The following is a 72,089-nucleotide window of genomic DNA, read 5'->3' as shown; positions in this document are numbered from 1 at the left end:
TCAATCTCTAAAGTACTGCTAAAGATGTACCTTAGGGTCCAAAGTGCATTGGAAAATGAACTTAATTTGTGCATATAAATAACTAATTTGTGCTCTTGAATTAATCATTTGTGTGCCTAAATTATGTATAGAATTTGTGCAAGGCAGCAAATGTGATTGGTGCTTGTCAGCTGGAAATGAGAAGATGAAACTCTACAAAGCATTTGGTTCAGAATTTTAGTAATCATGCCCATAGCATGAACTGAAGCATCTGTAGTATCGTATTTTTTTTTAAAGTTACAATCCATTAATCCGTATAATATATTTATGTGATACCCAGTTTGCAATTTGACACTGGCACAATGTACATTTTGTAAACTACCAAGTACAACATCACTTTATAGTCATGATAACATTAGAAAGTGACATTGCCACAACATATTTCTGGAGCAATATTGCTACAACAATGTTAGGTGACTAAGTGGAACCAGTATTTCACTGGAATATATTTAATTGGGACGTTTTCCATGCCTCCACCCAGAATTGAACTGGGGGACCACTGACACACCAGCCAAATGTCTTACCAATGCTCCAAGTTGGCTATCAATGAAGAGAAATTGAACATGAACATGTACACATTTGGTCATCTTCAGTGTTATGGCAACGTTGCTCGGAGTTTACAGCCATGGTTCTCAGTGCTGGTTCTCAACCCCCCTAACCTGCACAACATGGACACATTTGGGCATGTGCACATTCAAATATGTTTTTTATTATTTTTATTATTTTTGCTTGATGGTGATCTGCAGAGCTTTTTAACAGGCTTCCTGAGTTCCGTATTTGTCAATAAACGTGTGTGTAAATTGTGAACGTCACACTGTCAGTAGAGGTGCGCCTAAGTTCTGTGTGTACGCGGCCTCACACACACACAAACACACACATGCGTCGTAGCTCCCACGAACATTTTTCCAGTTTCATGATTAATCCATTTAACAGCGTACTGAATAAACTTTCCCTGCGTGTCTCCACGTAATTTCCAGTCATCTATAGTATAATTTCTTTTCTGTGTTCATGTTGTCTGATGTGACGTCGTGGGGAATCCCTGCTCCAAGGGCCTATTTACATGAAATTGCATATTTAAATGGGGTGTGGCCAGGGAGGAGTTTGGTTCAACGCTCAATTCCATGTTCAGTGGGATGTACAAATGGAACGTGTATGAATTCATGCCTACGCACACTTTCATACATCTGAAGTCTTTGTACATGAGGCCCCGAATGACATTGTGGCAATGTCATTCTGGAGAAGCTGCTCAGCATCCTGGGCTACACCTCCCACCCCCTGCATGCCACACTGACATGCTGTCAGAGCACCTTCAGTTGTAGACCACAGAGGTGCACCACAGAATGCCACAGGAGGTCTCTCCTAACTTTGCCAATAAGACTGTATAATTACTCCCCTTTCTGCAAGATGACTACATAATGAACAGAGTTATTCAGTTATTCAAAGTTATGTGCAATATTGTCAAACACCTTGTGCTATATATCTTCTAGTCATTTTGCATATATTTGTTGTACTTCTTGTAAAAAAAAAAAAAAAAAAAAAAGATTGATTTCTATTTAATACTGACACTTTCTGTAAAAGTAAGTCCCTTCGGCTGCTCCCTTGTTTGCACTTGGGGTCGCCACAGCAAATCCAAGGTGGATCTGCATGTTGAACTGGCACAAGTTTTACGCCGGATGCCCTTCCTGACGCAACTCCACATTACATGGAGAAATGTGGCAGGGGTGGGATTTGAACCTGGAACCTTCTGAACTGAAACCAAGCGCATTAACCACTTGGCCACCACCCCTGCCTTAATACTGACACTTTCTGTAATTGTGTATTTAGCTAACCCCCGTTTACTGTTTCTGTCCTCTAGCCAAATAATTCCTTCGGGATAAATTTAATCTTTAGCTTTCAAATGACCAATTTTAGGTCAGTGGTTAACATCCAACAATGACAGCCATGAAGGAAGCACCAGGGCACTAAAAATTTGAATCTTCATTCTGTAAAGGCATCAGCAGTGCCAAACACCACTGTCTCAAGAACTCATGACTCCATAAGCTCTTCCCAGATGTGTCTTGATTTTAATAACCGAGGACCCAGAGATGTGAACATCACGTTTGACACTTTCACCACATAGATATACTGTACATCTGATGACCAAGACCAAGGAGTCTTTGAAAGACAGGATCTTTGTCTTGACCCAGGAGTCACAAACTGAGATGCTACAATTCAGTCCACTTCTCAAGTGTTGCAACAGGAGTGTCCATTAATCCCACACAGCCTCATTTGTGAAGTCAATGTCCACAAAATCCCCTAAGCCACTGATTTCCACAACCCTACCAAACAACCAGTTTGTGCAGGTACTGAACAATATAGGACCCGAAACACTTCCATGCCAATCACCAGCATTCAATGTGAAAAAGGTAAGAGATTCTGCACCCGCTCTGCACAGCACTCAGAGTACGTGTGTATAAGATGGCTATAATATCCAAGGTTTTGAACCGCTGTTCTCCTGTAAGACATTCAGCATAGCCAAATGCCACTGTTCAGTGACCTCGTGGTTCATGGTTCAATAACCTCTTCTCAGACGTCTCTTGGTTTTTAAAGGCTGAGCTCCGAGGGATGTGTCACTGCAGACATAAATGAATCACTCACAAAATGTGACATTTTCATCACAAAAAAAGGCTCATTCCAGTTCATTACTGACAGTGTGGAACTAAAGCCCCGGTCACACGGCACTAACAAAGGACACTGAAGCCAAAACGAAACAAGAAATCTGGACTTACGTTGACTTTCAAAGACATTGTTTAACCGTCGACCAGCTTTGTTCCTGTAGTCACTTCATCAGAATTTTTAAACTGTTGAAAAATGTTAACGACTCTTGGCGACAACCTAAATTAATTTGTATTCCGTTTAGCTTCTATCTTGATGGTTCCTTATTGGTTGCGTAGTTCCCGTACCATCAGCATTCCGTTTGACTGTTGTCCGACTTCATCCAACCTCCCAAGTCCGACGTCTTGCATGAACATTGACTATATCTGAACGGATCAATAACTAAAGCGCCAATGAGCTGAATGTGACTCATCCATGTGTGGGACAAAAAGCAACGTTTTCATACAGAAACAATAGGGGCAACTACTTTAACTGTTTACGCACATTCCAGCTGTCTGTGGTTGGAACATATGTGTGTGCACGTTCCAGCAGTTTGTGACTGGGATGTGTGTGTTGACACACGTTGCTGTTGTGAAGACAAACCTTAAGACAACCAGATCCTGCAGCTGCAGGTGCTGTGGAGAGCGCAAGCTGGCTGCAGAAATGTTCACAGGCTGGTGTTCGGTCTGATACCCGCTGTCAAGTCACGTCATCATGAATGTTTCATTTTGACTTTGTATAAAGTGTCAAGGTCGCGTTCGCTTCATTTTTCTTTTGTTAGTTTTGGTTTTCTTTCGTTCTTTTATGCGCTCTGGACTCGCATGGTTTTCGGTGATGGGAGACTTTTTCTCAACGATTTGTGATTTTTTTTTTCTTCATTCTGCTATCGCCGTGTGCCATGTGACCGGGCCATTAGTTTTGAACAGGACAATTGAAAACAGAGAAACTCCAACTCTCCATTGGGCTCCTCGAGTCCCCAAAACTCAAGTTGCTGGAATTCATGACCTTACCCAACATCCAGTTGATGCAATCTTTCTATAGATTAGGACCAAGAAGACATAGTTGACAAACACCCAGATTCACTGGGAAAGAACTTATAGACTCTGCTTCCATGTTGCATAACACTCATAGTGCCTCTATGTAGATAGGCCAGTGTTGATGTCCACCAACTAAACTGAGAGCCTGTGAATCCTCTGGATGTCAAACAAACCAATCCCAAAACCCCCCAATTAAAATGTTTGCTTAAATCAACATAGACTACAAAAGAAGCCCTGCCAGCATTTAGATTTTCATTCAGACAGTACTCAGTGGTCGACTTCTTGGCCGTGAATCCAGCCTGCTCTGGTCAATGAGAAGCAAGTATCTGATATTGAACCCTACTGTGAATGAGTGTAATACCCCTGAGGATGTTGTAATCCAAGCACTCATCTTTTTCCTTTATAGCGAGATGGACAACAAGTCCTTTCTTCCAGGCCTTTGGGATAATACTGGCCTCCCAAAATGAACCACAGATAGCTTCCAATGGCAGAACAACAACATCTTAATCTGGCTGAAGAATTTCACCCCAGATACTACAGATCCCAGACAGCCTTACATGCCTTCAGCTGTTTCATCACCTGTGCAATCTCACCAAGATTTGGTTGTTCATTCGAGGATGAGTGGAAGTTCAGCCACAAAAGCCCTGGCACTGGAGATATCAAACATACTGACAGGTGGATCAGCATTGTGTAATGACTCAAAGTAGCTGGCTCAATGAAACAGTAGAGACGTCATCACAACTGTGCCTGCAGTGGCCATGAATGTATTGGGATGAGGTGTAGCTTTCCATTCCTCTGTAGGCAGGCCAGTTTTCATGATTTACCATCTTTATATGCATAGGTTGGTCATATATTAATAGATATGAAACACCACTTCATTGTGATCACGCTGCATTGAATTTGCAACATTATTAGAGTAAGGAATTACATTTACTTTTTCCCTGATTTTTTCATTACACCAATCAGGATTATTACTCCTAGTTTTATTGTATTCTGTACAAAGACAATAAAGGTGCTTTTATTCTATTCCCTATGCAAGGACATGCTGTAGACTGGATCAAACCTGCTCAAGTATGGCTGCCACATATACGAGGTCTGTCAATAAAGTATAGGTCCTTTTTATTTTTTTCAAAAACTATATGGATTTCATTCATATGCTTTTACGTCAGACATGCTTGAACCCGCGTGCGCATGTGTGAGTTTTTCCACGCCTGTCGGTGATGTCATTTGCCTGTGAGCACTCCTTGTGGGAGGAGTCGTCCAGCCCCTCGTCGGAATTCCTTTGTCTGAGAAGTTGCTGAGAGACTGGCGCTTTGTTTGATCAAAATTTTTTCTAAACCTGTGAGACACATCGAAGTGGACACGGTTCGAAAAATTCAGCTGGTTTTCCGTGAAAATTTTAACGGCTGATGAGAGATTGAAACAGGCTGACGACGGCGCCTCGGAGCGCTGCACGACGTCTCACTCCATGGGAAGTCCTTAAAGCGACAGTATCACCTCAAAATCTCTCATCACACCTGCCTGTGGAGGATAAAGACATACTTTCATAAATTGCTCATCAATGTTCTTTCAGAAACTGTCCAATTTAGAAGGTTACAGGGAAGTAAAGCCTAAGAGATGTACCACTCACAATCTGAAGAATAAGGTCGTGGCTTAATTCAAAGTCTCACGTGTGCTGTGGTTACTAGAACAGAGTGAACTAAGCCTTTGTTGTGTATCCAGCATGACTGAAGGCTGGTGAAAGGCTGTCTTGATAAAAGCAGCCCAAATTCACATTCATCTTTCTAAATTTAATAGCTTGGGAAAAAAAAAAAAAAATTGTCAAACAGACATGTTTGATCACTGGATTAGATAAATATGTATTTTGGTTTCCATACCAGTTAGTCAATGATTTTCCAAAGATATATCAAGCAACTTCTTTCCAGATCTCTGGCAAATAAACAGAGATGACGACGATGCACATTCCTCTTGAACCTAAACTCCTGTCTGTTCTTTCATCTAATTTTCTTTTCATCACTAAGTACTTAAATAAGCCAAAGGAGTATGGAGCTGAAAGAAAATGTATCTGGTTTTACTGGCCAATGATTCAGATCATCTTTTATTTTACACTTAATACACTTGTTAAAATAAAATCTCTTAGGTGGGCATTGATTATGCAGGAAACCTGGGCATTGATTATATGACAAATCTGAACAAAGAAACTGCAACATCCTTTTCTTAAGTCCAGGCCTGAAGGTTGACAGAGGCATAGCGAAAGCTCCCGGGTGTCCTTTTACATAATTCAAACATGATCACTCCAGCGGTCACACATGGCAGGATGTCACCCCAATTTAATTTGCTCCAACAATCAATCAAATCTTGCTACAAAAATATTATTAAGGAAGGATTATTTAATTTTTTGACAAACGGTTATTTTCAACATTTTGAATCCATCTTCAATGAAATTTTTGTGACTGGCTTAAGCAATGCGTAGATGTGCAAGTTTAAGATGTCAGCATCCAAGAGAGCTGTATGAGCACTGTGTCTCAGCTTTTCTATGTTCACTTCACTGGGTGGACTGAGATTGGAGTTGAGACCGAAACAATCTGTCTGCACAGAAAGGGTCATGTTCCTGAAGGCCAAGTTGGAAAATTTCTCATCATTATGACTGATTTTCAGTGGGTCATGTATGTCAATAAATAATGTGTGTGGAAAGTCCAAGACCGGCCCAACAAAACAAAATACACATACTCTCATGCGCACCACTAGCTCAGGTGGTGGACGCTCTTGTTTTGGCCAAATAACGATATACATTTTCTGTATATTCTGTGTTTGTACGTGGCCACGGCTGATGTGCTTGATGAATTCCTGCTCAAAAAGTAGTTCCCAGATGATTGTGATATTCCTGTGAGATAATGAGTATATCTTATCTAAATCAATTCTAAAATGTACCAGTAAAAACATTATACAGATAAATGAAGTTTTAAGAGTGCAGCTGATCTGCTCTGTGTAAGACTGATCCCGTCAGATCTCAGACGCTAAGCAGTGCGGGACCTGGTTAGTACTTGGATGGGAGACCTCTTTGGAACACCAGCAGCTGTGTGTGTTTCTCCGGGTGACACTGGAGTTGCATAAAGAAGGGCATCCAGCATAAAACTAGTGCCAAATACCAATGCGGATCTGGCTGTATCCACTGTGGTGACACCCCCCCCCCCCCCCCCCCCAAAAAAAAAAAATAAAAAACAGGAGCTGCTGGATGGACAACTGAAGTTTTAAGAGTGGCTGTAATAAATATTTACGAAATGTAAAGTTTTGGAGCAACTTCCCCTATTATCGCACAAGCACACTGTAAACATTGACACGATGGAGTTTGATGCGGATAAGTTCAGAAATATACAGTTGGAATGGTTTGATGACCATTTACATTTGGCGGTGAAAGACTTGGGTGTTAACTTTGTGTTGAAGTCAGAACAAGAAGCTGCACTGAAAGAGATCTATGTGGGAAGAGACACATTCTGCATGTTGCCCACAGGTAGGCCTTTGCTTTGATTTAATTTTCACTAGGAAAGTCCTAATGGTTTCACCACTCATAATCATGTGTTATACCTACACTACTGCAATGATACGTAACCAATTTCCTTCATTGGGCATTGTGAAAGTTTAGGATCGTATCGCTGGAGTGGGTCAGGAGAGCTATCCCATGATGCCAAAATAGCAGCAATGTCGCGCCAACGAGAGCACCACACTGACCAGGCGCCATTGTAAAGTTTCCTCAGATACTCCATTCATCATTACCATAAATTTTACAGCTCTTCCACCAACAACGTTGGAGGAGGTTATGTTTTCGCCCCTGTTTGTTTGTTTGTGAACAGCCTGAAGCCCACAATTTTTGGAAATCTTGGAAAACTGGAAAAATCCCTATGTTTCTGTGTAGGCTCTCAGTTGTCCAGGTGGTTCCATAGTAGAGAAGAAGAGAGTAGAGAAGAGCCAGAGAGAAGAAATGGTTTGAGAGAGGTGTCAAGGAAGCATTCTTTGTAAAACAGTTGAAACCCAGCCTTAACCGGGGAGGGGGTCTCAGACACACTTTGTCCCCTGTTTACAATGGGGTACTCAGGTCAAAGCAGTTTCAGTCTTTTGTTCATGGTAATGAGTCATTCACGTCATCAGGAGAGTCGTCAAGGGAGCCATCAGGAGAGGCTTCCGTCCCATCATTAGGAGGGACAGCTGCCCTGTCATTTGGAGGGTGCTAACTAGAGCACAATAGGTGCTAATTAGAGCTATTGTTTAGTCACTAGCCTGTAGCAGTCGGCCTCTCGGTAGGAGGGGTCTGGTTAGGTTAAAAACTCCAGCTTTTGTTGGCTTCTGTTTTATTCTTCTCTACAAGAGTCAAGACAGAAGTCAGACTACCAGAGCAAGAATTTTAGCTGAGGAAGCTTCTGCGATTTGAAGCAAAACATCCCCACGTCAAGCAACCCAGTCCAGTCGAAGATTCAAGCTTCTCTACTATGAAAAATCCCTATCTTTAACATTAAACACGTTTTCAAAAATTGATAATACTATTAAAAAGATCACATTTCTTTCATATTTGACAGTGTTGTGTAGGTGTCCTTTATAAACTGACAAAGTTTGATCCAAACCTGACTCAGATTACAGATTTTGGGGCCATTTAAATTTAACATTGAAAATTCCATTTAATGTATATTTTACATTATATTAATCAAACCTGCCCAAATCACTATCACCTGAGAAAGTTTAATCTGGATCTGACCCGGATTGTGGATTTTGTGACATTTGAATTCAATATTGAAATTATATCTCAATCAAAAGTGCCTCAGTCACTCTCATTTTTCTGCTATGGATTTACCTACATGACCAAAACTGGATTGAGGTTCTAATTTTATGCCTTTTTCTCTGTCTTCCAGTTATCAAGTCAGAAGCCAAGTGGCAAAAGTCAATGACAATTTGTGCTTAGCAAAGACAATCAAAGTTCTGTGAAAATTATCTGAAAATGAATTCAAAAACCAAAAAAGTTGTAAAAACCAGACATCATTGAAAAAATACAAAGATTCAAGTGCATGACCTCAATACATGCTCCTGAGATTTGATCTAATTTAGCTTAAGAAAAGTCACTTCTAAGAGGACTTTGAACTTGAAAGTTTTTTTCCAAGGTAAAATTTTGTGTAATTGAAAACTACTGTTGGAATATAAGCGTGGTGCTCTAGTTTAACTTTAACTCTCCCAGGCAGTTCTCACATGGCCACATTTGGCACTGCATCATCCCGGAGATTGGTTGGACTTTCAGCCATCTCAGCCCAACTTGCAATCAACTCAAGACAGCCTGGTACAAGACTGGTGCAATGTGACAACTCCATGCAAACTCTACACTCAACCTGGGATAGCATGGGCTACAGCTCCATGCTTGACATGAAAATATGACAATGAACTGCAGTAAGCCACCAGTGCCGAGGACGAGCCAAGCCAGGGGTCCAATCAAGCTCCTGAACACTTTTTAACATGTTAAAAATGGGTAGGGGTTTATCTGGCCATTCCTGACAGAGTAGTACATTGAGCCCCCTCCCAAGCTGTGCAATCACCACTCAGGAAAACTCAGCACCAAACCTGGCCAGGTGTGAATTTACTGTCAAAAAGCTTGTGTGCAGTGGCACTGAGAGACACCACCTCCTGGAGGCACCACACCACCCACACAACAAGCCACATGATATTTTGTATAATCAAAATAAGCTGTGTGACGTGATGTTTGGGATTCATTTTTCAACTTTGTGACAATACACCGCTTGCTATTTTACCATCTAAATGCACATAACACACTCCTAAAAATTTAACATGATCTTGCTCCAGAAGGAGTCAAGTCCAGAAGTAGACAGATGTTTATTTTGTTCAAGATTTCTGAATAAAAAAAAAAATACTCCGCCATTTTTTACAATTTGGCATCCGTCTTCCACTGCTATTAGCTACATTAGATCTTGACTCAAATTTTGAAGGATACTTTGCCAGTCATATTCCCAAAGATATGCCAAATACTGAAATAATAAGATGGCACACCCCTCATTCGTGCCTATAACATTATGTGATTTAAATTAAATGTTGCATCTTGAGGTGGTTGGCCAAGATTTGTTTATGGAAAGCCAAAAGAACAAGTAAAAAGGAGGGAGTACATTTAGATCCAGGTCTGCAAATGTCTGTTTGATCTTGATGATAATTAGTCATACGTAGTATGATAAACGTAAACAAGTCATGCATTTCCATTATGTACAATTTTTGATGAACATCGCTGATTTTGTCGAGTCTTTGAATCAGAAAAATTGCAAACCTGCATCAGGAAAGTACAAACTGTGAAGGTTTCAACATGTCGTGTTCAACATTTAAAAGCACTTTCACCTAAATAAATTACTGCTTCTATGTGAACTCATTCAAACTGTGTACTAGAAAGTTTTCTGTCAGTATCCCCCCCATCTGAAAAAAAAAGAAAAATAAGATAATGGGTATTTTGACATGCCTCATCCTCTGGCAGAGTTAGAATTGGTCTCCATTAGCAGAAGAGCAGGGCCCCTGGGTGAGCCGACAGACAAAGTTGCCAGCGTGTTTGACGGGGTTATCAGTAGGCGGCCCGCAGCAGTTCCAGCAAGCTCGTACAGACACACATGATTAGAAGGAATGAAAAGCAACATATGTTAGACAAAAAATAAGAAACGCAAGGAAGGGCAAAAAAGAGGGAAGAAAAATTGAAAAAGAAATCAAATAGGGCCAGAGGGTCGAGGCTCCTGGGAGGATCTCAACAAAGTGCCACACGTATGCCTGTGTTTGGTGTTAATACATTACAGGGATGTGTAGAAGGGCAGTGGGTGAGGTGCAAGATAAAATGAGTCAGGTCTGGAACCAAGTGTTGGTGCCACACATCACTGCATCCACCAAACTATGGATCTAACATGTATCCTGGATGGCAACCACCCAGGCAGACAACCAGTCCATCTTTACCTCTCAAAAGTAAACATCTCTCTGCCATAGCCAGATGAAATGTAAGTGACCCCATGGCCTTCTCCAAATACTGTGGTCCTCAATAGTGAAGCACCCATGTGTTGGATTATGCCCAGAAAACACACCACATGGCTAAAATATATTAGCTGAGGTTCTGAGCCATAGTCCACAATTCCAGCAGTACCCAAGTAACATCAGAAGATAGAGTACCAAAGACATCCCATCATTGCCTTAAGTTCATTTTTAATGGACTACTGCACAAAGCGCTGTCCCTTCCAATGTTATCCCCATTAGCAAATCGAGGTGCATTTTAAAGCATCATAGTAACTTCTTGATCAATCTCTGTCAATCTTTAACAAACTTGGTAGTTATTGTTATCACTGGCACCAGTTTTGAAATCAGGGTCCAATTTTCGAACTGTTCAAAAAATTTCATCCCGATTCACAAAATTTTCGCTAGTGTGTGGTAACTCCTTAGTGTTCCTAGTCTTAACAGCTTCAATCATGTCTGACTGTATTTAAATGGGGTATTGCCAGTGAGTATGGCTCCAAACTTGTTTGATCATGTACTAGTGGGGTTTAAAAATTTGAAGCAAAAGCAGCATTTGTTGCAGTGTTGTCCGAGGGCATAGCTCTTTACTTTTGTTTTCAGGCAAATTGTCTGCACTTTATAAGCCAGGCAGTTGCCAGGTGTGCATTTTATATGCCAGGCAGAAGTCAACATCTTAGGAGGCAAGTCAGTGTCACAGAACAGTCCCCCCTAAAAATCCGTCCGCCCTGCCTCCACTGCACATCATTTCAGAGATCAGCAGCTCGCCTGAGAAAGTGTCTCTTCACCCAAAATGATCAAATGGATTAATGGGATTATTAACCATCAGATGACAAGGTAAAACCGCTTAACCCTCTGGGGCCAACGCTGTCTCATAGGACGGCTGAGACCAAGTTTTACTAAATTATAAATAACTTTTTAATGATATGAGATAGAAACTTACTTTTTTTGCTGAAAAGTTAACTCCGCGGACTTTCGAGCCAGCCGTGCATCATCTTTGTACTCCTCATAGAAGTTGTATTATGACGTGCGCAATGTGAGTGTCCAATCGGAATTGGTTCACCGTCACATGTTTTTCCAATATCCAACTGCAGGGCAGAGCAGTCGTACATGGTATCCAAAAGATTGTTTGTAGAAAAAATGTGTTACTCTGTGGCATGTGAATGCTGTTTGAAGAGCCCCCTGGCTGCTGGCTCCATGTGTAAAAGTGCAGTGTTGCGCATATGAATGAAGGTGATCAGTGTAAAAAGGCCTCATACAACCTCACGTGGTCTAAAGCCCCTTCCACACCGGGGCTGCCCCCAGTTGCGTCGTGTGTCATCATGACGACGCCACGTGGAAGCAACCTAATGTCAAGACGATGCAGCTCAGCGCCACAACAGCACGAAGGGCGCAAAGGACGAAGCAAACTGGACACCATAAAACATGTTTAATTTTTGTTTGCATCCTCTGCTCGATGCAGAATTAAGTGGTTTCAGTGCAAGTCAGAGCAACAGGACGGTACTCAGCGTGACTGGAAGCCACACCCTCACAAGACAACATTACCCGACGCCAATTTATAATTCCTGCTGTGTTCCATTGTTCCCACAGTATAAATCACGCAGGATTGTTTTTATACCGTGTACACAATGCAGTAAAACTACAGGCTCAAAAAAGAGCACAGAAAAAAAATGCAGATTGCAGCTACAGCAGCTCCTCGCTTTTCTCTCACAAATATGTTTGTATAAAGTTCATAAAAGTCCTGCTCACAGACTGATTGCCAGAGACAGGACATGTCCACAACAAGTATAACTCCAGACATCTCCACATTTGTTCACAGACGGTTTGTTCGTGCGTGCGCACGTGCGGTCAAAGGAGGAAAGATAAAATATAACAGAACTCAGAGCGCAGACCTGCAGCTCAGCACAAGAACAAATATAAAGTAGAAGAGAAGTCAGAGTGCACAGTCTGGCTGCAGCCAAACTGTGCACTTTGATTTCTCTGTGCAGAGAACCTGCAGGCTGCATCCTCACCTCCTCTCTGCCCCCTGCTGCACGCACCTAACACAGATAACCCTGCATCATCATGATGCAACAGGAAGCAACTGGAAGTGGGCCCGGTGGAAAAGAGTGTCAATGGCAGAAATGACTCACTACTTGGCCAGAAATATTGTTGAACAAGTCTCTCTCGCTCTCGCTCGTAAAGTTCCATTTATGCATATAACGCATATAAAGGAGGCAGGAGGGGTGTTAACAGGGCCTCAATGGATTCAACGGAGAAATCTTCATTTGAAAATGACAAATTTACAGCTAACATTTAGCCCTCCGCAAATTGTCCCTCTCATCATGGATGCTGCAGAGACGTCAGGGAAAAGACCCTATCCCAGCATGCATTGTGCGCGCCAACTGTAATTTGTGGATTTACGTCAGTTTGCATCTGCACCTTTTCTTGTCTTATACAGAAGGATCTACTTTTTAAAAAACCTCATATTGTCTTGCGGCACGTTTGGTGAGTACACATTTCTTTTATTTGTGCTTGAAAATTATTTTGGGGGACTTTTTCATACGCCCATTTGACTGAGTGGTGTCGCATTGAAAATCTACTCCGTCTTCTGCCGAACGTCACTACAATGACCCGGATGTACAGAGTTTTCGCTGAGGGCCAAATTTTAGCTGCAAATTTGTAATTTTTAAACAAAGATTTCTCCGCTGAATTACAAATTTGGGTTTACAGATTTACTTTACTGCATTCATAAGGGTCTTACAAATACATATCAGCTATTTCTTTCTGAGATCTGACCACATTTATTTCAATGCAGGTCTACTTTAAGCAGAAATGAGGCAGTTTCAAGCAGAAACAAGGTGATGTTCAGAGACGCTTTGAAATGACAGATGCGAGTGAATGCAACAGCTAGCAGCCCAAGTAGCCGCGACACTCTGATTGCTTCCTTCGTTTTTTTATGATGAAATAATTCTGAATTTATGTGGAAATGATTGTTGAACAAAAGCTTCAGATATCTGTTGCTGAGACAGATGATGACTGGAATGCAGTTTGAAGCAGAAATGAGGTGATAATTCGTGAACCGCGGTTGACAACGCATGCGCAGTCAAAATAAATAAAAAGTATCAAGCCTTTAGTTACACTTTTATAGCAAGTTTTATGTGACAATGCAAGACAAAGAGGTCCAAAAAAACCCCAAAAAACAACAACACTAACAATCACAGCTGACATAAAAATGACATCAACAAATCTGTTAAAGACTAATAGAGGGAAATATAGATTCTTTCAGGTATAATTCAAAGCAGCATAAAATATCATAATAATATTTTTAGTTTTCAAGAAGTCATTGACTGGATGTAAACTTAGATGAAATGAATTAAATTAATGAAGTTACAGAGGTCAACAAAACATTGACAGCAGAGGAGACATGCATTTTCCTCGCAGACGTGAAGGATTTTCAGAGCATGTAGGCAGCTTGCAGAATCACTTTCTAACATGGGTTTGTCTACCTTCTAGTCAAATCAACATTTTTTTAATCTCCAAAGTTATTGAACAGCAGCAACAGAACAAAATTATGTCATACACAGTAGCGAATCTATGGTGTTCTTTTGTTGTGTTTCTGGCTGTGTTTATTCTCTGTAGTTTTACTTCCTTTTCGCTGAGTTCAGGATCATAATTTGGTACTCCCAGATTGTCGAGCTTCATGCCAGCTCTGTTGTGTTTACCTTGCTGACTCAGGCAGTCTTTCTGTGTTTCCTGAAAATAGCCTGCCACGTCCTGGTTGGCTCACCTGATATGTTTGGCTATTGTGTATTGACACTCTGTCTCTTTGGATAAGTTTTCTGCTGCTCCCCTCAAGTACATGGTTGCATGATGGTGTTTTGCCTGATTGACCAACCGATGGCCTCAACTGTTGCTCCCTGTACAATATTACAGTCCAGACATTTCTTGTTGTGTTTTCTCACAAAGCCAGCTGAACGACTGTTCAGTAAACCAGCTTTTAACTATGTTCCCTTGTTGTTCTCTGCTATGGGGTCCTCTGTCAAACTGGTACATTCCCTGATTTATCTGAAGAAACCTGAATGTAATTGGGATGATTTGTATGAAATGTAACATTTTATTATAATATTTATGTAATATTATAATAAAAGGTATTATTATTGTTATTATATAATATATATTGTATTATATGCAATATTTTTGTTAAAACACTTGAATTAAATGAAATTCTATTCATTTCAGCTCCAATGTGGCGGTGGAAATAAATTGTCAAAAGCTGTGGCTCTGTTGAAATACTTATGGACAGTAGTGTATCATGATCATGCCAACACATCTACTGAAGTAAGTGCCTTGTCCAGTGTGTGTGTGTGTGTGTGTGCGCCCAAACTTTTGCATATTGGGCACCCCTGATAATTTTCATGATTTGCCTTTATAAATCATTGGTTTTCTGGATCAGAAATTGCAGTTAAATATATCAGAAAGCAGACGAACACACTGATATTTGAGAAGTGAAATTAAGTTTGTAGTATTTAAAGAAAGTGTGCAATAATTATTTAAACAAAATAGGCAGGTGCATAAATTTGGGCACCCTTCTCATTTTGTTTATTTGAATACATTTAGCACTAATTATTGGAACACAAAATTGGTTTGGTAAGCTCATTAATCCTTGACCTCCTTATACAGGTGAATCCAATCATGGGAAAGGGTATTTAAGATGGCCATTTGCAAATGTTTCCCCTCTTTGCATCTCTTCTAATGAGTGGAAACATGGGAGCCTCTAAACACCTCTCAAATGACCTGAAAACAGATTGTTCAACAACATGATTTAGGGGAAGGATACAAAAAGCTATCTCAGAGGTTTCAGCTGTCAGTTTCCACTGTAAGGAACATAGTGAAGGCACAGTACCAGTTAAGGCCTGAAGTGGCAGGCCAAGAAAAATCTCATAAGCTGAAGTCAAGGATGGTGAGAACAGTGATAGTCAACCCACAGACCTGCTCCAAAGACCTACAACATGATCTTGCTGCAGATAGTGTCTCTGTGCGCATTGTTCAACTATACAGTGAACTTTGCACAGAGATGCTGTATGATGCTGTAATGCAGAGGAAGCCTTTTCTGCATACACCCCACAAGCAGAGTCGCTTGAGGTATGCTAAAGCACATTTGGACAAGTCAGCTTCATTTTGGAAGGTGCTGTGAACTGATGAAACTAAAATTGAGTTATTTGGACATAAAGGGTGGTATGCATGGCAGAAAAAGAACACAGCATTCCAAGAAAAACGCTTGCTACCTACAGTCAAATTTGGAGGTGGTTCCATCATGCTGTGTGGCTGTGTGGCCAGTGCAGGTCCTGGGAATCTTGTTAAAGTTGAGGGTCAAATGGATTCCAGTCAATATTAGAAGATTCTTGAGAACAATGTTCATGAATCAGTGACAAAGTTGAACTTGCGCCAGGGCTGGATCTTTCAACAAGACAACGACCCTAAACACTGCTCAAAATCTACTAAGGCATTCATGCAGAGGAACAAGTACAATGCTCTGGAATGGTCATCTCAGTCCCCAGACCTGAATACAACCCCTGGCAAAAATTATGGAATCGCCGGCCTCAGAGGATGTTCATTCAGTTGTTTAATTTTGTAGAAAAAAAGCAGATCACAGACATGACACAAAACTAAAGTCATTTCAAATGGCAACTTTCTGGCTTTAAGAAACACTATAAGAAATCAAGAAAAAAAGATTGCGGCAGTCAGTAACGGTTACTTTTTTAGACCAAGCAGAGGAAAAAAATATGGAATCACTCAATTCTGAGGAAAAAATTATGGAATCACCCTGTAAATTTTCATCCCCCAAATTAACACCTGCATCAAATCAGATCTGCTCATTGACATTGACCCTATGCCATGACATTGACCCTATGTGTCTTTTTGCAAGGAATGTTTTTGCAGTTTTTGCTCTATGGCAAGATGCATTATCATCTTGAAAAATGATTTCATCATCCCCAAACATCCTTTCAATTGTCCAAAATATCAACATAAACTTGTGCATTTATTGATGATGTAATGACAGCCATCTCCCCAGTGCCTTTACCTGACATGCAGCCCCATATCATCAATGACTGTGGAAATTTACATGTTCTCTTCAGGCAGTCATCTTTATAAATCTCATTGGAAAGGCACCAAACAAAAGTTCCAGCATCATCACCTTGCCCAATGCAGATTCGAGATTCATCACTGAATATGACTTTCATCCAGTCATCCACAGTCCACAATTGCTTTTCCTTAGCCCATTGTAACCTTGTTTTTTTCTGTTTAGGTATTAATGATGCCTTTCGTTTAGCTTTTCTGTATGTAAATCCCATTTCCTTTAGGCAGTTTCTTACAGTTCGGTCACAGACGTTGACTCCAGTTTCCTCCCATTCATTCCTCATTTGTTTTGTTGTACATTTTTCGATTTTTGAGACATATTGCTTTACGTTTTCTGTCTTGACGCTTTGATGTCTTCCTTGGTCTACCAGTATGTTTGCCTTTAACAACCTTCCCATGTTGTTTGTATTTGGTCCAGAGTTTAGACACAGCTGACTGTGAACAACCAACATCTTTTGCAACATTGCGTGATGATTTACTCTCTTTTAAGAGTTTGATAATCCTCTCCTTTGTTTCAATTTACATCTCTTGTGTTGGAGCCATGATTCATGTCAGTCCACTTGGTGCAACAGCTCTCCAAGGTGTGTTCACTCCTTTTTAGATGCAGACTAACGAGCAGATCTGATATGATGCAGGTGTTAGTTTTGGGGATGAAACTTTACAGGGTGATTCCATAATTTTTTCCTCAGAATTGAGTGATTCCATATTTTTTTCCTCTGCTTGGTCTAAAAAAGTAACCGTTACTGACTGCCACAATCTTTTTTTTCCTGATTTCTTATAGTGTTTCTTAAAGCCAGAAAGTTGCCATTTGAAATGACTTTAGTTTTGTGTCATGTCTGTGATCTGCTTTTTTTCTACAAAATTAAACAACTGAATGAACATCCTCCGAGGCTGGTGATTCCATAATTTTTGCCAGGGGTTGTATTACTGAAAATCTGTGGTGTGTTTTTAAGCGGGCTGTCCATGCTCAGAAACCAACAAACCTGAGCTGTTTTGTAAAGAAGAATTATTATTATTATTGTTATTTCTGCAAAAGGAGGATCTACTAAATATTGATGTATTTTTTTTCTGTTTGGTGCCCAAATTTATGCACCTGCCTAATTTTGTTTAAAGAATTATTGCACACTTTCTGTAAATCCTATAAACTTCATTTCACTTGTCAAATATCATTGTGTTTGTCTGCTATATGATATATTTAACTGAAATTGCTGATCCGAACAACCAATGATTTATAAAAGAAACTCACGGAAATCATCAAACGTTTACATACAACTGTATAAAAGGTGCATCCAAAAATTGTTCGCTAATATTTTATCCCTTGGAGACAACCCAGCATGTGAGGTGTCATTTGTTGGAGAAGTGAAGGGAACCTTCTTCTACAAATGTGATTTTTTTTTTCTCGTACACAATGCACACCAGTCGCAAGCACCAACCCACAGACAGCCGACATATAAAGCATCTCCTGCAGATTTTAACATGACAGAATGACTTGAGGTGGTGACTTTGACAGAAGATTTAGGCATGCATAGAGCTCATTTGGGCTCTTCTGGCCAAACACATCCCTGCAGTAATTTGTTACACTTCCTACCCTCCAGATATGGCTCTCTAATTTTTAGCTGTTCAGAATAACACAAAAAGGGATTAGATTTGAGTCAAGAGAAGACTTCATGCAAAACACAATAGCCGAGCTGGACACCATTCCAAAGACAACCTCCAGGAATGCTTCTGTGAATGGCAGAACCACTGGGAGAAGTGTGTGAGAGAGGGTTGGGACCCTGATGAATCATGGGTGTGTTGTGTTTGGCCATGAAAGCCTGAATCAGCTCAGCAGAATGAGCAGCTGTGGGACTTCCAGTCTCAGTTGTTTGCTCTCCGCCATCAGCTGCTTCTGCATGAATTTCAACGACCATCTCCGCATGCCAAAATCGTTCACCAAAATGAAACCTGTGCTAATCCTCACGTCCTCCACAAATTCTTGTAATGGTGACAAGATGGTCATCCATGACAAAAGTCCATATTCTATCAATCACTTGGTCATTGTGGCTTGTGGATGGCCTCAGGTCGATCAGTCATGAAAATCTGAAAATACATGCCATGAAATGCATGTGTTCACTCTTTGGCTTGGTGCTCACGTCTGATGTATTTAGTGGACTACGAAAAAATTCACACATGAGCAAGAAGGTTCATGTACCCATTATTCCATGTACTAGTGGGTTAAAAATCTTCTGTACTCTACCCATAATTCCCCAAAGGAAAAAATGTGTAAAACACACACACACACACACATACATATATATATGTGTGTGTGTGTATGTATGTGTGTGTGTGTGTGCGCGCGCACAGAAATACAATTGCCTCTATTTTACATTTACCACTTTTGTATGCAGTCAAGTCCTGGTCCTGGATTATTTTGAAGGACAGCTCTAGATCACTTTCTTTCAAAAGGTTTTTTATTCATTTACAAAATGAGCAGTGCAATTTTCCTGCAATGAAACTCAGAAAAAATGCGATGCACTTTAATTTTTGTAAATCTGACTTATGACACATGCTCCAAAAATGTGTCTTATTCAACCATATCCCATAGACTTGTCTCAGAAAAAAGCGAGTAGAAAGTACAATAAATAAACTGCAATACTTGTCACACTTTGTATAAAACTGGGATCCATGAATTGTGATTGTACTGAATATGGAATCTTGAAGTAACGCAAATCCTGAAGTTTATTCCACAAACTAAGAGACAACCGCTGGCACTTTAAAACTGGCTTCATGCTGCTCTCCCTGTGGTCTTGTTCAGCAAACCTGCATGTCTGTGTCCTTTTTGGATAACGGACTACCTCTGGCCCCGAGGTGATCCACAAGCACTGGCTACCGCCATGTCCAATAATCTCTCCTCCCATTCTCACCTCTGCTATTTTATATTCTGCAGGCAGCGTTGTTGAGAAACACAGGCAGCGTGCGATCAGCGCCGACTTCAGTTTGAGAGTCAAATTCCCCCGAGGACAGAAAGAGTGAGGAGAAAGTTTTCCTCTGACATGTCTGCAGATTATTGCTTTTACGAGACTCAAACTTGATTAAAATGTATCGCTGAATAAAGGCGCTTTTGTTGAGGGGAGATGGGCACAGAGCTCTCTGACCGCAGCCGTTGCCATTTTGCCAGTCTGCTGTGAGGTTATTTCTCATCTTTCACGTGTCGATTATGATGCAGTCCGTCTTAACACTGGCAGGCGGCGTCCATCACCTTTGCAAATGCAGCGCCGCCCGTGCACCAACAACATGCACACCTGTCAGTTTCCATTCAGCTGCGTGACACCTGAGCCCGTCCCGCTCGTGACACGGTGCTGATTGATCGGTAACCTCCTGGCACTCGCTTTGCTTTGCTGTTGTGTCTGCAGAGACTCGTCTCAGATGCGCTGCTATCTCTCATTCTGGCACGAGAGGAAAGCCTCTGATGGCACACCGCTAAGCGATGCCAGGCTAATCGCCAGAAAACCTGCCAGCCTTCACAACTTATCATCAGTGCTCGACTCCTCCCCACTTGAACTGTCGCTGACTGATCTCCAAGTCAGCAGCCGAAATGTGTCTCTCTCTGTGCGGTACATCTGATTTTCGACAATTTGTCAATTGTCAGGCGAAACAAAAACACGATTTCCGAAAATAATTGTGGCCCATTATGAAGCTGTTGGAACAAAATTGTTCCTGTCCTTACACTCTGGCCCATATGTATTTGGACAGTGACAAGATTCACTGTTTTGTCTCTGTACATCACGACAGTAAACATTTCCGGAGGTCATAAGTAATTGGACGAACTACACATAAGGATTATTATAAACTAGCACAATCCCATGGATAAATCCTCTGCACTCTAACAAAAATTCTCCAAAGAAAAAACAGTTAAATATATGTTTTTGTAAGTAAATCTCTTTTGCATCTCCCTTGCTTGACTCGGGATCTCCACAGCAGATCCAAGGTGGATCTGCATGTTGACTTGGCATGTTTTATGCCCTTCATGACACAACTCCACATTACATGGAGAATGGTCAGGGGTGGCCTTAAATTGGGAATGTGTCCACTACCCCTATTAATCTGATTAAATTAATTTAATGAAGTATATAAAATCTCCCAAATAAAGTTAACTACTTAAATATATTTCTTCAGCCACAGTATTTATTAAATATGAGTTGATAAATAAAATATATTTTATTATGATCATAGCCAATAAATTTGGCTGTAATCTGTTGAATCAATGTTTTATAAGAGCAATTATTAGGAGAATACAGAGAAACATGTTCCAAGGTACTTCTAAATTATATGTATTCAATCCATTTGCTGCTCATAATTGATAAAAAAAAACTCTTTTCTTATGTTCGTAAAGTTAGAGTCTTTATATAATAAGTTGTATAATTATCTTGGTGCTACCCCGGCATTAGGTGCGATGTCAATGCACTGGTATTGCACCCAGCATTAACATGAGCTGAGTGTGCAACAGGACTTATTCTTGAGGTCAGTGCCCACATCACCGGTGAAGTGGCCAATCTGAAGGCGAGAATTCGTACTTCCGTGACTGGCCGCTCAGTGAAAACATGCTTGGGCTGTATGCTGTTCTATTGAAATCAGCCGTTTTTTTTATTGTCTCTAACTTGCTTCTAACGGCCAGCTGACAGCTCTCATTGCCTCGAACGGTGAGATTTATACACTAAGATGACCTAAAATGAACCATTGTACTGACTTTATGAGTCTGACCCCTTTATAAAGTGATGAAAATGCCCGGATATCCAACCTTGAGAATAATATGTTTAAAAATATACGTACTTGTAGTGGGTGATGACCTGAGCAACTTCATTAACATAGATCATAAAGAAATACAAAACAGTACGCCACAGTATGGTCAGTCAGTCTGGACAGGTCAGTTGTCAAAAACTATAAGGGTGCTTTCACACATACCTTGTCTGGTTGGGACTTTCTGAATTTTCAGTTTGGTCCAAACCATAAAAGCAGGTGTAAAGGTTTCCTCAGACAAACTAAAAGACTGAAATTTAGTCCAATCAAAATAGGTGGTCTTAGTCCATGTCAGATAGAACCATGGTCTGGTGCATTTGGGGTATGAAAACAATTGGATGGTTCACACCTCTGGACCAATTCCAGGAATTTCGGCATTTATCATCACCCATTAAACAGTAGAAGAACTTTTTTTGACATTAATTTAATTAAAAGAAGATAACTCTGTGTGCTGTGAACTAACCACCAAATTCATAAGCCAACATCAGACGCATGCACGTCTACAAGCCAATAAATGTCAAGTATAAGGAAATGCAGCCTACACAGACGAGGACGTCAGGACATAAGTAACTCATCAAAGGTTTGTTAGTCTGACCACAGCATTGCTATGTAGAACCAAACTCACGGCAATAAATGTCTACAAACATGAACCTGAGTTTGGACCTTATTCCAGACTGTCAGGTGTGAAAATGCCCTAAAAAGGAGACAAGTGAGGAAAGCCATCAAGACATCTCTGAAGGAGTTATAGACTTCTGTGGATGTATTTTGGAGTAACTGTGCATAGAGCAGTTTATGTCTATTTGTGGTGGAGCAAAACAGCGAAGGATTTTCATCTGAGAAAACATCAAGTCTAGGCTCAAGTCTCCAATCTGGCAAACTGTAGCTGAAATATCACGTCATCTATTTAAGAAAAGTTTCACTGAAAACTGTCCACAATAAACGAGGCAAAATAAACACATAAAAATCTGAAGATCAATGAAATGCATGTAATTCTATGAAAAATTAATATGGTATTATGTGTAGAACTCCAAACCTGCCGTGTGCTCTCTACTGTAAACATCAACTACAACCAGCACAAAGTCTCAAATTCAACTTCAACAACAGTCACACATCAAAACTTCTCAAAGAAATAAATTAATCACTTAAATCAGCACTTGAATAGTGAAGAAGCTGTGGCATTAAAATGAACAATCAGCCATTTCACAAAGGATTTAATGCAGAAAGCAAAGCCTTCATTAATGGGGTACTGTACCAGAACCAGGTTTGTTGTTCACTGTCATACCCCAAGGCGGTCCAGTTTCAACCAGCCAGAGCAATTTGGTTCACTTACCTAGAGAGATGGGAAAAGAGAAAAGACCAGTCAGCATTCCAAGATTCTCATGTTTGTTTATCATCAACTGTACTGTGGTGACAGTGGACGCAGTGTTTCAACCACAATACAAACAAGAGAAACCAATGGTCAACATATATAATTATTATTATAGTCTGAAAACCAAGTCAAAAATCAAATCACTTGTTCCCAGGTGATCTATACAACTCTCCCCAGGTTAAATGTTTTGTGGAAATTGCCCAAGTTTCAGATGTGAACAATACTGCTATTTATACTGGACTTATGTGGTACTGTTGGATTCATCAGACAGTGGCCTCTGATGTGCACCGAGCAGGTTTGAGGCCAAGTGCGACACAACCGTGATGTGAATTGGCACCTCCAAACCTGAGATCTGAGTCTGATAAGGGTAGATTGTCGCCACTGACTCAGGAGAGTTATTGCCCCAAATGGAGAACTTTAAAGTAGACCTGCATTGAAATAAATGTGGTCAGATGTCAGAAAGAAATAGCTGATATGTATTTGTAAGACCCTTATGAATGCAGTAAAGTAAATCTGCAAGCCCAAATTTGTAATTCAGCTGAGAAATCTTTGTTTAAAAATGACAAATTTGCAGCTAAAATTTGGCCCTCAGCAAAAACTGTTTGTACATCCAGGTCATTGCAGTGACGTCCGGCAGAAGACGGAGCGCTCCCGCCTTCAGTCCGATCCCGCATTGAAATTGATTTTATCTGTTAGTAATGTTACTGTTATACACATCCTGGTTTCAGCATCCAAAAGTAAACTGCAATGAATGTGAGATACAGCTCTGCATTCTCAGATCAGCGGCGAGCGACATCGACAGCAGGCACCGCTGTCCCCCAAAATAATTTTCAAGCACAAATAAAAGAAATGTGTACTCACCAAACGTGCCGCAAGACAATATGAAGTTTTTAAAAAGTAGGTCCTTCCGTATAAGACAAGAAAAAGGTGCAGATGCAAACTGACGTAAATCCACAAATTACAGTTGGTGCGCGCAATGCATGCTGGGAGAGGGTCTTTTCCCTGACGTCTCAGCAGCGTCCCGGATGTGATGACAGTTTTGCGGAGGGCTAAATTTTAGCTGTAAATTTGTGATTTTTAAATGAAGATTTCTCCATTGAATGACAGATCTGGGCTTGCAGATTTACTTTACTACATTCAGAAGGATCTTATGTGTAAATATAAGTCATTTTTTGGTCCAAAGATCTGACTGCATTTATTTCAATGCAGGTCTGCTTTAAGTATCTCAGGGTCTTGTTCATGAGAGGGGGTAAGTTGGAGCACGAGATCGATAGAATGATTGGAGTGACGTCTTGACATTTTGTAGATGCTGTACCGGACCATCGTGATGAAGATGGAGCTGAACCAGAAGGCGAGACTCAATTTACCAGTTGACTTTCGCTCCTATCCTCACCTATGGTCATGAACTTTGATTACAGACTGAATGAATAAGGTGGTGGATACAAGTAAGAGAAATGAGATTCCTCTGTCGGGTATTTGTGCTTACACTCCTGGACAGGGTGAGAAGCTTGACTATCCAGGAGGGACTAGGAGAAGAGATGTAATCCATCCATGCTGGATGGATTACATTTCCCAGATTGCTTGGGAATGCCTTGGGATTGCTTGGGAAGAGTTAGAGGACATGGCTGAGGATAGGAACGTGTGCTATGAGCTGCATCGTCTACTGCAACTGCTATCCAGACCCAGATGGGTCTCAATGAAGGAATTAATTAATTAATTATTTCAAGCTCTGAAATTTGGGATTCTGATAGATATGGGTGAGGAACAGTGAACTTCCCATTTTAGGACATATTGGCATCTTATAACATATAGATCAGGTAGCTAGTACAAGTTGGACTAAAAATTAGTAGATGAGTTTATGTTTTCAGACTGATTTATTTTTTACAGACAAGAACATATGTAAATCACAGAGCAACAGCAACATGTATCTGTTTTTGTAAATTAACTCGGTGTCATTCTAAACTGACTGACTCCTGCTTGCATGCAATAATTACATCTGGAGGACTTCACACAACACGATTGCTCCTCTCTGCTGAGCTGAAATGTCAAACACTCCCATCAAAGAACCTAATTTACTTTCAAAGTGCAGATGCTCTCACCGACAGTGTGCTGTAAAAACCAGACTGCTTTGTTCTGTTTCCAGTATAAAAAGGTAGAGACAACAACACCAGCCCACTGATGCAGAGAAGTTGTTGAGACAACATGAATTCCAATGTCCAACATGGAATGCCCCTTGAGGAACAGCGTTTGATGCATTCAGGAACAACGGTGTCAGCTTTCAGTGAGACTCCAACAACTGCAAAAACATGCAAACCTTTGCTTATGAAATCTGAGCTGCAAATCAATGAATGAAACATTAACACTCTATAAACTACTTGTCCCACTGCTACAAGATTTAAGATTGTCACACAAACATCAATGAGCTTCAGTTTCATTGTTCCTTCATTGTATAGGTGAGTGAGGGAGTCTGTCTGCAAAATTTCTTACAAATTAGATTAGATTAGACAGAACTTTATTAATTCCTTGAGAAGACTCCCTCAGGAAAACTGAAGTTCCAGCAGCATTGCATAACAGCACACAGGCTAAGAAGCACACAGAGTATCCAAAGTAAAAATAAGGAATATTTGCAAAACATAAATACAAATCTAAATACCCGAAATACTGCTCACTACTGGTTTACTGACTACTGCTGTTCCTTCCTCTCCTTCCCGTCCTCTGTCTTCCTGTTACTCCTCCACCCCCCTGAGTGAGGAGTTGTACAGTCTGATGGCCTGAGGGACAAAGGAGTTTTTCAGTCTGTTTCTCCTGCACTTGGGAAGGAGCAGTCTGTGGCTGAAGAGGCTCCTCTGGTTGCTGATGACAGTGTGCAGAGGGTGACTGGCATTGTTCATAATGTCCACCAGTTTGTCCAGTGTTCTCTTCACTGCCACTATCACGAGAGAGTCCAGCTTCATGCCTATCACACAGCCAGCCCGCCTAATCAGTATGTCCACTCTGGATGTGTCCTCCTTGGATGTGCTGTTCCCCCAGGCACACCACGGTGTAAAAGAGGACACTGGCTACTACGGACTGATAAAACATCCACAGGAGTTTCCTGCAGATGTTAAATGGCCACAACCTCCTCAGAAAGTACAGCCTGCTGTCCCTTCCTGTACAGTTGGTTGGTGTGGGATGTCCAGTCCATTTTGCTGCCCAGCCACAGCCCGAAGTACTTGCAGGAATCCACAGCCTCAACCTCAGCTCACTCATTCAGAACTGGTCACTGTCTTGGTCTGGATTTTCCAAAGTCATCGACCAGTTCCTTTGTCTTCAAGGTGTTGAGCTGTAGATGGTTTGTGCGGCACCAGGCAGCAAAGTCATTCACTAGGCACCTGTACTCCTCCTCTCTGTCATCCCCGATGCATGGCTGTGTCATCTGCGAACATCTGGATGCGACACAGCTCAGACTTGTAACAGAAGTCTGAGATACACGGTGAAGAGAAGAGGGGTCAGCACTGTGCCCTGGGGTGCTCCTGTGCTGCTAATCACAGTGTCAGTAAAATTTACTGCATGTTCAGCTCTAAAATTTAGGATTCTGAGAGATCAAGGCAATAACCAATGAACATCCTACTTCAGGCCATGTTGCCATCTTTTAACATAATTTTCCAAGTTACTGGAATTTTCCAGTTATCGTATTAGTGCAAATAATAATGTTGGTACAGTGTGTGGGCTCGATTAATGTTTTCAAGCAATTTCTAGCTTCCCAAATATAGGCTGTCCTGCAATTTATATGTTAAGACGTGCTGCATCTGATAATGTTAAAGGGCATATCTCACTCCAGTCAACACTAAGTTTATATATATATATATATATACAAGGTCTATTAGAAAAGTATCCAACCTTATTATTTTTTTCAAAAACCATATGAATTTGAATCACGTGTGATTGCGTCAGCCAAGGTTGAACCTTCGTGCGCATGCGTGAGTTTTTCATGCCTGTCGGTTGCGTCATTCGCCTGTGAGCAGGCTTTGAGTGAGGAGTTTTTTTCATTGTTTAGGAATGGCTCAGAGACTGCCGCTTTGCTTGATCAAAATTATTTCAGAAACTGTGAGGGACATCAAAGTGGACACCATTCGAGAAATTCAGATGGTTTTTGGTGAAAATTTTATGGGCTTCAAAGAGATTACGGAGTGTTACTGTCACTTTAAGGATGGCCCAGAGCGACTGGTGGTGCGCCGTGCTCCGAAGCCGCCATCGACAGGCTGAGCGACCATTTCATTTCTAAACAGATGGCTGTATGGATCCGTGAATATCGTGTGCAATTTCTCTGGTTATCACAAGAGCTGGACATCAACCATTTTCCGGCAGATTTCACTTTTAACAAGAGATTTTGTCATGGAAAGCCAAGCGGAGGCTTCGCGCATCACGATGGATTCGCTACTGGAGCAAGACAAAACTACCTCCGTTTTGGTCTCACAGGACGGCTTTGCGATGGCGTTCAGGCAGCTGTCGGTGGTTTTTCCATCGAGTGATTATCCGAGAAATTGTGGATGTGCCTGGACATGCCAGAACATGTCCCGTGAGGCTTCATCACGGCGTTGCTTTGCACCATGCGGCTCCTCTGCACGTCTGTCTCAATGTACCGAAAAAGTGCTGATGTCCACGTCTTTTCACAATTCCTGTGCTAGCCAGATGACATCCCGGATAAAACACAGCGTCCAGTTTGGAAATGAACGGCACATTCCACTGTTACAGGAGTTTTTGTCATGGAAAGAGGAGCGGAGGCTTCGCGCATATATATATATATATATATATATATATATATATATATATATATATATATATGCCTTAGTGCCTTAGAACTTAAAGTTCTAAGGCTCACTATGATGCAGTTAATGCATTAACTGTATCATAGTGAGCCTTAGAACTTTTCAGCCTACCCTTGTGTGTGTATATATATATATAAGAAATCATTATTTCCAACTCTAACTTGTACGAGTCCTGATAAAGCTGATAAAAGTAAAAGAAGGAAGAAGGAAGAAGAAAATGAAAACGTACAACAGACTGACAGCATTTGATCCATAATCATGATTTAACATCAGGAGCAGACTATTAACTGTCTGAAAGTCACTCTGCCTGTGTCCACAAATGGAAAGAATAATATCCATGTTTTGAAGACATGTAGATCCATGTTTTGAAGACCATTCTCACACTGTACTGGGCTTCACTTCTGCAGTCCATCCCAGAGGCACTCAAAAACAAATAAATAAATAAATAAAATCTCGCACTGTCCTCAAATTATTATCTTTGGTAAATCTGTCCATCTAATAAACATCACTAGTCATATGACTACATCCATTTCACACTGTAAATAAATCAGTTTTTCCCATTCATTTCAATAGAAGGCCTCAAGCGTGTCACCCTACATGATGTCATCAAAGTCCATACTCCTCACAGCTTCATGTTTCTGAGCGTTTATCAGCAGGTGAAATCAGGCTAAGTTCCCCATGTTTATGACTTAATTTCTCAGAACACATGGCACCAAAAAAAAAAAGACATCAATATTTTCATAATTCTTTATTTATTTACAACCCAAATTCCAGTGAAGTTAGGGCATTCTGTAAAATGTAAATAAAAACAGAATACAATGATTTGCAAATTCTCTTTAACCTATATTCAGTTGAATACACCACAAAGACAAGATATTTAATGTTCAAACTGATAAACTTTATTGTTTTTGTGCAAATATTTGCTCATTTTGAAATGGATGCCTGCAACACGTTTCAAAAAAGCTGGGACAGTGGTATGTTTATCACTGTGTTACATCACCTTTTCTTCTAACAACACTCAATAAGCGTTGGTGTGGTTGATGTTAGCCATTACTGTAGCAGTTTGCATCAAACACGTTTAGGTTGACGACATGTGCTAACAATAATCACAGATGGCATTTCCATTCATACAGCTAATAAGAGGCCAAATGTCCCATGTAAATGAAATAATGTTCATGTAATTTGTGCACTATGCTCCACATCCATAAATCCAGTAATTACTAGATGACATTCACCACTGTTTAAAAGATGCATTGATTCAGTAACTTTTTCTCAAGCTTCTGGTGATGGCGGTGTGATCAACAAATCCATAGAGCAACAATTTGCATAGCACGAGGAGCACAGGCGAAAGGTTTCTTGCAATGTAAAATTCTGTAACATATCTGACACCAACTATACAGTCATTATGATTGTTTGACATTTACGCTGTTTTTTTTTTTTTTTTTACACTTTAATGATGTGATCTGCTCACAATCACCTGACATCCAGGGGAATAAATGACAGTCATCTCCAGGATACAATTCCTGAAATGCCTGTCATCTTAGAGTACTTATTGTCGCATTTGTTTGCCTTCTTATTTCTTAGCTGTTAATTTCTTTAGGATGAAGTTGACAACTTTTATAGGTTAACCAATATAAAAGAAATCAAACATATTACTGGTAGCAGTAAATAGACTGCAGCTCACCTTTGCATCATTATTTTTTAGGGACACCTTTCATACACCTCAAAGCAATGTGGTAGCCGTTTTTTTTTTTTTTTTGTGCTAAATTTTTCTTCTTTTAGGGATTCATTTTTAAGTGATACTGACAACAGACAATTAAAGCCTGTGGTTGCTACAATTTAGATGTTTGTATAGAAATGACTGATACCAGGAGTTTCAAATTAATTCCATTTCGGATATTTTCTTCTGTTCACACTGATCACTTGCACACATTTAGTGCTCCAGAACAATGAAAAGTATCAAAGTAGACCCAAGAACAGAACCTGATAGAAAATCTTAAAGCTTGTCAGAACAAGGTTAAGTGCTAGTTTTGAATTTTCTCTGAAATTCCCAGTGTTTACACTCTCCAAGGTAGCAGCCACTTGACAATGCACACAGTCTTCCAGGCAAAGTTGGAACAATTCAGTAATGTCTTCAGAAATGTGGCTGAAGGTTTGCTTTCACTTTCTGCAATGCTTTTCAAGTTCACTATTCAGGAGGCTGTGCTGCCAATGCCAACCGTGTTCACAGGCTCACAACCTACTGCAAAACACAAAAGGAGCGCAACAGAAGACCCCGACTGCTGCCATGTACATAAGCCTCTATCATAATTAAACATAAAATCTATTTTCCAAAGATAAGCACAATAAAGATTCTTTAAAAAAAATTTAAAAAAGCATACGTATTTCCCTTGTGGTCCAAAATGCCCCAGACATACAAGGATAAATAATAAATAAAAGCTACAACACCACATACATATTTTAAATTTGAAGTCCCAGTGAAATTAAATACGCACACACACACACACACACACACACATATATATATATATATATATATATATATATATACACACAGTGAGGAAAATAAGTATTTGAACACCCTGCGATTTTGCAAGTTCTCCCACTTAGAAATCTTGGAGGGGTCTGAAATTTTCATCTTAAGCCTGGTTCACACAACAGGATTTTAAAATTATCTGTATGTTTCCAAAACCTGAGAGACCACAGACGTGAAGATAAAAAAAAAAATCATGGATCTAACAGGTTTGGTCGTACAGTGTGTGGTGTTCAGCCACACGGTAAGGAAAACAACACCACACACGAACAGATTTCACACACGAACATTTACAGTTCAGACAAGAAATCTAGCAAAATCTCTCGAGATTAAACGTGACTTCAGAGTAAACAAACGGAGGTACTTTGTGGACTATTTAAAACAGAGGGGAAAAAACGATACAAAAAGAAAAGGTGTTCTTTAAAGGAGTGGTGACAGCGCAACCACCGGACTTTCTGGTAAGTCAGAACAGCTGTTTTGATTTTATTTTCCGCTCCGTACGTCCGTCACCCCGCTTTCTGATTGGCTGCACATCACAAGTCGGAGGACACAACACACACTGCAATACCAGGCCAAAAAAAATCCAACATGTTGAATATCCCCGATTTGCAATCGGAGCGCTCCTGACGCCCTTCCGAGCAGATCAGAGCGCTCTTAACACACCACACATGGGAGGAATATCTGATAAGATTATCTTTAGCATCATCACGATTGTCTCCTTAAGATTGTCGGAAGGGGAAGATCGGGTCCGATATCGGCCTAATTATCCTGCCGTGTGAACCCGGCCTTAGGTGCATGTCCACTGTGAGAGACATAATCTAAAAAAAAAAAAAAAAAAATCCGGAAATCACAATGTATGAGTTTTTTAATCATTTATTTGTATGTTACTGCTGCAAATAAGTATTTGAACACCTGTGAAAATCAATGTTAATATTTGGTACAGTAGCCTTTGTTTGCAATTACAGAGGTCAAACGTTTCCTGTAGTTCTTGACCAAGTTTTCACACACTGCAGCTAGGATTTTGGTCCACTCCTCCAAACAGATCTTCTCCAAATCTTTCAGGTTTGGAGTTTCAGCTCCCTCCAAAGATTTTCTATTGAGTTCAGGTCTGGAGACTGGCCACACCACTCCAGGATCTTGAAATGCTTCTTACGGAGCCCCTCCTTAGTTGCCCTGGCTGTGTGTTTGGGGTCATTGTCATGCTGGAAGACCCAGCCATGACCCATCTTCAATGCTCTTACTGAGGGAAGGAGGTTGTTTGCCAAAATCTCACAATACATGACCCCATCCATCCTCCCTTCAATACGGTGCAGTCGTCCTGTCACCTTTGCAGAAGAGCACCCCCAGAGTATGATGTTTCCACCCCATGCTTCACGGTTGGGATGGTTTTCTTGGGGTTGTTCTCACCCTCCAAACATGGTAAGTGGAGTATATTCCAAAAAGCTCTATTCTGGTCTCATCTGACCACATGACCTTCTCCCATGCCTCCTCTGGATCATACAGATGGTCACTGGTGAACTTCAAACGGGCCTGGACATGTGCTGGCTTGAGCAGGGGGACGTTGCTGCCCTGCAGGATTTTAAACCATGACAGCATCATGTGTTACTAATGTAATCTTTGTGACTGTGGTCTCAGCTCTCTTCAGGTCATTGACCAGGTCCTCCTGTGTAGTTCTGAGCTTTCTCAGAATCATCCTTACCCCACAAAGTGAGATATTGCATGGAATTCCAGACTGAGGGAGATTGACAGTCATCTTGTGTTTCTTCCACTTTCTAATAAGTAATCATAACAGTTGTTGTCTTCTACCAAGCTGCTTGCCTGTTGTCCTGTAGTCCATCCCAGCCTTGTGCAGGTCTACAGTTTTGTCCCTGGTGTCCTTAGGTAGCTCTTTGGGCTCTTTGGTGGACAGGTTGGAGTGTGATTGACTGAGTGTGTGAACAGGTGTCTTTTATACAGGTAACAAGTTCAAACAGGTGCAATTAATACAGGTAAAGAGTGCAGAATAAGAGGGCTTCTTAAAGAAAAATTAACAGGTCTGTGTGAGCCAGAATTCTTGCTGGTTGGTAGGTGTTCAAATACTTATTTGCAGCAGTAACATACAAATAAATTATTAAAAAATCATACATTGTGATTTCCGGATTTTTTTTTTTTTTTTAGATTATGTCTCTCACAGTGGACATGCACCTAAGATGAAAATTTCAGACCCCTCCATGGTTTCTAAGTGGGAGAACTTGCAAAACCGCAGGGTGTTCAAATACTTTTTTTCTTCACTGTATACACACACACACACACACATAAATATTCAACACTCTGATGTTGACCTTCATCTTGCCTCATATGAGCTACTGTCTGAATTTGGATTTTACAAAAACCTATAACCACAGCCTTTTAGAGTTGGATGATTTGTTCTTTCTTGTACACTTTTTACTTGCACTTAGCCACACTGAATCATTGTCTTCTCTCTCATTCCATCAGGCTGTTAGTCACATTATGGGGGAAGAACCCTAACCCAAATCAAATTCCCAGGGAATGTTAGCTAACTAGTTTGCATGTTCTCCCCGTGTTTGCATGGGTTCTCTCTGGGTGCTCCAGCTACCTCACACATCCAAAGACATGCAGGTGAAGTGAATTGGAAACTTTAAATTGTCCGTAGGTGTGCGTGCAGGTGTGAATGTGTTTGTCTGTATGTGGCGTCTTGTCCAGGGCGTACTCCACCTCACACCCCATGACTGCTGGGATAGGCTCCAGCACCCACCCACCCCCTTGACCCTTAATTGGAGTAAGCTGTTGAAGGTGAGTGAGTGTGTGTAAGCTGAGTATAGGTCTTTACTGCCGGTGAAATCTTATCTCTTAATTTGCTGTTAAAGGTGATGGTATAGTGGATTATTTGCTCTGACTGAGTGATTCTTAGTTGCTCTTTCTCTCTCTGAGCTGCTGGCTTTATGACCTGTGTGGACTCCATCATGCTGCCTGACAAGGAGCTGGGAATGTCAACTCCAAGAAATGAATAATGGTGCCTTGGGTGGTGAAGGATTTCCAGCCATGCTGGGGAGGATCAGTGGAAGAGTGTCAGGAAGCGGTGGATGGCAGAGGAGAACACTGCAAAGCATCTCCATGCAGCACTGGGTATTAGATGTGTGTGGTCGACAGAGTGTTTGAGCTTTTGTGGGGAACAGTTTGGAGCATAACTGGGTTGAGGGTGGAAATGATAAAGTTCAGTATTGGCCCTGAGGACCAGTGGTGCAGGGGCTCATCTCTCGATTCTGTAGCATAAAGCAGATGAGAGTCTGCAATTTTTCTTGGCCGGGATGCCAGTCCATTACTGATAACCTTCCCAAGGCCGATGCCCATTTACAACTGGGTGGACCTGGGCGATGCAGATGAAGTGTTTTGTCCAAGCATACAGACAGGTAGCATGAGCAGGATTCAAACCTAGGTCTGTTTATTGGCAGGCCAGCTCAGTTACCTGATCTACAGGCACTGGGGAGATTGATCCAAGATGTGTGGTCAGGACTCTGATCTTTTTCTCCAGGAGCATCTATCATGGGAACACTGGACTATATATGGTTGCTTAGCTCCAACATTTCTGTCAATGCATGTTCTGACAATTATTATTTCATTTTCTATACCCACTTGCTCCAGTCGAGGGGCATAGGGGGCTGGGACCTATTCCAGCAGTCATAGGGCATGAGGCGGGTTACACCCTGGATAGGATGCCAGTCAACCACAGGGCCACATATAGACAGACAAATATGTTCATACTCACACTTACATCTACAGTCAATTTAGAGTCACCAGTTCACCTAACCTGAATGTTTTTGGAAGTGGGAGAAAGCTCTGACAATTATGTGTCATTTTACTTATTGGTAGATCCAAAGCAGATGGTCACCTCACTGACTCTGGCCTGCTTGTTCATGGGGTAGATAAGGTTTAAACCTTGCTCATTTATGGCACCTTGGGGCAACATTTGTTGTGAAGTGGTGCTGTATAAATAAATTAATTCAATTGATCACACAATACGAGGGCTACATTCACAGGCTTGGTAAAAGGCAAACACCCACTTGAAATTTTTTCCAGCATGCCAGTCTAGACATTTAAACGTTGGTTTCTGGTGGAAAATGTGGCCTACTAATGCCTTAATCTACAAACAGTGTCCCATTTCATCCTCACCCCAAAGTCCCGCAGTCAGTTAATTCAGAATTTCTATTCATTACAGATGAAGAGAGTAAGGTAAAAAATGTTTCACAGGTGCAAGCTGTACTCATTTTCTTCAATTGTCCTACCCACATCTACAAATGCAACCTATGATCTTCAAGGAGCCCTGCAGAGTCTAACAGGTGAGTCACTACTGATGTCGTTGAAAGACTAATTTAAGAGTAGCTCCATAATAACAGTAATCCTTAAAAGGTATAAATTAGCACATAATCATAAACATCAAAAATAACACATAAACACATAAACAACACATAAACATCAAATCATCAACACCCACGGACATTACGCCAGTTTTTTTAGTGCCTGCAGCTGAACTGGTTCACTTTTGGCCAAAAAAGTGAGACAACGGCGGAGAGGAAAACGAGCTGGAGCTCTCATGCGCCTCAGACTAAGGGGCACGCGCACGCCCCTACCTGGGATATTTCTCTCCAACGTCCGCTCACTCCACAACAAGATGGATGAGCTGGCACTGCTCCATGTGTACTGTGCTTCACGGAGACGTGGTTAAATGCACAGACACCGGACTGCGCGCTCCAACTAGAGGGATTCCGACTCCTCCACACAGACAGAGACCGAGCACTCACTGGTGGAAAAACAAGAGGTGGAGGACTCTGCTTCTATATCAACAACGCCTGGTGCTCCGATGTGATTGTGATCTCCCAACACTGCTGTCCCTCTCTGGAATGTCTCCTCATAAACTGCAGACCGTTCTACTCTCCACGTGAGTTTAACTCTTTCATACTTTGCTCTGTGTATATTCCACCGAGCACGGACATGCACAAGGCCGAGCGCGCGCTCGCGGATCAGATTATGAGCGTGGAGAGAGACTTTCCGGACTCTCTTGTTATAATTCTCAGTGATTTTAACAAAGGGAATCTCAGTCAGGAATTACCAAAATACAAACAGTTTGTTAAATGCCCGACCAGAGAAGGGAGCATGTTAGATCATTGTTACACGACAGTGAGCGGTGCCTACCGCGCGGTGGCCCATGCAGCTTTGGGACTCTCAGATCACGTGATGGTCCACTTGATCCCCACGTACAGAGACTAAAACGCTCTAAACCTGTTGTGAGGACGTCTAAAGTGTGGAGCAATGAAGCTGTAGAGGAGCTACGCGCGTGCTTGGCCACCATGGATTGGGATATGTTTGAGGCTTCAACAGACAGTCTAGATGACTACACAGACACTGTGACGTCATATATTCATTTCTGTGAAGACAGCATCATCCCACAGCGTACCAGGGTGAGATATAACAATGACAAGCCCTGGTTCACACCTAAACTCCAGCAACTCCGTCAGCAGAAAGAGGTGGCTTTCAGAGAAGGAGACAGAGACAGCTATAGAGGTGCAAAGTACAGATTTAGCAAGGAGGTGGCAAAAGCTAAATCCATGTACAGTTCACGTCTGCAGCAAAGGTTCTCTGCCAACGACTCAGCCTCTGTGTGGAGGGGGTTGAAAGAGATCACCAACTACAAGCCCAAAGCACCTCATTCTATTGACGACCTCAAGCTGGCCAACGACCTGAACGTCTTCTATTCACGCTTTGAAGACAAGGACTCACACCTCCCCACCCCCCCACACAACTGGATATTCAAACACTCTGGACCTCCCCCCTCTCACTGCTGCACTCCCCCTGTTGGAGGATGTGAGGAGACATTTCAAAAGGCTGAATCCACATAAGGCCCCGGGCCCAGACTGTGTCTTTCCTGCCACCCTGAGACACTGCGCTGATGAGCTGGCCCCAGTCTTCACGGGGATCTTCAACACCTCCCTGGAGTCATGCCATGTTCCAGTCTGTTTCAAGTCCTCAATCATAGTTCCAGTCCCCAAGAAACCACGCGTCACTGGACTTAATGACTACAGGCCTGTGGCTCTCACGTCTGTAGTCATGAAGACCTTCGAACGCCTGGTTTTATCCTACCTGAAGTCCATCACCAACCCCCTCCTGGACCCCCTGCAGTTTGCCTACAGAGCCAACAGGTCTGTAGACGACACCATAAACCTGGCCCTGCACTCCATCCTGCAGCACCTGGACTCCCCAGGAACCTACGGTAGGATCCTGTTTGTGGACTTCAGCTCTGCATTCAACACCATCCTTCCAGCTTTGCTCCAGGACAAGCTTTCTCTGCTCCACGTGCCCAACTCCACCTGCAGGTGGATCACAGACTTCCTGACGGACCGGAGTCAGCGTGTGAGGCTGGGAAAAAATGTCTCGAACACTCGGGCTCTCAGCACAGGATCTCCACAGGGCTGTGTCCTTTCCCCTCTGCTCTTCTCCCTCTACACTAACTGCTGCACCTCCAGCCATGACTCCGTAAAGCTCATCAAGTTTGCGGATGACACCACCCTCATCGGACTCATTTCGGATGGGGATGAGTCTGCCTACAGGAGGGAGGTGGACCAGCTGGTGACCTGGTGCAGCAGCAACAACTTGGAGCTCAACGCCCAGAAAACAGTGGAGATGATCGTGGACTTCAGGAAAGCCACAGCCCCCCCGCCCTCCCTCGCCCTCCCTCGCCCTCACCAACAGCCCCATCACCACTGTGGTCTGTCACCGCTTCCTCAGCACCACCATCACCCAGGACCTCAAGTGGGAGTCAACCATCAGCTCCCTCATCAAGAAGGCCCAGCAGAGGATGTACTTCCTGCGGCAGCTGAAGAAGGCCAAGCTGCCTGTCCAGCTGATGGTGCAGTTCTACACAGCGATCATCGAGTCCATCCTCTGCTCCTCCATCACGGTGTGGTACGCCGGGGCCACAGCCAGGGACAGACACAGACTGCAGACAGAACCTCCCGCCATAAGAACAGTTTCTTCCCCTCTGCCGTTAGACTCATGAACACCTCATAACTCAGTCACCTTAAGCTTAACTCTGTCACTTTATCATTTTATCATGGGTCACTTTAGACAATGTACTTTGGTTTTTAATTGCAGTCCTCCCACTGCACTGTTTTTTCTGTTTCTCTGTTTTGCTGTTGCACACAGCCTTTCATATTTCTTTTTTTTATCTTATATTTTATCTTATTTTGACACATATGTTATATTTTATCTTAGCATTTTATCTCTTCTTAATGTTGCACCATTGTACTGAAGCAAATTCCTACTCTGTGAATCCTGTTCACTGGCAATGGCAATAAACTTCTTCTGATTCTGATAATGTAATGGATATCAGCTCGTGGCGTTATGTACCACTGCTGAAGCAATGTGCCTCTTTGCCATTTAATTTACAAGATCTTGTTAAGTCTGTGAGCAATTCACGTTCACACGATAGCTTTGCTATGGAGTTATTTCCCTACCACAGCTGCCAATGTGCTTGTTCCAAGAATATGGGTAAAACCTACCTGGTACAGGGATGGAGTCCCTTCTGTGTCCCTTGTGTGACCAGAAAATTGGGGAGAATGCCACAGGACACTGAAGCAGTGGTGTCTAAAGTACTCCAGAGAGGGCCAAGAGGGTGCACCTATGAACTCATCCCATCTGCTCAAAGTGATGTTAATCAGTGAAATCACCTGCTGGAGTCAGTGGCTGCAAAGAAAACCTGCACCCTCTTGGCCCTTTCTGGAATACTTTGGACACCACGGCACTGATGGAATGCACAGCGCATGTCTAGGTCTTTCAAGGACTGCTCAGTGGAAGCATGCAGGACGCCATGGTTGGTGTGAATTTTTTAGCATGTTCAAAACAAATACAGAAGAAAAGCAGAGGTTGGTACACGCTCAAAGGATGCACAGACAGTGCACAAAGAAGTCACCAAAGATGTCATGGTTGGTCAAAGGATGCTGAATGAATGTACAATGATCTGGGCAGTTTACCGTGATTTTTATGAATAAAGTTCATTATAAAGCACTATTATGAAGCACAACATGAGCTCCTTGTCAGCTGATGTCCGCCAAGTTCTTCAGAAATGTTTGTGTGCGTTGAAAACTTTGAGCGCCAATCAGGTGGAGAGCTGTCCTCCTGCATGCACATTTGTTGTCCAGTGCTTGTCTTCTACTTTTTCTTTGGCTGTTCGATGGTTCATTTTGGGCTTCTGATTGGCCACAGCACTGGTGTCAATTCAGCACAAACACAGAAAGGACAGACGTGCAACAACATGGAGCACCAGTGGAGGTGTGGCAGAGTTGTTTGATGCACTGATGCATGATCAGTAAGGAAATATGACATCATGTTTTACACCATGGCAAACTCCTCTCAAATTTAGCATATATGTCTGTAAACTGGGAAGGTCCTTCTGCTCAGTGCAGATCTCTGTGGAAATGTAATGCCATCTGTCTATTAGCTCCTCATCTCCATGAGACACTGATAAATTTGCCAACAGACAAAATATGGAAATCCACAACTAATCCTTTAGCTGTATTGGTCATACTGTGACACAGCCGATGCACAGGTTTTTTTTTTTGTTTTTTTAAGAGAGAAAATGTGCTCAGACGTGAGTGACATGAATGTGGGAGCACAGCATTATAATACAGCACGGACCCACAGCGGCACAGCCAGAGGCTCATGTCTAAAACGAGTCAGCAGAATCCAACAAATCAGACAGGAGATGTTTCTTCTTTGACAGCAAGTGAAAGAGTGAGTGTCACCTGAAAAACTTGGCAGAAGCATCGCTGAATAAATGCTCAAAGACTGCCATTGGTTGCCGAAGTGTGGCACAAAAGATGCACGGAGAAACCACAAAAAGCTCAGGGACTGCACAAGACACCATAGTTGCACAGAGGACACTCAGTTGCACACACTTCATTGTGACGATCCCACCCGTTGTGTTCCCAGCTGGACGCTGTGCTGTGTTCCACTGGATGACCCGTGTTGTGCGCTGGACGCTGTGTATATAAAATAATTATTTTGTAGCGGAATAATCATTTCCTCTCCGAGTGGGACATTAAAAACACCTTAAATCGCTTCTGGAATCACAAAGGACTATTCCAGTTGCTGCCTTTCTCTCTCACATGTGCACACTTACTGAGGTGGAGAATGCATTGGAACAGTCTAAAAGGCAATTATTTGTAATGTGTATATCGTGATAGCTTGGTAAAACAGTTGCATGTTCTTTCCTTCTAATGAGTAGCTGTAAAAGTATATTTATGATAGATTGAACATCTCGTTATAATCGTTCAGATGAGCTGCGACTGTGATGTGGTGCGCTGACGCAATGAGTCGCACTCGCATGCAGCATTTTTTGAATTGTTTGTCCAATGTTTAGTTGAAGTTCATGTGATTAATGCGTGATGGAGATTTTGAAACATTTCAAAATTTTCTTTGCACACGTCCACAAAGCCACACACAGTTTACAATGAGTTTGAGATGAGTTTACTCTCGTGCACAGCAGAGTGCATGCAAGTGCGGATCAAACTCATGCAAGTGTCAGGGCACCTTAAGGGATCCTAAAGGTTTGACCTTACCCTAATGAAGTACCTCGGGTGGCGGGGGTGACTTATGTTCTGATTTGATGGGATATAAATAAAGTGAATTGAATGCATTAAAAATGCTGTGCAAAAAGGTAAATATTGGTCAGGTTTTGCACCTCCAACACATTGTCATATATATATATATTGAACCATTGCCATTCTGTAAATTCCAAGTTGTTAGGGCATCTTTGCAGCTCAGCCAGTTAGTGCAAATCACTTCTTACAGACTGCTGCATGGCTTCTAATCCTGCCCGTGGCTGTGTTTTTCTGTATCTCTTAATTACAGGGTGCAGTGTGACAAAACCACATAAAAAGGGCTGACAGTGCATTAAGAAGAACTGGACATCTCCACCATGTCCTATACAGAAATGAATACAGAGCTCAGGAAACAGAGGCTAGAATTGTTAGCTGCAGACAGCAATAGAGTGTCTTTTTATTTCTCTCTACTTTTAAGTAGCTATTCAACCATGGTTGCTCATTAACCTCAGACAAGTGCTTTGACTAATCCCTGGTACTGAAGGAGCCAGTGTTAATTACAAAAAGCTGCAGTTGAGGTTAGGGATAAAGTGAAGACACCTACCATAATCATTTTCAAATACAACTCAGTACATGTAATTGCATTAGAAAGGCAAACTTGATCAAATACAAGTATTTCCACCATCTTCATTAAACACTTGGGAACTCATGATGGGCTCCAACTGCCTTCAGTCCAATGACATGCTGATTATGCCATGATCCCACTAGGAATCATCAAAGTGAATTTTATCTACACAGACTAGTGCACACCTGCCCAATTTGGGACCCTAGGGCCAAACGTGACCCATGCTCCTTTTGATTTAGCCCATCATGCTATGCAGCACGATATTTAGAGCAAAACAGGTGTTTTTTTTTAATCATTTTCCAAAGCACCTTGCCTGTACATTCTGTCAGTAAACTGTCTTTCCTTTGTACCGATGAAAAGTTTAGACGAGATTTCTCATTCAATTGAATGGGAACGCGTGTCCACACTTTTGACTGGTAGTGTAAGTTATGCTAGAACAAGCATATAGATGTTTTATTATTGCTACACATGTTCATTTTGTGCAAAATATAATTTCATTCACTTTGATGTAACATAAAAAATTATTTTTGGCCTGTGGAACTCCACTGGATAAATTTTCAGCCTTTCACAGTAAAGAAATTGGGCACCCCTGGTCTAGAGAAACAGTTAGGACAAGAAACATAATGACTACCAGATTTGACACAACTTCTGGGCTGCTACTGTGTAGCGCCATGGCCTTGATTCGCATAATTAAATAAAGTACATTATGCCACAAAAACCTGAGTGCAAGTGGAGACAAAGACTGCGTTTCCGCCCCCAGTTGAGAAATTCCTAAGTCATCTGGAGATCTTCAGATAAGTTTTGAAGACGTCCCCCAATGGTCCAACACTGCTTCACAGAGGGAAAAACAAAGCCATAATTCAAAGTTCTTCAAAGAGAAGCCCTCATTTTTATCAGTGAATTTTCGGCCATTATGAATTACATGACATTATAATGGCTTCACGTCAGAATCTGAGCTTCTCCAGACCAGGAAAACCCAAACTTCATGATCAAACTAAGGCAGGAACCTCTCAAGACTGCAAAAATTCCCCCACACCAAGATGGGGCCATAAATCTTTGAGTCTTCACGACCAACTACTTTCTTGGTTTAAAGCAAAGGAAAAGACCTTTGGTTTGAAATAAAAATTTAGATCAGTATTTCTTTCATTTATATCTAAAGACTTAAAAGGTTGTTTGCATTTATTATTCAAACCAAATGCTTTGCATGTAATCATTCCAGTTTATTGACATGTGCTCATTTTAACTGACGTGTTTGTGTGTGTAACCTTTCTGGAGTATCTAAAATGCTGATGTTGAAGTACTGTACTCGGTTTATCCAAAGGATGTGTTTAACTGACTATTAATAATGGGTGTCCATTTGAGTGTCTGAGAACAAATAGTATTTCAAATTAATTAATGTGTTTAAATAGTTGAATCATTTCTGTCTGCCCTCTTTTGATAGACATGAAGCTTTCTGTAATGTTACACACCCTAAATGGGCGGAGTTTGGTGACATCAATCCCCCTTTAAGAAGTTAGGACAGAGCCTCAATTGACCCCTCGCCTCCCCTTCTTCCTTCGGCCTTCACCCTTCTGCTGCTCTTCTCTTTTTCTTCTTTGTAAACGCTTAAATTTTATTTTGGGCCAAGGGCCCATTGCTAAGCAAGCTAACATGTGGCATTCATTCATTCATTTTTTCCTTTTGACAAAGTTTTAACCTGACGCTTTAAAGTGCATCAAATCTTTTTGAATTTTTAAGAGAACGTCTGAGCTGAGCTTTTCAAATTAAGAGCAAATTTAAAAAGGGACTTTTCCTTTTCAATATAATCTTTCAACACTCTTAAAGTTTTACTTTTTTTCTAAATTCACAAAGACTTTAATTTGGCTCTAACAATTTTTGAAGCTACCAGACCCCATTTTCAACAAACACCTTCTACCTCTGGGTTCCTGCAAGCTGACAACGGAGCTGATTTCAAACCTGACTGGAAGCAGCCGTCGGCGAAGCCAGCCGACAAGACCTGGGATCACTCGGGGACACCTCTGAGTTAACCCCACCGACCCAGGTGAGCTCACGCTGCCTGGAGCATGGACATCCACAATGGATGGATTGATCATCCGAGCCATATCGCCAACAGCAGCTAAGTGGCACAGTCAACGGTTCCACCAAAAGGGTTTGTTGTCTGTCGATACAAAGTGGCTAATTTAAGCCTTTGGCTCCTATTTTAAACATTCAGGCTTGTTTAATATTTTCTTAATAATTGACTTCAAAATTCATCACTAAATTCCAATCAGATTTATCTACTTAAAGTTTTAAGCTTTAGCTCCCTTTCTTCCAACGTCTCATGAGTGAGTAAGAAAATTGTTTCCATGAATGAACCTATTTCCAATCACTGTCCAGGAAATGCCAATAAAATGTTCATTTCTTGTATAAATTGTAAATAAATTGTAAATATTTTCTGCTGTGGCTTATTTTGTGTACAGAAGGAAACTCTTGGTCAACCGTATCATGAGAATTCATGAGTTTCAGATCAGAGATTGATTAAATTAAATTGAGACTGATTAATTCATTTGAGACTGATAAATTAATGTTTAAATTAAAGCACTTGTCCTATAAATAAGTGATGCCACGAGTAATAATTAAATAATAAGCATTAAACCCTAAATTAATTATTTTGGTGAACTGTTTTGTTGGGCCTAGTCCAATCTAATTCAATTTGGGAGTTTAATTACTTATTCACTATAAATTGCTACATCTAATGGTGCTCCGTGTGAGCGCAATTCAGTAATAAATTATTTTATTAAATAAACGTTACATATTTCTGGTGCCAAGCGTGTGGAGGCTTTATTATTAAAACTGTTACACATCTATTGATGCCACCGTGTGGAGGAATAAAAATTTAAACAAAAAATGTTACATCTTTTAGTTCCCTGTTGTGAGGCCTGAATATTTGTAAAGCAAAGTGTCTCAAATGAATAAATAAATAAATAAAAATGTTACAACTGTATCATCAGAATGGACCTAAAAAGCCATAAACACCTAACATCAACACTTCAAGGTTTTGTATATTTAGGACAGCCACTGATGAATAAATGTGAGAAGAATACATTATTTGTTTGCAAATGTGCTCAGCTAACTGTTTTTAGGGGGTAAATCAACAATTTCAATTCTTTGCTTCTTTGGTCAAAGATACAATTACTGACATCACAAAGTCTACCATGATTCAGTTCAGAGACCCATGATTAAAATGAGGTGATATCATCCTCCCATTACCTGCCTGGCCCTATGCTACAACAACAAACCGAAGGTGGTGGGTATGGACAGAAATCGTGTTACATGGGAAATTCAAAATAAGGCTATATCATCAATGTTTTACTTTGCAAAAATAATATTCTTGTCATTGATTGCTGAATGGACACATCAAACCCCTAATTATTCCTAGTTATGGCTTACAATAGCTTAAATTTGAGTCATATAAAAAGTTACACCTGTACAGTTGTCATGTACAACCCCAATTCCAATGAAATTGGGACATTGTGTAAAATATAAATAAAAAAAGAATACAATGATTTGCAAATCCTCTTCAACCTATATTCAATTGAATACACCACAAAGACAAGATATTTAATGTTCAAAGTGATAAACTTTGTTGTTTTTGTGCAAATATTTGCTCATTTTGAAATGGATGCCTGAAACATGTTTCACAAAAGCTGGGACAGTGGGATGTTTACCACTGTGTTACATCACCTTTCCTTCTGATAACACTCAATAAGCGTTTGGGAAGTGAGGACGCTAATCGTTGAAGCTTTGTAGGTGGAATTCTTTCCCATTCTTGCTTGATCTATGACTTCAGTTGTTCAACAGTCCGGGGTCTCCGTTGTCGTATTTTGTGCTTCGTAATGCGCCACACATTTTCAAAGGGTGACAGGTCTGGACTGCAGGCAGGCCAGTCTAGTACCTGCACTCTAACTACGAAGCCACGCTGTTGTAACACGTGCAGAATGTGGCTCGGCATTGTCTTGCTGAAATAACCAGGGACATCCCTGAAAAAGACGTTGCTTGGATGGCAGCATGTGTTCCTCTTAAACCTGGATGTACATTTCAGCATTGATGGTGCCATCACAGATGTGTAAGTTGCCCATGCCATGGGTGCTATCACACCCCCATACCATCACAGATACGAGCTTTGAACTTTGCGCTGGTAACAATCTGGAAGGTCTTTTTCCTCTTTTGTCCAGAGGACACAACATCCATGATTTCCAAAAACAATTTGAAATGTGGACTCATCAGACCACATCACACTTTTCCACTTTGCGTCTGTCCATTTCAAATGAGCTCGGGCCCAGAGAAGGCGGTGGTGTTTCTAGATGTTGTTGATGTATGGCTTTCACTTTGCATGGCAGAGTTTTAACTTGCACTTGTAGATGTAGCGACAAATTGTGTTAACTGACAATGGTTACTCAACATTCAGTTGCAAGGAATTTAGGAATTCCATCATCTACAGTCCATAATATAATCAGAAGATTCAGAGAATCTGGAGAACTTTCTACCCTTAAGTGGCAAGGCTGAAAACCAACATTGAATGCCCGTGACCTTAGATCCCTCAAGCAGCACTGCATTAAAAACCAACATCATTGTGTAAAGGATCTTACCGTGTTGTCTCAGGAACACTTTAGAAAACATTGTTCTTAAACTGTTGGACAATTTTTTCACACAGTTGTTCACAAAGTGGTGATCCTCGCCCCATCTTTGCTTGCGAAAGGCTGAGCCTTTTATCCACAATCATGACACTAAACTGTTTCCAATTAACCTGTTCACCTGTGGAATGTTCCAAACAGGTGTTCTTTGAGCATTCATCAACTTTTCCAGTCTTTTGTTGCCCTGTCGCAGCTTTTTTGAAATGTGTTGCAGGCATCCATTTCAAAATGAGCAAATATTTGCACAAAAACAAAATGTCTACCAGTTTGAACATTAAATATCTTGTCTTTGTGGTGTATTCAATTGAATATAGATTGAAGAGGATTTGCAAATCATTGTATTCTGTTTTTATTTACATTTCACACAACGTCCCAACCTCATTGGAATTGGGGTTGTACAATACAAGAAAACTAGAGAGACAGCTCTTAAATTGAACAGTTTAACATGGGCTTCACTGAAGGGCAACTTGCTTTTGGAGCCACTCTCAAGTGGTTATTCAAAGAACTGCAGGTTTTTTCCAGCACCAGAGGTTGCTGCTTGGCTGGGAAAAGCTCAACTGCTCCCTAGAGTGCCACGGGATAAACATAAGAAAATGGACAGATTAGGTCTGTAGGTCCAGCTGCAATGGATCAATAAATGATCTATCAGAAAAATACATAAATGTAGCTGGTACGTATATATACATACATGCATACATTTTCAACCACTTCAGGGACTGGGTCACGGGGGCAACAGTCCCAGCAGGGGACCCCAAAATTCCCTTGTAACTGGTACATTTCACATTTTCAAGGGTAAGTAAGACTCACACAGCACATTACACTAACAGTCATGTTTTGAATCCTTGTGGTAAAACTGAAGTTATTGTACTTGGCCCCACAAATCTTAGAAACATGGTGTCTAACCAGATCCTTACTCTGGATGGCATTACCCTGACCTCTAGTAATACTGTGAGAAATCTTGGAGTCATTTTTGATCAGGATATGTCATTCAAAGTGCATATTAAACAAATATGTAGGACTGCTTTTTTGCATTTACGCAATATCTCTAAAATTAGAAAGGTCTTGTCTCAGAGTGATGCTGAAAAACTAATTCATGCATTTATTTCCTCTAGGCTGGACTATTGTAATTCATTATTATCAGGTTGTCCTAAAAGTTCCCTGAAAAGCCCTCAGTTAATTCAAAATGCTGCAGCTAGAGTACTGACGGGGACTAGAAGGAGAGAGCATATCTCACCCATATTGGCCTCTCTTCATTGGCTTCCTGTTAATTCTAGAATAGAATTTAAAATTCTTCTTCTTACTTATAAGGTTTTGAATAATCAGGTCCCATCTTATCTTAGGGACCTCATAGTACCATATCACCCCAATAGAGCACTTCGCTCTCAGACTGCAGGCTTACTTGTAGTTCCTAGGGTTTGTAAGAGTAGAATGGGAGGCAGAGCCTTCAGCTTTCAGGCTCCTCTCCTGTGGAACCAGCTCCCAATTCAGATCAGAGAGACAGACACCCTCTCTACTTTTAAGATTAGGCTTAAAACTTTCCTTTTTGCTAAAGCTTATAGTTAGGGCTGGATCAGGTGACCCTGAACTATCCCTTAGTTATGCTGCTATAGGCTTAGACTGCTGGGGGGTTCCCATGATGCACTGAGTGTTTCCTTGTCTTTTTTGCTCTGTATGCACCACTCTGCATTTAATCATTAGTGACTGATCTCTGCTTTCCTCCACAGCATGTCTTTTTCCTGGTTCTCTCCCTCAGCCCCAACCAGTCCCAGCAGAAGACTGCCCCTCCCTGAGCCTGGTTCTGCTGGAGGTTTCTTCCTGTTAAAAGGGAGTTTTTCCTTCCCACTGTTGCCAAGTGCTTGCTCACAGGGGGTCGTTTTGACAGTTGGGTTTTTTCCGTAATTATTGTATGGCCTTGCCTTACAATATAAAGTGCCTTGGGGCAACTGTTTGTTGTGATTTGGCGCTATATAAATAAAATTGATTTGATTTGATTTGGGTGGTGAAGAATTTTAAGTATATTAGCCTTTTCACTTCCTGATATATTTCACACGACATACTGCAGGGATAAATCTATATCTTTCGTCTTCACTGAAATATCTGGTACAGCTCTTCCCCGCCTTCCTCTGGTTTAAAATATGCCTTAGAATATTTTAAAATGTCTTGGGATACTCTTACGGTAATAATCCCATTTGAATGAGGTGAGCTCTTAATTACTGCATATTTTTAGAGGCCTCCTGGGATATCCTGCTGCGGTGGCAGGGCTATTTAAGACCGTAAAACACTGTTGCTGATAACTTTGTTGAAAGACTGCAGCCTTTAATCTTCTCATTAAGCATTAAACTAACTCACTTTAACTTGAGCCAATGGATTTGAATCTAAACGCCGATACAAAATGAGAGCAGTCCATTCTGAAACAATTACAGGGACCTTAGAACTGTGGTTATTTTGTAATTTAATCTCAAGGTGAAAACAAAGGGATGCAACATGATTCAAATGAAGTTAGTGTCATAAAACATTTGACCTTGTGGTTAGAAAGCATATGTCCTATACCAGGGACTTCTAACATTGCACAAAAAAGTGAATACTTTTACAGCCAGCCAATATTCAACAAATATTTAACAGTATTACAATACTCAATAAATAACATGATTAAATTGAAAGAATGTCATTTTTTTTTAAAGTTACTTTAAATCATGTTGTTCCAATTCAAGTCAGCATGCACCAGTGGTGCATGTCATAACATCCACCACACTGTGGAACCATCTTGGGTCCTTGATGGAAACCACCCAAGCAGACAAACAGTCCATGCCTACCTCACAAAAGTACTCATCAATCAGCCACAGCAAGGGAAAACATGGACGTTCCCTTAGCCTGTTCCACACCGGGTTCCTGAGCAGTGAGTCATCTGCATGCGGGATCACATTCCAAGAAAGTCCAAAATGTTATATTTGATGTTTCCTCACCATACAAGTGATAGTCCCCATCTTCGCCTCCCCAACTACGGGTTCATTTAACATAAAGTCATTCCAGTAGCACCAAACATCCTCCAAAGGGAGCAAGTATGAAATATATCTATTTATCACCTTAGGCCACCAAGTCTCACAACAATACAGTAAAACAGAAAGCACTACAACACTAATGATGCTGAAGCTCCTCCCAGGCATCTCTCAAACTCAAAGGACCCAGAAACATGAATTTCACTGATGAGAAGTGAATATCTGGACAAGACAGTCTTCTGATGGCCAAGTTCAGGAACTCATTGAAATTCTGGCTCTTAGTTTGATCCGGAACAACCGGAAACCCAGGCACTCTGATTTACAGGTGGACACCATTCGGAAAATTTAGATGGCTTTCAGCGACAATTTTATGGGGATTACACAAATTAAGGAGTGCTCCAGCCGGTTTAAAGACCGCCCACAGCATCTGAGAGCGCGGCGCGCTCTGAGCGCCGATCGACAGGCTCAAACCCTGCTCAAACAACCAGATCATTTCCAATGTGAAGGCTTTGCTGATCCAGCACGTCGTCTAACTTTCACAAAAAAGGCAGAAGGCGTGGACATCAGCACTTTTTCGGCACATTCTACTGTTACAGGAGTTTTTTTCATGGAAAGAGAAGCGGAGGATTGCGCCACTATGCCACTCATGGTGCGGGACAAAACCACCTCCGTGTTGGTCTCACAGGACAGCTTTCAGGTGGCTTTCAGACAGCTTCCGGTTGCTTTTCAGTCGTGTGAGTATCCGAGAAATTGTGCATGAGCTGGACATGCCCCAACATGTCCTGTGAGGCTTCATCACGGTGGTGCTTTGCGCCATACGGCTCCGCCATGACGCACGGAGTTCCTCCGCACGTCTGTCTCAATGTGCCGAAAAAGTGCTGATGTCCACGTCTTCCGCAATTCCTGTGCTAGTCAGATGACATACTGGATCAAGACGGCGTCCAGTTTAGAAATGAACGGCACATTCCACTGTTACAGGAGTTTTTGTCATGGAAAGAGGAGCAGAGGAACGCTGTGATGAAGCCTCACAGGACATGTTGGGGCATGACCATGGAGGTGCTTTTGTCCCGCGCCATGAGCGGCATGGTGGCGCAATCCTCCGCTTCTCTTTCCATGAAAAAAACTCCTGTAACAGTAGAATGTGCCGAAAAAGTGCTGATGTCCACGCCTTCTGCCTTTTTTGTGAAAGTTAGACGACGTCCCGGATCAACAAAGCCCTCACGTTGGAAATGATCTGGTTGTCTGAGTGGGGTTTGAGCCTGTCGATCGGCGCTCGGAGCGCGCCGCGCTCTCAGATGCTGCGGGCGGTCTTTAAACCGGCGGGAGCACTCCTTAATCAATCAATCAATCAATTTTTTTATATAGCGCCAAATCACAACAAACAGTTGCCCCAAGGCGCTTTATATTGTAAGGCAAGGCCATACAATAATTATGTAAAACCCCAACGGTCAAAACGACCCCCTGTGAGCAAGCACTTGGCTACAGTGGGAAGAAAAACTCCCTTTTAACAGGAAGAAATATGCAACAGAACCAGGCTCAGGGAGGGGCAGTCTTCTGCTGGGACTGGTTGGGGCTGAGGGAGAGAACCAGGAAAAAGACATGCTGTGGAGGGGAGCAGAGATCGATCACTAATAATTAAATGCAGAGTGGTGCATACAGAGCAAAAAGAGAAAGAAACAGTGCATCATGGGAACCCCCCAGCAGTCTACGTCTATAGCAGCATAACTAAGGGATGGTTCAGGGTCACCTGATCCAGCCCTAACTATAAGCTTTAGCAAAAAGGAAAGTTTTAAGCCTAATCTTAAAAGTAGAGAGGGTGTCTGTCTCCCTGATCTGAATTGGGAGCTGGTTCCACAGGAGAGGAGCCTGAAAGCTGAAGGCTCTGCCTTAATCTGTGTAATCCCCATAAAATCGTCGCTGAAAGCCATCTAAATTTTCCGAATGGTGTCCACCTGGAGGTCTCTCACAGTTTCTGGAAAAATGTGATGCAGCAAATCTCCAAATCGTTCAGACATTTATTCGCAATAAAAATCCGACGAGAGGGGTGGACCACTGCTCACTCAAAGCCTGCTCACAGGTGTGAAAAAACACACACATGCGCACGAAGGTTCAAGCTTGGCTGATGCAATCACACGTGATTCAATTCCATATGGTTTTTGCAAAAAATAAAAAGGTACGATACTTTTTGGACAGACCTCGTATTTTGCTCTTTATTGTAACTCAGGATGTTTGTATATTAAAAGGTCTGAGGTAAACCGAGTTTCACTGCCTATCTGCTCAAGACTTTTTAAACTTGAGTCTTTTCTCTGGATGACAGGAGGAGTAGACGTGAAGGGAAGAACAGAACAAAAACAAACCGGAGACTCACAAGGGGTTCGTATTGTTGCACAGGTCGCTGCAGACAAACATACTGATGGCTTGAACCATAATTGAGTTCACTCTTTGCCAGAAACGTCTGTAAGGACCGAGTCAGAAAATACAGCAGATGCAGGTCAAGTGTGGTGACAGAAGATTGCTGAGGTTCCTCAAGGCACATGGACTTTCATGCTGGAGGTCAATTAGGTATGCTAAACAGCCCATGCATCACTTTTTCCTGCTGCTGATCTGTATTCTGCACATGACTCTGACGCTGATCTCAAAGTCTCTCTGCATTCGCCGTTCTGAGGATAACACGCAGTGAGTGAGGGGGGTGGGGGCATAAAGGAGGAGAGTGTTCTTTTATCCTCTGTGGCTTAATGGCGAAAAAGAGACAATATTCCGCTCCTGTGTTAGTGCTTCTCAATGAACCGCGCATCGAGTTGGCGGTTAAGGTGTGAGGGAAATAAATGGCTGGCAGCTGGAACAGGATGGAGAAAGGTCAACAACGTGTCACACAGTCATTCTATCAGACCTGCCTTGCTCAATCCCACATTGTGGCGGTCTCCCACCAGCACAAAGTGTGTGACTGTAAACATTGGCCGTTACGTGTTTGAGGCACCACAGTGGAAACAATGCCAACGAGAACCTGTAAATGCTTTTTATTCACTCAGAATAAAAGCAAATCTAATGGAAGATTCCCTACCGTGAACAGGAAAAGGACAATGTTCTCATTGCTGCGGCAACATTTCAAATTTGTATGGATGATCTATAATCATCCATCAAAATCACTGCCTTCTGTTTATTTCCCCACAACATGGTAAGCGGAGGTGCTAAAATTAGCCATTATCTTGTTTTCCATGTTTCATTTTTTCCATACACCAGCAGTGCAATATGCGCAGGTATGGGGACTACTCTTCAATTTGGAGCAATTTAGCCAAGTGATGGGTGTAATTTGTTTTCCCCGTCAAGTTGTCATTTACATTTAAATTCATCATTACCAGCCATGTTTTGTGGAGATTTCCCCAGACCGTAGGTGTCAAAGCACTCGAGTGACGCACATTATGAGAGCCGCGGAACAATTCCCATTTTTTGCCAAAGAGGACAGGGTCCATTTTTTAGGGAAAGGAGACTTTGCCAGTGAATTCCCCCGGTGCAGGCAGGAAATATTAGTGAAAAATGACAGTCGGAACAGGGAGCCCTGCCACATGCCTTGGATTCCCTGACAGAGTCTTCCCCATGGACTCTAAACTTCTCCTTTTGGTTAGAATTCACTAATAAGTAAGGCCTGGTTCACAGGGTAAGATAATTAGGCTGATATCGGACCCAATCTTCCCCTTCCGACAATTTTAAGGATGCCCCGACAATCATGATGACACTAAAGATAATCTTATCAGATATTCCTGCCATGTGGTGTGTTAAGAGCGCTCTGATCTGCTTGGAAGGACGCCTGGGGCATTCCGATTGCAAATCGGGGATATACAACATGTTGGATTGTCTTAGCCCGATATCGCAGTGTGTGTGGTGTCCTCCGATCACAAACGAGCACGCAGCCTGCTGAATGTGATGTGCAGTCAATCAGAAAGCGAGGTGACGGATGCACGGAGCGAAATCTAAAATCAAAACAACTGTACTGACTTACCAGAAAGTACAGTGCTTGCGCTGTCTCCACTCCTTTAAAGAACGCTTTTTCTTTTTCGTTTTGTATGATTTTTTTCTCTGTTGTACAGTAAACAGTCCACAAACTATCTCCGTTTGTTTACTCTGAAGTCAGGTTTAATCTCAGGAGGTTTTGCGAGATTTCACGTCTGACCTGGGAATGTTAGTGGGTGAAATGTGTTTGTGTGTGGTGTGTTGTCTCCACCGTGTGGCTGCACACCACACACTGTACAAGCAACACTCTTAGATGTATGATTTTTTATCTCCGTGTGTATGGTCTCTCAGGTATTGGAAACCGACCGACAATTGTAAAATCTTGCCGTGTGAACCAGGCTTAAGCAACTTCCAAAACAAGTGGAATTCTGCCATTGGTTGGTTTGAACTGTCACTATGAGAGACGAGCTTTCCAGTCAAACATCTGCAGTACTGCAGATATTGGTAAGCACTTCTTTCAAGTATGTCATTATGTTGTAATAATATAGGCACACGAAATGAGAAATGAAATCTTTGAAACGGTGCTCGTGGAGTCGTGAGCTGCTATCACACCAAAAGCACCAGAACTGATTAGGAACTTAAGTACCTGGAATTCCTGATGGTCGAGATTCTGGACTGATTTTCTCGCCATGTTTCAAGCATTCTGACAATTATGTAATTAGATGATGACACTGTGTTGAATATCTGAACTGCTTTCAGTACCGTGTTTTATAGAGCTTTTTTTTTTGCCCCCTTCATTTTTTTGATGCTTAATATTACAAGCTCATCAAATTCAAGTTATATGTTTTGCTGCCATGATCTGTATCAGCCTCAAGCATCACGTGCAGTGATTAGGCACATGGGACAATAATCTTTTTTTTTCAATGTCTGCATATATAGTAATGGTAAGTGCCACACTGGCAGAACCATTTATGAACATTAATACATATACATGCAATTTATTTTTGCAAGACAGAAGGTATGTAGTGCATGAGTGAACGTGGTGTTTGTGTGTGAGACCCCCATCTGCCCTTCCCGATCAGCCTTCAACATCCTACTCAAAGCCAACTGACAACTTCTATCAGGAAGGGCCGACCACCAAAATAACACAAAGACAGACAAGAACGAACGACAAGTGGTGACAGCAGTAACTGTGCAGTGAGACACCAAGGAGACAGGGCCTCAACCACACAACATACCAGGACAAACAACCACACATGAACAAACAGTGACAGCAACAGTCTGTTGTCTAATTAGTGAGCATCCATACCCTAATCTAGGACACCAGAGTCTTGATCCCCTTGAGAGCACCAAAAACCGAATTGTGGTGATGGTCACAAAGATGCAACCATCCACACCCAGAGATCCAGATCACAGCTAAATATCCAATCACTACTGTGGCTGGTGTGTTGGGCCAAGACTAAAGTACAGAACCTTACCATACGACATAGACCACTCCGGCGCGTCGAAGCCATATGGCTGGACGTGAGCGACAACGGCCACGGGCCCAGGACGCAGGGCCCCAAGAGAAACCAGGATAAAAGGGCAGCGGAAGGGCACAGGGGCCAGGAAGGGCAGCCCCCAGAGCCAACAGGGGAGCGGCCCAGCGGCACCGGAATACACCCCGACAGAACCCCCCCACAGAGGCACAGGGAGCAGCCCCATACCCAAGGGAAGCACGCAGGGCACCGACAGATCCCACCAATGGGGTGGAGCCCCAGAACCACACCACCAGGGCCACAGCCCCCGAAGGCGGGAGTGAGCGGCGGCAAGGACGGGGGGCAAAGGAGCCACCGCAACTGAATACAAAGCAAAGGCAAGGACCACCAAGCCATACGAGGGCAGGGCCCAGCCCCCAGACAAGAGGCAAGGCCCAACCCCCGTGGCCAGGAAGCACGAGGCCCTCACGACACCCAAGCCCCCCCAGTGCAGCCAGCAGGACCCCTCTAAACTCCCTCCCAGCCCCCAACCCACCCCCCACCCCGGGCCCCACCCCAAACACCAAAGCCCAAGACCAGGAGACCGCCCGAGTGAAAGTGGGGCACTATCCTATGTAGAGCATGGCCCCCAACCCCCCAGCATCCGTAACCCCCAGCATCCGTCGCCCCCCAGCGTATCCCCGGCGCCCCGCCACCACCACCCACCCACAGCAGGGCCCGGGGACCATGGCAGAACCGGTGAGGCAGACACCCACCCCAGAGCCCCAGACATCCACAGCCATTCGGGGCCAACCCCATGTGTCACACTCACCCTACCTACTAACCCCACCATAGTTGTTATAATTAATTTCCCTTGCTGTGTGGAGGAACAAACCAACAGGGGGCCAGGGAGCCGTAGATGGATGGGTCACCACGCCAGGAGGTCCCAGAATCAGGAAAGTTGCGAGATGGGACCCCGGAGCGGCAGGGGCAGCCGAGGAGCCAAAGGGAGACCTCGAGCCCCAGCTCTGTGGAACAATCTCCCGGCACACATTCGGCAGTCTGATACTGTGGAGACTTTTAAGTCACGTTTAAAGACTCATTTGTTTTCCCTGTTTTATCATTAGTTTTATGATGTGTTTTTATTCTTGTATTCTTTTATGGTTGTCTTTTTATTGTGTTTTAAATTTTTATTTCAGTATTTTGTTGTTGTTGTGTTGTGTAAATTTGATTTGATTGGATTTGAGATGGGCGGGCTCCACAAACGCGGAAGGAGAGGACGGGGCATGGGGGGGGCACATGGGACAATAATCTGATTACTCATCAGTAACAGGTATGAGGCACCTGGTTGTCAGGGCACTTATTGTGAGCAAGGGGAAATACCAGGAGAGGAGAATGCACAGCAAGGAAAGGGGCATACGAGGGAGCTTTCTGAGAAGTGGTGTGGAGGCTAAGACACAGATTGCACACAATGACTTTTTTTTTTGTCATTTACATTTGACCAAAAATGCATTTCTGATGTACCTTGAGAAATTGTAGTTGAAAATTCAGGTCTTCTTTTTTTAAAAAAAAATCCTCCTCTATACTACTTCATCATGAAGCTGTATAACCGGGGATACAAAATGCAAAACATGCAATATGCACAATTTCTCCAATCTTCATGTCTTTCCTCACTATTTTCCTTCTTGCAGTCACTCAGTTTTGGAGAACTGTCTGCTCCATACAGATTTACCATAGAGATCCATACTATTTGTATTCATTCATAAGCAATGTTAATAAAGGCAAAGACATATTCAGTGCACACCAATGGTGGGCACAGTTCAGCTAATTCGATAACCAATAATTACTGAAGCTAATGTTTTTTCTCGCGGATTAGCTTTTCAGATAACATGTAAAACCATCAGCGGACAAATTATCTTCCGATAAATTTAGTTCCAATAAATTTCAGTCTGCTAACATTTTTTTTTTTTTTTTTTTTGCTGGTAAAGTGAGCAAAGTTTAACAGTCAAAAACATTTGGAAACCCTAAAATCAAACATTTTAGTCCATCTGTTGTGTGTTTGTGGCTGTCGCTTGTTGATGACATCATCATTAAGTGCAAAAAGTGATTGGCCGGTCGACGCAGGGAGCATTGTGGGTAGTGTAGTTCAGGATCACTTTGGACATTAACAGTTAACGTCCGCTTGACGCAGAAACAAAACTGACTCATTTTAACATTTTATTTTATTTCTTTGTGGCTGATGGCATAATTTAATTATCAAGACTCGGTGGGACTCGGTGAACCCCACTGAAACTAACAGGTAAGGATTTATATGTACTACATGTCTTTTACGCTGCCAATCAATGCATTAATGACGTATTCCGGTTGTTTAAGACACAGGGTTGAAAGCGTGTGAAAAAAGCAGCAGCTTTTAGTTTGTAAATGACGGTGTATCTACAATACCGAGATAAACTGTGACTTCTAATACTGTCTTTTAATGCTTTTGAAAGATGATGACAGTGTTTGCGGTTTTATTTTTTTATTCTTTTTTTTTCTTTCACACCGGGGCTGCTTTGAGTTGCTTCCTGTTGCGTCATGACAATGCAGGAATTTCTGCGTCAGGTGCGGGCAGCAGGGGGCAGAGAGGAGATGAGAATGCAGCCTGCAGGATCTCTGCACACAGGAATCAAAGTGCAGTTTGGCTGTAACCAGACTGTGCACTCTGATTTCTCCTCTAGTTTATATTTGTTCTTGTTCTGAGCTGCAGGTGTGCACTCTGAGTTCTGTTATATTTTATCTTTCCTCCTTTGACTGTGCCTGCACGCGAACAAACCGTCCATGAGTAAATGTGGAGATGTCTGGAGTTATACTTGATGTGGACATGTCCTGTCCCTGGCAATCAGTCTGTGAGCAGGACTTATGTCCTTTTTTTTTTAACACAGTGTTGAGATAGTTTGAGCGGAGAGCAAGGAACTAACTGCCTGCAGCCAGTTTTTTTCTTTTAATTGTTCACATGTGCACGTGTGAACTAATTGTCAGTAAGTGGACAGAAGATGTCTGGACTTTTTACTGGATGTGGACATGTCCTGACTGGCAATCAGTCTAGGACTTACGGATTTTATTTAAACACTTTTGTGAAAGTCTTCTCTCACAAAGGAGCAGGAGCAAGGAGGAGCAGCTGCTGCAATCAAATTTTTTTTTCTGTGCTCTTTTTTGAGGTGTTTTTTTTCCTGCATTGTGTACATGGTATGAAAACAATCCTGCATGATTTATACTTCGGGAACAATGGAACACAGCAGGAATCATAAATCGGTGTCGGGTGTGGCTTCCAGTCATGCTGAGTACCGTCCTGTTGCTCTGACTTGTGCCAAAACCACTTAATTTCTGCGTCAAGCACAGGACGCAAAAAAATTAAACATGTTTAATTTTTGGCATCGGATTTGCTTCGTCCTTTGCGCCCCTCGCGCTGTTGTGGCATCAAGATGCATCGTCTCGGCTCTGAGTTGCTTCCACACGACGTCATCATGATGACACACGACCAGTGTTCCCATATTCTGCCAAAACCTGATTAGCTCACTCAGATGTCCGTTAGCTCTTGACTGGCCGAGCACATCCAAATGATTTAATCAAATGGTAAACGGACTACATTTACAGTATATAGTATTTTCCCATCTATATCAGAAGCTCAGAGCACTTTACAATGATGCCTCCCATTCACACACCGATGTCAGAGTGCTGCCATGGAAGGCACTCACTACCAGTGTTGCCACAGTTACTTTGAAAAAGTAACTTAGTTACTTTACTGATTACTCAATTGTAAAAGTAACTAAGTTAGATTACTAGTTACTTTTTTAGTTACTTTTCCCAGCTGCCGACAACAACCCTCTGCCACCTCAACATGACAATGATACCTGTTTTGCCAAAACTCACTTTATAGTCACCCTTTCTTGACTTCAATGAAAATAAATACTTGTTTTATAAAAAGTAAAATAAAGACGTCTTTCTTGACCTCATATTTAACTGTTGACAGCACTGTAACAGTAAAACTTGCAATTTCGAGCCTATATTGTTTATAAAGGTAACTATTAAATTCTAACATTTTTCTAACATTTAAATTCTCTCTAAACATTTTACTTGTCGAAATTATTATTATTTTAAGCAATATTAGTTGTAGTAAAAAAACGGCTTCAAAATTGCACCTTTAATCTAGGGGTGTTGTGGGGGAGGGGGCACATCCTTGCCCCACGCCCCCATTCCATCTAGATTCGCCCCTGCTTTGGCGTTTGAGCACAAAGAATGGATAACATTTATTTATGCAGAAAACATGACCAGATTTACAGGTAAGAAAGTTTTATTGCATTTTCACATCATGTGGTCCTCAGAAAGAGAGTTTAGGTGCATTTGAGTGGAAAATAGTGTTAGTTGTTGACGCGTCGCGGAGGATCAGCTGTTTTTAACGACCAGATACAGAGCGGCTCAGCTCAGAATTCTAAATAAAGGAGGAAAAAAAGTATAAAAATGTCTTTGTAAAGTTCAGTGCAGGTGTGCTGATCACCGTGCTTTAAGAGGTGAGGACGAGTCGAGCAGCTGCAAAAAACCGCGGATTAAAAGCTCACAGCTCGCTTAAAGTGGGCAGTTCAGTCGAACCCCGACCTCCTGCCCACGGACCAAGTTTAATGCTGTTATCGACCCACAATGAAAAATAATAGTAACGCACAGTGACATGGAGAAGTAACTTTAATCTGATTACTGATTTGGAAAGATTAACGCGTTAGATTACTCGTTACTAAAAAAAGTGGTCAGATTAGAGTAACGCGTTAGATTACTCGTTACTAAAAAAAGTGGTCAGACCGGCATCACTGCTCACTACACACAGATGACATCCATGCATGTGGTAAACAGCGGAAAATTCCTGTTCCACAGGATATGACAGAATATTTATTAACTGAATATCTAGTTGATTAGTACAGCCTGAACAATAGTATTTTAAGAAGTATAAGTAGCAAGGTTTTGCTTGTTTATTTGTTTTTTCCTACTTTGAGAGGTCCTGCAACTTGTACTCTGGTGCAATTTATATTACAAAAATCACATGTTTGTCATTAATAATGCAGAAGGACTTATACTCTAGTGGAACTTGCATGTTCTTCCTCTTCAACAGGTTTTTTTTTAATTATTATTAAAGGTGCACTGCAAAAATTGTCCCTCCAAATAAGCAAAATAATCCAAAATCTCGCTAAATTGTCTTGTATTAAGCAAAAAATCTACCAGTGGGGTAAGAAAAATGTACTTGGATAGAACTGTCAAAACTAGCAAACTGTTTGGGCACTGTACAATCAAAATATGCCTTAAAATAAGGAAAACAATCTTGTTCCTTTGCTTAGATGATTTGAAATCCATTGCCTTTCCTTGTTACTTGTTAAATACAGCTTGATATTAGCTGGAAAAACTTATTAAGAAAGGTGAGATAGATTTTCCCAAAAATGATGTCAGAGTGCTGCAATGCAAGGCACTCACTACACACCAGAAGCAACTTTGGGATTAAGGGCCTTGCCCAAGGTCCCTTCGTGATTTTCCGGCCAGATGGGTGTTTGAACCAAGGATCCTCTGGTCTCAAACCCACTACTTAATCACTACACCATCAAGCTCTGGAGGAGCGGGGTTCGGGGAAACTAGTCAAGATCATGCCCAGAGAAACATCCCACATGGTCAAAATGTCATAGCAGATGCTTCCTTTCACACCTCATCTGAGGTTTTCACAGATGAAAACACAGTCATTCCAGCAATATCCACAGACCCTCCAAAGTCTCAGATTCATCCATATAGTTAGGCTCATTTGTCACAAAATAAAAAAAAAGTGCAATTTTTTTGTTAAAGCAAAAACTCTTAATCCTGTCAAAAACTGTGGATTTTGGACTTTACTGTATTTGTTAGCTGAGCAGCAAACAAATAAAATTATCAAATGTTCAAGGAACATTTGGATGTCATCTTGAAACTAGGCATGTATATAATAACTTTAGCCTAAATTTAATGATTCCATTGGTTACCTTGTGTCAGAGAAGCTATATTTAGATACTTTGTAATTATATCTTGTGTATTAGGAAAGATTTGCATTATTGCTAAACGGAGGCCATTTTGGATGCCATTTTTAATTTCGGACCTTCAGAATGTGAAGAAAAAAATAGTATCCTAATTTTTTTAAAGCTTATGATATCTTATTTCAAAATCAAATGAGTTGTTTAAAAAAATTTAAAAAAGGACCTTGCACAAGAAGCCTTCATGACTTTCCAGTCATGAAGAAGAAAATAAGAAAGAAAAAAAGAAAAATACTAAATACTACTACTAAACTACTACTACTAAAAATAAAAGAAAAAAGAAAATACTTCACGTGTTGAACTAAGGGTCCTCCAATAGATCATCACCACCCCTGTTGCCTTCGGTGACTGGTTAAACAGTGACACTAATGGACAATTAAGCAAGTAATCCAAGTCTGTTTGAAGACCTCTTGGAATTACACTTATGGTTCAGTCTTATTTATATCTCATTTTTAAAGTCATTACTTGAACATCGGATGTCGTAGCATCAATCAGTTTGTTTTGAGATCTCAGTTTTGTTGCATCTTACATCTAAACTACACTGTTGTTTTGAGGCAGAAATGTTGTTGTCTCTGCTTCATACATTTAACATTTGCTTGCAGATACCTATCACGCAGGTTTGCATCTGATCACAGCAATTGCTATTCCTCAGAAGCTCCGGATAACCATAGTACTGGAATCAAAACACAGTCAAATTCCATGAGATCAATCTCTGAAAGGTTACCCGCAGGGTGAAAGGCAATATTGATTCCAGTATTGCTGCTATAAACTTTTATTCCAGCAAGCAACTGACATATTTTGAGAAACCTCGCTGAATCAGCCATTTCCTACAAGTATTGTAGCATTCCACTGCTGGTCAAATATGAGAAAATACACATATTTTCCCAGTAGTGTTCTTTGGTGACAGAGAACATATTACAGGAAAATATAAGCCGCGTTTGGGTTGAAATGTCTCACTGTATTGGTTCTGGATATTGCATTAGGTCCACATGCAGCACAGTGGTGCAGAGGCAGCATTCTGGTCCCATCACCCTGAGGTCAATGGATCCTCCGTTCCTCTTCATTTGGTTTCCTTATGTGGTCATTAAAATTTCATTTGATCTGGCTTTGTTTTTCCTTGCTGATATGATAAAACTGGACCAATAAATAAGTTGAATTGTGCACAAATGTACAAGTATTGCTTTTGCTTTTAAGAAGTTTAGGTTTCGCTATAAAACTACATTGCATTTGCTTACGCGGCAGGGCCACTCCTGAAAACACCAACATTTTGAAGAGGAAATAAGCATCCCATCCACAAACCAAACCCTGGATAGAGAAATGCAGCTACAGAGAGAAATGAGCTATACTATGAAAAATCATATTATTTCACATCCTGAAAGCTGTCTGTTCGCCGAGTTCTTGCCATTCATTTTATGCTCATAATCTCAGCTCAGCCACATGCATTTATCTCCATTATGGGTTAGGAAAGATTTTAATCAATGCCACACTGCAAATCTGTGGGGGTGGAGGAAAACAAGCCTGTAGCTGAAAATGTGTGGCAGAGGCCATCAGCACTCCTCGCAGGTTAGCAGGGAGCAAAAATTACAATTCCATACAATTTCTTGGCACAGGCGGGTCGAAACTGAACACTATTTCTGATATCAAGTTGCTTTTGTCTCCTTGTATTTTTAATATGGATTTTTTTCATGGGTTCTGCTGTAATTGTACATGTTCCTGTAATAGAATGCACGCTGTATGGAGAGTGCAAAATTCTTGTTCGAATAATTGTTAAAAAAAAAAAAAAATCATCAAATTCACATCTGAACTCACTCCCTGAGGACCTGGTCTTAATTTGGACAGCATAAGCCCTACAATAGACAGGATAGGTTTTATATGGAGAGGTGGATACATTTAATTGCTTGTTTTTTCCTAGTTTGGGAGGTCCTGCAACTTGTACTTTGGTGCAATTTATATTCCAAAAATCACACATTTGTCATTAGTAACAATAATAACATTAATAATTGTTAGGACTATTTATATAGGATTGTCCCTGTATAAATGGCAAAAATTAAAAGTACAATACAACTACGTACCAAAATCCCAAATTATAGAGCTGATAATACATACAAAGGTGTGGCTTTTACTGCAGAGAGACTTATACTCTGGTGGAACTTGCATGTTCTTCCTGTTCAAGAGGGTTTTTTTTTTGTTGTTTTAAAGATTCACTGCAAAAACTGTCTCTCCAAATAAGCAAAATAATCCGAAATCTAGCCAAATTGTCTTGTATTAAGCAAAAAATCTACCAATGGGGTAAGAAAAATGTACTTAGATAGAATTTTCAAAACTAGCAAAATGTCTGGGCACTGTATAATCAAAATGTGCCTTAAAAGTAGAGCTGGGAACTGGTTCCTTTTGGGCATCGTTAAGAAATGATTCGATCACCGACATCAATAACCTTTTTGCTTAACGATTCCCTTATCAGTCCTTCAGAGTGGCCGTTGTTTTTGTGGGTGGTGTCAGGAAAATGATCATTTCTCTACATTGATTACAGACCCTGCAGCCGGTCTGTAAGCGCGACTTTGCTTTGAACCTTGAACCAATCGAAGCAGTGATTCACAGATCAAAGCAGTACTTCGATCTCTTGCTTCACTGATTCATTGTTTTATTTCGCTTTATTTTAATTTCCCCCCGCTAAAACCCTAAAGAGCATGTCTGTGAGTAATATTTACCTTTTTTATGTTAAACCGACCTGTTATGGTCTTCTGAAACAGTTGATAGATGTATTTTATACCTTAAAAATGGGACCGATGCTACTGCATTAGCATGTCTATGGCATTTTCAATAATAAAGTTAGCATTAAGCTGTTGCAGCTGTCAGCATGTTTGTGTGCATTTGTTTTTTGTACAATAATTAATGGCTCGGTTTGTTGTCGTAAAAGAGTCAAATGTGTTACAAATGGTAATATTTTTTTTAATTTATTTGTTATATATCAATAATAATAATAATAGCAACAACAACAATGCGACAATACAATTTTAGAGAAAGAGACAGAACCTGATTAAAAACACAACAGAAAATATAAAACCAACTAACAGTGAACATAAATAAATAAATATAGAAATAAATAACCATTTCCTGTGAACACCTAGTGACTCACACCTCCACTTCATCCCTGTCTTATTTATAGAGGAGGTGATGGTCTAGTGCAGGGGTGGCCAAGTTCAGTCCTCGAGAGCCACCTTCCTGACACTCTTAGTTGTCTCCCTGCGCCAACACACCTGAATCCAATGAAAGACTCGTTAGCAGACTTTTAATGAGCCTTTCATTGAATTCAGGTGTGTTGGAGCAAGGAGACAACTAAGAGTGTCAGGAATGTGGCTCTCGAGGACCGAACTTGGCCACCCCTGGTCTAGTGGTTAAGGTCTTGGTCTTGAGTCCAGAAGATCATGGGTTCATATCCCCACCTGACTGGAAAATCACTAAGGGCCCTTGGGCATGGCAATTAATCCCCTATTGCTCCCGGTGTGTTGTGAACACCTTGTATGGCAGCAACCTGACATCGGGGTGAATGTGAGACATAATTGTAAAACGCTTTGAGTGTCTGATGCAGATGAAAAAGTGCAATATAAATGCAGTCCATTTACTATTTATTTAAGTGACAAGTGAAAGTTTTTTTAATTCGGCACACAAAATATTCAAATAGAAAAAAATGAACAATTCCACAAACAAACACAGACAAAACTAGTGAGTCTGAAAGGGTGTGGGCTGAAGCAAAGCTTATTAGCGCCCACCCCTGCTAGTACAAGTCCAACAATTCTAATCAGTCATATTTACATAAATATAAATTCACTACTACATGTCGACACACAGACATACACATCAATATACTATTCACTTATAATTATATTTATATAGTACCAGATCATAAGAAAGTCGAATCAAGGCACTTTACGCCAGTAAGGACTAACCTTACCAACCCCCAGAGCAAGCACTAGGCAACTGTGATGAGGAAAAACTCCCTATAAGGAAGAAACCTCAAGCAGACCAGGCTCTTGGGGGTGACCCTCTGCTTGGGCTGTACCACATATACCTATATACATACGTATATACTTTACAAACATAAATATATACATACATATACACAGTCACTTATATACATATATACACCTACCCATATCTATATATCTACATACGCATATACATACCCACACATTCAAATATACAATAAGTCCCACTTATAAATTGAACATTCCATATAAATCAAATTATATTTGCTTCTTTATGATACTTAGACATAATGTTCTTTTTGAGTAGTTTCTTAAATCTCACTAAGGTACTACTCATTCTAACCTCTGTTGAACATTTGTTCCATTTCCTCACCCCAACCACAGACACACAAAAACCCTTTACATTTGTTCTTACTGGTGGTTTCATAAACCTCTTAAACTATATCTGGATTCCCTCAATCAGAACAGACTCTGGACATGTCTCGGTAAGGCTTGGTTTTTCGCTCGAAATAAAGTTTGAATTGTAATGTAATTGACCAAATCAATGAATTTTAATAAATTTAAAGACACAAATAGAGAATGAGTTGGTTCACGATATTGTTTATTGCAGATGATTCGTATGGCTCGTTTTTGCAAAAGGAATATTGGATTGCTATTTGATTTGTAAGTGTTTCCCCATGACTCAACACAATATGTCATATATGGTACCATCAGAGAATGATATAAAGTAAGTAACCCTTCTTGCGGCAGTAGGTCTTTGGCTTTATACAAAATGGCTATAGTTTTTGACAATTTTGATTTCACATAATTTATATGTGGTTTCCAGCTAAGTTTATTATCAATTATAACACCTAAAAATTTAGTCTCTGTTACTAACTCAATTTCCTTATTGTTTATAGTTAAATTTTTACATTTGGGTGCCTGTTTATTTCCAAATATAATACATTTAGTTTTCCCAAGGTTGAGTGACAACTTATTAGCGTCAAACCAAACCTTAAATTTTTCCAGTTCTTTCTCCACTATGTCCAGAAGCTGTTCAAGATTTCACCGCTACAGAACACAGTTGTATCATCCGCAAAAAGGACACATCTCAGTGAACTCGACACCCAACTTATATCATTTATATAGATTATAAACAACAAAGGACCCAGCACTGAGCCCTGCGGCACCCCACATGTGACATCCCTGAGTTCAGAATTTGTATTATTGAATTGAACATACTGAAATCTGCCTTGTAAATAACTAGCTATCCATTCATATGCCAGACCTCTGATTCCATATTTCTGCAGTTTACTTAATAGTATTCCATGGTTAATTGTGTCAAACGCTTTCTGTAAATAAAAAAAAAACACCTATTGTGTATTGTTTATTATCAATTGCAGTTGCTATACTTTCCACAAAGTCCATCAAAGCATGTGATGTAGTTTGAGACCTTCTGAATCCATATTGTTCTTCACAAATGATGTTATGCTTCAGTAAATAATCATTTAATCTTTTAGCAAATATTTTTTCCAAAATTTTGGAAAATTGTGGCAGGAGTGATATAGGTCTATAATTAGAAAATGTGTGTTTGTCACCAGTTTTAAACAGAGGAATTACTTTGGCTATTTTCATTTGAGAAGGAAATTTACCAGTACTTAGTGACATATTGCAAATATAATTGAACGGTTTTACTATACAATCAATAACTTTTTTTAATAAAGCCATATCCAAATGATTAAAATCAGTCGATTTCTTACTTTTTGAACCATGAACCAGATCAAGTATTTCCCTTTCATGAGTACCACCAATGAACATTGAAACAGATTTGTTAAACGTTGAATTATTTACCCAGAAGTTATTAGTTGATTAGTCAATCTTACTGGCAAGATTTTTACCCACATTAACGAAGTATTCATTAAAGTGTTCAGCAATAGACTCGTCGTTATCAATCATGATGTAGTTGTTACTCTGAAAAAATGAAGGATAATCTCTAGTTACTCTATTCTTTTTTACTATTTCATTTAATATGTTCCATGTGTTTTTGATGTTATTTCTATTTTTGACAAGTAACTCATTATAATATGTTTTTTTACTGAGTCTCATGATATTGATTAACTTATTCTTATATGTTTTATACTTACTTTCAGCTTCCTTAGTTCGTAGTTTTATGAATTGTTTATATAGTACGTTTTTCTTTTTACATGCCCTCTGAAGTCCCTTAGTTATCCATGGTTTGTTGCTATATTGATTTCTATATATTTTGTCAACAAATGGACAGTGTTTATTATACAAACTGGAAAAAATGGAAATGAAAGCATCATATGACCTGTCAACATCATCAACAAAAACATCTGACCAATTCTGACTTGATAAATCCTCCCTTAAATTATCAATTGTTTCAGGTGTTACTTTTCTACTCATGAATTTGATATTGCTTCGATACTTACAACAACCCTCCAATGCAAAGACTGAGAAAACTGGCAAGTGATCACTGATATCACTGACCAGTAGTCCCCCACTAAGATTACCGGATATAACGTTAGTTAAAATATTGTCAATGAGAGTTGTTGAGTCCATAGTTATTCTGCTAGGATGAATGATGGTTGGAAACAGTCCTAAACAGTACAAGGTGTTTATAAATGAGGTAATTTGTGGATGATTGTGAGGGTTTAAAAAATCTATATTGAAATCTCCACAGACAAATAAATGCTTATTTCTGTTGATTTTGTTGTACATTCCTAAGATAATGTCTTCAAAGGTGTCAATATTTGTCCCATTTAAGTTTAATGACAATTTATTTTGGTCAAACCATATTTTCAATTTCTTAATTTCTTCAGTGATTTCCTCCAGAAGTATCTGCCAAGCTAGACAACTGCTGCATCCGAGTAAGAGCAGAATACTACTGGCATGAATATGAATAAAGAAAGTTGGGTTTTATCTCACCAAATAGATGCTGCACTCACTGTAGTTTATTGTCTGGAATAGTCCCAGATAGCATTTCAGAGCTTCTAGAATTCAAACATTTTCGTGTGGGTGGTGTTGGGGGATAATTTTGGGTTAAAGCTTTTTTGTTTTTCACCACTTTCATCCCTGAATACAGTAGTGTTCAGAATAATAGTAGTGCTATGTGACTAAAAAGATTAATCCAGGTTTTGAGTATATAAGTATATATAGTATATATACTTATATACTATATAAGACCCAGGACACGCTGGAGGGACTACATCTCTCGGCTGCCTTGGGAACGCCTTGGGGTTCCCCCGGAGGAGCTGGAGGAGATGTGTGTGGATCAGGAGGTCTGGGCGGCTTTGCTTGAGCTGCTGCCCCCGCGACCCGACTCCGGATAAAGCGGAAGAAAATGGATGGATAGTATATACTATACTACTATACTATATAGTATATAAGTATATATTTAAATATATATTTGAGTATATATATTTCAGGTTTTGAGTATATAAGTCAAGAACTGGGACTTCTGTCTTGTTGCGAGAAAAACAAGAATTGTCCTCTGTTCTGTTCACACAGCTCCAAACGCTACGTGGCTCTCTGCCGAGTCAAGTTAGAATGATAGAGTCCAGTCAGAATTCATAAATTCAAAGTGAAATGCCGTTTAAATCAACTGACACCGCTTTCCAAATGCTGTAATACAAACAAACTGCAATCGAGCAAAACATTTTTTTTTCCTCCCAAAATGAGACGTCCTGCACTGATGTGCAGCAGCCGGCTGAGCTCAGCTCAGAGGTATGGAGAGACATTCATGCCAAAATGTCTGAAAGGAAATGCTTTTGACAAAAACTACAAATTTTGTTTATTTATGTCCATAGATCATGGATACAGTTATCAATTTCGCATTTATTTACTTTAAGACTCAATAAAATACATAGAAAACCTGTAAAGCCTACTTTTAGTACAAAATTCACGAGAGGTATCGATAAGGGAATCGATAAGGAATTGGATCATAAGCAGAATCGATAATGGCATTGATATTGATAATGTTATATGGCTGGGGGGGCCTGGCTGCCTTTTTGTTTCTGTCCTTTGTTTCTCCTTCCAGGTGGCTTGCATTTGGGACTGAGTGGCTGTGTTGCTGAGGTTATCAGGACCTCACCCTGATCACCTGCGGCTCGTCAGGACTCACAGCTGAGGTGCATCTATATGGATTGGAACATGGTGGCATTTAAGACTGGAGTATACAGTGTGTATTGGCCAGAGACTCGACCTTGTGACCAGACGCGTGAGATCGTCGTCTCGGGAGCCATCTCATCATCAGTGGATGCAGAGAACGTCCAGGGTTTGATGCACGGTCTGTGAAAGAGGAGGGGGTGAGGTCTCACGCTCGTCAGCACACTTCCTGAGGTACGTTAGATTTTGTGACTAACATTTATACAGTCAGTAAATGTGGTGTCCCTCACACCTTTATTATATTGAGCTGTATGTTAGTCATGTATCGGCTTCCACTGCAGTGGAGTTTTGTGAACTGGATGTTCCATGCCTGCAGGTTGGGAAGCTGATTAGTAATCAAGCCAGGAAGTGTTTGCTGTTTGTACACCTTTAAGTGTTCTCTCTGGGTGTAGAGTGTGGACTCACATAATGGTTCCTTCTTTCACAGACTCGGTTTGTTGCGGCCACCTGGGGGGTGTCGGCGGGGTCCTTGGGTCCGAACAGCTTCTGGCTCCGGACCGTTAGCGCTGCTGGGAGCGCACCACGCCAGACCGCACTTTCTGTTATTTTTGTATCACTGTTATGTATTAAATTCAGTTAGCCTTTGTACCGTGCTCTGCTTATTTCATACTGGGTCCTTCAAACGCTGGTCGGTTCTCCGAGCTGCGTCCGACACATAACAGATAAAATCTTATCAATACTCATTCCTACTTAAAAACGAGCAGAATTCTTATTTTAAGATTAGCCTCTGTCTTAAAATAAGGAAAATAATCTTGTTCCTTTGCTTAGATGATTTGAAATACATTGCCTTTCCTTGTTACTTGTTAAATACAGCTTGATATTAGCTGGAAAAAAACTTATCAAGAAAAGTGAGATACATTTTCCCAAAATTTTCCCAACTTTTCTTAGATTAAAGAAAATGCTTGACAAGATTATTTTTTCGATTTATACAAAAATTAAGTCATTTTTTTAAACAAGTCTTTTTTTTTTTTCTTTTTTTTTACTTTCTTTAGATATCAGTTTTATACTCTAGAAAATAACCTCCAGACTTTTACTGAATGTAAAAATCGGTGGAGTCTTTACCAGCACAGGAGAGTGCAGACCATAATAATGTATGAAACTGTACATTTGGATAGGACTAAAATCACAAAGAAACTGGTAATGACCCATTCCCCTTCAGACCATAATTCTTTCTGAATAGGGCTTTAGAAGTGGTTTTGACTACAAGGAGAACTCTGATGGATGATCAGCAGGACTTCATGAATCCTGTTCAGTGTATTCTCTAAATGGATCATCAGCAAAAGAGTGTTTCAGTCAGAGGGTGTCAGAAAAGATGTGAGAAAGAGATATCTAAAAGTATCCCTGTCTGACTAGAAAATATGTGATGATTGGTTAAGCACAAGAAAACACAGGCACTGCAGTTATAGTGATCAATAGTCACCAGGAACCTCATTTATTTAAAAACCTGCTTGGGATCCATATGTGCAAAAGATGAAAATGGTTTGTGCTAAAAAAAAACAAAAAAAAAAACAGTCTTCTTGCACACCTGCACCCATTTTCCCTATAAATTAGCGCCAATGTTCCCATATTTACCATAAATGCACAGTGCAAATTAATATTTAAATGTATGTAAATGATGAAGCATTTCAATTGTGTGTTCACTCATGAAAATGCCAGAGTGTGGGTGTTAACACAGTGTTTGGTGATCTGAGAATTACTGATCAGAGTGAGGAGTGTCTGATGATAACCACAATGCAAGCTGTCAGTTATAAGAGACATTACAGAATACATGCCACTTAAATGGGTACCATGTCTAATAAGCAGACAGACATCACGCACAGTGCAGCTTGGAGCGTGTTCATCGTACTACACAAAACATGAATTAATCTAAGTTGTCCTACAACACTATACACTCCAACAAAAAAGAATTCATTTGCAATAAGAAACCACCTCCAGACAGGAAGTGAACTGCTGTCACTGCCACTGTACATCCCCTATAAAAATGTTAAGTTACATACAGCATTGTGACAGCCTGTTCACAACAAAAAACAAACATATTACTGACACTTACTGATCCGGAAAACCCAGACATTTTTGTCGAAAACAATAGAGATTTGGTTATTTGTTTATTTTCTTTTATGAGTGAAATGTTTATTTAATCGCATAAATCTGAAAGCACCAGAGTTGTCTTACTGTGGAAAACTGAAAGGATGATGTCATTGCCCTGCCTCTGTAACGTGTTGCTAACAGTGTCATTTTACAGTGTAATTTAGCATTTTCTTCTTTTTCTTGTTGGTGGTGGGACAAAGCACCAGCCAGCATCCTCCAACTCAGTTTGAGAAACTCACCCAGAGCAGACAAACACTGAGGGACTTCTTAAAAAACCCTGAAAAACACCCTTAACAAGGAACTTCCATCATAAGGAATTAACACATTTCCAAACGTCATCTTCCAAAACAAGGGTGTCATGCGGAGAATCGTTTTCAGCTGGCGCTTTTTCCCACCACCAACAAGAAAAAGAAGAAAATGCTGAATTACACTGTACTGGTAAGACTTCATTTAATCTGTGAGCCCCTTCTAAAGTTTTAGCTTTTGTTGTTACATTAATTAGCTCCACCTCTTTTTTAGCCCGATAACCAGTCCTGAATTGGGCCAGATGCTGGCCTCTGTCTCCTTGCCTGTGATACGTTGGGGGCAGAGATGCTGACGTCAGCCCATGCGTCAACCTCACGTTGATGTGGCACGAGTGCTGCTCTCCCATTGGTCGTTTTAGAGAGGGAAGTCCAGCAGTGCTCTCCTATTGGTCATTTAGGAGTGGGAAATCTCACTCCAAAATGGAGGCCAGCATCCGGCCCAATTCATAGCCGGGCTGATTGTCAGGCTACGTCTTTTTCTCCATTTGTATAGAAGTGTTACAGTGCTCCATACAGGCCTGGCATATGTACTACAGCATTCCCATGTGGTTTCACTGGATCTGTCAGAATGGAGATACAACCCTAACTCCAATGAAGTTGGGACATTGTGTGAAATGTAAATAAAAACAGAATACAATGATTTGCAAATCCTCTTAAACCTATATTCAATTGAATACACCACAAAAACAAGATATTTAATGTTCAAACTGATAGACTTTATTGTTTAAGTGCAAATATTTGTTCATTTTGAAAAGGATACCTGGAACACGTTTCAAAAAAGCTGGGCAGTGGTAACAAAAGACTGAGAAAGTTGATGAATGCTCAAAGAACACCTGTCTGGAACATTCCACAGGTGAACAGGTTAATTTGAAACAGGTGAGTGTCATGAATGGGTATAAAACATAACAGTAGTCTCTGGCCATTTAACAATGGACCAGTGGAAGCAGAGACGGTATTTTGGATCACACATGCTGTATGCTGCATGGATCAAACCTGTTCACACGTGAATCTGAAACCTTTTCACACTTGATGCTCAAAGTCATGCTTCTGTAAACTGCTGTATGGTTTTCATAAACTGAGGCGCAGTTCGCTCTGAGAGATCACCGCAGACTACACAAAATATTATTACGTCGCGACGCCAATGAGGCTGATCTCACTCCTGCAACCACCCCCCCCCCCCACCCTCTGCTGCAAACAAATACACAGCGATCGAGGGTCACCTCATTAAAACTTCTGAACTGTCAGACTGAAAGGGCCAGCAGGCTCTTCTCTCTGGATGGGCTGGAGGGCAGCAAGCCCTTCAGAGTTCATGGACAGAATGTTGCAGCTCCTAACAGGACACCAACCGGCTTTTTGAGCAGCAACTCTCTCCTCAGGTGTGTGCAGCGCTGGAACAACACCACGATCACGGACTGCGTGTGACAAATTCTTCCTGGGCGGCCACCACCACCGCAGGACAGCAGCCACACATCACATGCAGTGGCAGATGCCCCGCACACCAGCTCTGCCGCGGAGGAGCTGCATCTCTCCACCACAGCAGCTCTCACAAACCAGTTTCTGTACTGTGTGAAAACATTCAGCTGATTGAACGACATTACAAAATCTAAGCAAATGACAAGAAACTGTCAAGAACGACAGCAAAACAAAATACGGATGAATTGAGGTTTTCAGCAGCATTACACAAACTATTACACAAAACTAATAGTTTTTGTTCCTAGTGATTTCTCAGCCGTTTACGGTTTCTGTTGCTTGAACTGATTCAGAGCTTTGTTTCTAAATAGGGAATGATCTTGAGTTATCATGTTCAAAAGAATGTGATGTGATCACACACACATAGAAAGGCA

The 72,089-nt window shown here is 41.1% G+C and overlaps 1 long non-coding RNA gene across 1 annotated transcript; it reads left to right on the top strand.

Moving 5' to 3' along the window:
* Positions 1–34,305: 34,305 nt before the first annotated feature.
* Positions 34,306–51,956, top strand: LOC117517728. Its single transcript, XR_004562813.1, has 3 exons — positions 34,306–34,316; positions 38,246–38,255; positions 51,864–51,956. It is a non-coding gene; the product is annotated as an uncharacterized LOC117517728 (long non-coding RNA).
* The last annotated feature ends 20,133 nt before the right edge of the window (positions 51,957–72,089 follow it).

This window comes from Thalassophryne amazonica, chromosome 9 (assembly GCF_902500255.1).
Source record: "Thalassophryne amazonica chromosome 9, fThaAma1.1, whole genome shotgun sequence".
NCBI lineage: Eukaryota > Metazoa > Chordata > Actinopteri > Batrachoidiformes > Batrachoididae > Thalassophryne > Thalassophryne amazonica.
This window is presented reverse-complemented; position numbering and strand designations above follow the sequence as displayed.